Source organism: Brienomyrus brachyistius, chromosome 1 (assembly GCF_023856365.1).
Source record: "Brienomyrus brachyistius isolate T26 chromosome 1, BBRACH_0.4, whole genome shotgun sequence".
Taxonomy (NCBI): Eukaryota; Metazoa; Chordata; class Actinopteri; order Osteoglossiformes; family Mormyridae; genus Brienomyrus; species Brienomyrus brachyistius.
This window is the reverse complement of record NC_064533.1, coordinates 32,618,298-32,682,482: the sequence shown is the minus strand read 5'-3', so window position 1 is coordinate 32,682,482 and position 64,185 is coordinate 32,618,298. Positions and strand designations below refer to the sequence as shown.

The window sequence follows — 64,185 nt, the reverse complement described above, 5'->3', positions numbered from 1 at the left end:
GTTTCATATTGGTTTGTGGGTGAGGACTTGGCCCCACCCTCTCAGGAAGTTCATGGTTTCGCTCTCTGGCAACTGTGTCTATGCCTAAGAATGAACAGCCGCTTTTGTGGTTTCAAAATATTAAGGTGTGTACCATGTATAGCGCTCTCTCGGTGACCTTTAACCCCTCTGACACCACCCTGCATAATCATTGCTAAACTCCGATGGACAGTTTTAGATCCTTGGTCACTCATCCTTCTAACAGTAAAGGGAAATATAATATGCCATTACTTATGTATTAAAAAACCACAAACTAAGCCTTAGTTAGATACTGATCTCATGTTAATTCATCATTAATGAATGGTGATGCATGCTTTATCAGAAACAGACACTATATTTATTTCTGTAAACTTTTGTGAACAACTGAAGGAACTACTAATGAATAACACAAGTAGGTTTATATATCGATCTCATGTTTGTTCATTATCACTAAATCGTGACGCATCTTTTCTTCAGTAGCAACTATATCTGTTCATGAGTTCATGAGATACTAAGTACTTGTGCCCCATCATGTGCAGCATTACTGTTATTTTCATCATGGAGGCTGATACTAGATAACCCACAATGACACATAAAGATTCTTGATCCTGGATGCAGCTCAAATGTTAAATCACCACATAAATAAACAATATGATGGAGCCTCAGCAGCTGTCCTTCCTAAATTTGTGGAGCAACGTTTTGTTCTTGATGAGTTCTGGTCCAGGGCTTTGGACTGAGTCTCATTAGAGCTCATTAAGCTATGCTTTGAGTCTCATTAGGCCTCAAAGATGGTCCTAGATGACACCTGCCTAGGGTTACGTACATCGCCAGCCCCCTGACAGACTCCCTCGTGCTCCATTGTTCAATGGTGTCCATCAGATGTACCTTTGAAACACTATGCGCAACAGGCTGTCCTGGTAAGCGCCGGTGGGTGGGTCCTGTCATCTCAGTTTGAATGGCAAGAAGCAATCAGCGGGTGATTCAAACGTCTGGAAGAAACGTCATAAGCTCTTACTGGGAGAATATATAAAATGACTTTCAACATTACTTCTGTTCATTTCAACTGCACATTTTCTACAACACCTAAGGTCATTAAAGGTACATTTGATTTCAGTTTAACCTGACTGCATTCAGCAATGTTGAACACTTGTGCCCCCTTGTGGTGGATGATATGGGATGCTCTTGTAAGCATGCCCCGGTATTAATCCACTTTGCTGTACCTTAATTTTACTTCAGCAGATTAATTATGTGCCCCAATGTGTGTGTTGAAGATGAACATGCAGGTGCGTACATTGGGGGTGGGGGTTGTAGTTCCCCTGTGACAACATGCATGCCCCCCCCTTTACCCCCCCCCCCATTTAGATCTGAAATAAAAGTATTATCATTATTATTATTATTATTATTATTATTATTATTATTATTATTAACAATAATAATAATAATAATAATATCAACATTATATATGCAGGCTAAAATTTTGTGTGCTGGGAACTGGTGAATCCTAAATGTAAGCACATTTTCTAGACGGGCTCGTAGCGTGGGTGAGGCAGGTGGTCACTTCAGTTGGTGAAAAACTTGCTGAAAGCTGAAAAAACTTACTGAATGATGTGACTTCAGGGACTGCATAAATAACATCAATTTTCGAAATTGTCTTTTTCTTCTTAATGCTGGCTATGCAGTGTAAGTAATTCTCGGATGACATTAAAGTTAAATGCATCTGCCCCAGCGAAACATAACTGCCCCCATGTCTGCCCCCCAGTTGAAATGGTCTAGAATCGCCACTGTATACACAGTCCCTGAAGTGGTTAGTAGGTAAGGGCCTTGGTCACAGGCACCGTTCTAACCAACTGAGCCACACGCTGCCCCCAAAACAAAACAATTAACTGTGTTTCTGCCTTTTTAAGGTTGGATTAACCCTAGTAGTTTTTCCATAATCCTTGCAATTTAAGTACTGTGAAAACCCTCCCCCTGTCACTAGCTGTCTGTTTATTGGTCCGTGTTCCTGGGGGGACGTTATATCCTGCCACTGTATACCTATATATCGGCGCAATAACAAATAAAGCTCGCTTGACTTAATTCAGACCGGAGGATTAAGATTCCATCCTACAATAAGCGGATGAAGCGCAGTGACAGGACAGGCAAGGCTGGCAATTGCCTGGGGCCCAGAGCTGGGAGGGGGCCCCCGACGGCGGCCAATTACATAGTACATTGCAACGACAAATTTGCTTTATCTGTGTATTCTGTTTTTCACAAAAGTGAAAATAAAGGTCATGTGTTTATTAAATTCCCTTAGTTGGTATTATTCAGGGGCGGCATGGTGGTGCAGTGGTTAGCACTGTTGCCTCACACCTCTGGGATCCGGGTTCGAAGTCTCCGCCTGGGTCACATGTGTGTGGAGTTTGCATGTTCTCCCCATGTCGTTGTGGGGTTTCCTCCGGGTACTCCGGTTTCCCCCAACAGTCCAAAAACATGCTGAGGCTAATTGGAGTTGCTAAATTGCCCATAGGTGTGCATGTGAGAGTGAATGGTGTGTGAGTGTGCCCTGCGATGGGCTGGCCCCCCATCCTGAGTTGTTCCCTGCCTCGTGCCCATTGCTTCTGGGATAGGCTCCGGACCGCCCGCGACCCAGTAGGATAAGCGGTTTGGAAAATGGATGGATGGTATTATTCATTTACAGTTCACAGTAAAATGAAGGTAATACATTTTACCATGCCAGGGGAGGGGAGCCTTATGGGGATTTTTGCCTAGGGACCCCAGAGTCCCTAGAATCCCTCTGATCTGGGGCGTAGGAACCAGGGAGGGATTTGTACCCCCCAATATTTAACTTTGCTTCAGTCGTCCTACCAAAAAATTTTTCATTTAAATTATTGTGTCCCAACCCCCAAATAGTAAACTCTTCACTACGCCATTGCCTGCAATAAACCTGAACATCACTCTCCATCCATCCTTCCATGGCCCTCCCTCATCATCACAGGGCTTCACTCCTACACTTGGCCACCAGCATCTCCCCCCACAAGAAAAACACCCCCGTTCCGTCCCGAGTTCTTCACACCTCCGGCGGGTCGTTTTTTTTCCCGCCGAAAACTGGGACCGCCGAAGCTATTAAGCTAACATATGTTTTTTTTTCTTTTTTTTTCCACCCACGACACTTTGCAGTTCCCTAAAGGCGATGCAATGTGTAAATCTAAATAAAGCAAAAAGCAGCACGTTCGTGATACCGCGGGACCGGGCGTCAGCGGTAATAGGCGTGAAGTCACACAGTCCATATGGCAGCCCTACACAGGGTAGGTGTCAAACTCGCTACATCGTTTTTTTTTCTCTTATTAATACCACCAATGTAGTAATTAACCAAAATAAAATGACAGGAATGTCACAGCAATTCATTTGCACATGGAGATATCGCTTTTAGATTTCTGGATAGAAGAGAACCAGCGAATTATTAAACATATTTATTATTGCACAAGGAAAAACAAACAAAAAAAAACATCTGTGGATCAAGTTTCATGTCTGACATTGGAATGGGGAATAGACCTCGCCAGCCTGTTCAATCTAGTTCAACTGGAACCCATAGATGTTGAAGCTGGCTCAGATCAGAGCCTGGATGGTCAGAGTTTGTTTATTGACCCAGATAAAGCTGATGTTTGATCCGGGGGCGGAATTCCACCACGATCTTCATAATTCTCTTGTAGACTAGTAATCACAAAAAACTCTCCTGTTATAATCTAGGGTGGGGTTTTTCCTGCGTTTGAGACAGATCCTGCTCAGGCTCCCTCCAGCATCGTCACTGGCAGTGCATACGGAATCTGGTGGGAAGGTAGCGGCTCTCCAGGGTCTGGGGAGCACGTCACGGTAAGAAAGGAGTCCAGTACGTGGTACAAAAGACATCGAACCTGCTACATCTTTGGTTGAATTCTCTCTCACACGTGAAACGCGCTCATTTCCAGTCAATCACCTTGAAGTTTGGAGCATGTTTCCAACACAAAGATGGCAACAAAAGAAAAATAAGAACCATTCTGCCATATCGTAACAAAACATTTATTTTCCAGCTGAATCTTTGGAATGTAGTAGTCATAAATTAGTCTGGGACATGGTAATTTCGTGATTCTGACCTGGGAGTTGGAGTACAAGGGTTATTTAAAGTTTAAGGCTTTGCTGTGTATTCTTCTTTTCCTACAACAGCAAATTACAGAAGCAGTATTGAAAATAAAAGCTTTTTTTCTTTTTTGTAAAAAAAATTTGCACAAAGTCTTTATGACAATACAAAACAAAGCGATAATATACTACCTAAGTGGAAACGTTACTATAGGAAATCTGTTTACTTTTTTCAATAATGAAAACATTTGAATAATTGTACATTTCAGAATTATATCAGATAATCTGAAACCATATAAAATGAAAAAATTGTAACACTGTCTTTTTTTTTTTTACAAATGATTATTATAAACACATAAACATTTTAAATAGATTCATCAGTGCAATGTAGTTTCTTGTTTTTTGTGACCCTACAGTAATCCGTTTTTGCCTACCTACCAGACGAGACTGATGGCCTTTTCTACACTCCATTCCGGTATTTTCCTTGGGAATAGGGGTTTATAGGTGTCAAACACAAAAACAAACAAACATAAAACATATCCACAGCAACACTTGGGATCTCGTGTCCAATCGCAAAGTGTCTTTTGGGTTCGTAAGGGAGAAAGGCTCTGATTGGTCAGATATTGCCCCCCATTGAGTGTCTGGTAAATGGCCATGCAGATTTCTGCAAGCATCTGCAATGCATCCTGGGTAATCTAGCCACAAAGCCCCTATGAGGAGTGATTAGAATGGCTTGCCAATGGCTTGGTATGTAGTTTTTAACTAGGGTGCTAAATATACGAACAAATCAAGTATTGTCTCCTCAGTCACCGACGGCATGTGATGGGATTGTCAGAAATAAGCTTCCTTGGTTGGAGGGGGGGGTCTGTCGCTCCCTATGGTCCATAGTGTAATATCACACTGCGAATATTCCCCCCCATCTGAAGGGAGATATTTGTTTGGTAAAGACATGAAGCAGGCTACTTGTTAAGTGGTTAAAGCAGAAGGATGAACTGGCTTCTTTGGGGGGGGGGGTTGGGGGGTGGGTGATGTTACGGTGTCCATGCAGTTTCCAGATGCACCCTGCCTGCTGAAATGCTGACACATCCATCAGGTCTAGTCTACAGCAACATCTAGAGCACCCTGCTTGTTTTAAAAGGTTCTGATTTCCATTTGCTGCGGTGTTAAAATCAGCCAATGAGTGACTGCCTGAGACTCTCTGGCCTTCATCCACAAGGGGCAGTCCAGGCAGGGCAGCAGTCCACAGATAAAACAGCCCAATGATTCAGCTCTTAAATTAATTTTTTGGTACAAAGGCAGGCATTTTGGGTGTCTTCCTCAGTTTCTTTTTTGGCCATGGAATCCAGATGATGACCCTGCACAGAAGATGAGGACGTCCAACTCAGCCTGGCTGGCGAGGTACCGGCCAAACGCGGCATGAGATGCATCTGATATCAGTCCAGAGGTTATTGAGGAGGACCACAGCTACACTTTCTGACAGACGGCTTCCCTCACCTGCTTCCCGGAGGAAAACGCTCACTGTGTGAACTGGTATGACAAAACACACGTCTTTCTGTGGCAAAATGGGGCCAGCGAACACTGACCAGGATACCAACCAAACTGCAGATCAGCACCTGCTGGGTTTCCCTGCACGTACCAGCGTCATGCAGCCAAACGGTGCCAGTAGGACCTGTCCATCGGTCCCACTGGAAAAGAAAGCCAGCTCGGACCCGAGCCGTGACACCTCACTCCAAAAAAAAATGGGAACAGAAAAATTACCATTCACAAAACGACCGATTATTTACAGATCACAACCCAGGGAAAAGGGGCGTGGCAGCTTTAAGAAATGATAGCAAAATATATTAAGACTTATGTACAATATGTAGGGTTGTGACGACACTCTAGGGTTTTTCATTTTCTTTTGTTTGGCCAATTGACCAGCTTCTTAAACAAAAGCGACGTTCACTCCAAAATAACAAAAAGAAGCCCACTGGAATGCAGTAAAGGCACTGAAGGGGCCCAAACGAGTCAAAGCCCTGGCTTGGGGGGGTGGGAGGCACCATGTATGGCCCGGGGGGAGGGGGGGGTCTGTGGGTCTACACATTTGCCAGTGTGGTTCATTTTGGGTTTTTATACCTGTCTTTATACAAAAAAATAACAGCTTTGAAATTAAAAAATAATTTCCTTCCAGAAAAAAACGATAAATACTTTAAACATTGTCTCAGTTGGTCTCAACACCAGCATCCGATTGTTAAAATGAAGAATTTTTTTGAAACAGAAAAACCCCTAAATTAAAATATCCTCTAACTGTACAGATTTTTTTTCTTCAGTTTTGTACACAGTGCCTCCTACTGAAAGGTTTTGCTCACTGCATCTCCTGAGAAAGGCGTGGCTCAGTCGTAACCTCAAGGCCCCTTTTGCTGAACATACAGGGGTGACTGGAAAGTTCCCTTTGCTCTTCCTCCAGGGAAGAGGGGCCTTGCCACCCCACCCTCATGCTTCCGAGTAGGAGTTGAGTTTGTCCTTCTTGAGTTTCACCCCATCCACCAGCTCAAAATTGTAGTTCTCCAGCGCCGACAAGTTCCTATCTGACATGGCGCCGTGAGAGCAGGCACAGTAGAGGACGACCCCGCAGATGGCCCCCAGGAAGACACCCAGGGCACTCATGGCGATGATAGTAATCAGGATGGGGTCCAGCGTCTTCAGCATGTTCCCCGCTCCGTTGATCTCATTGGGGTCCTCGATGTTGGGGAAGTCGGTGATGTCCACGACTGCAAGGTGGAAGAATGACATTATGCAAACTGGACATATTCCTCTCCTTCTGACACTACAGCAGCCTACAGGAGGTGTGTGAGGCGCAGAATACAGCAGGCTGGTTATACACTAAAGAGTCAGTCATGTGAAATCCCATATTACAGCCGTATGACGTGTTTGTTGTATGTAACATTTATTGGTGTTCCTCTCCTGCATGGGTGGAGCCAGACCTTGACCAATGGGCTGGCCAGACTAGACCGAGTGATTTCACTGTGATGGCCATCCCTGAGATCTGTCCCAGCTTTCCTGTGCCTTCTTTTTGCTCTGTTTGGTGTGTGATGGCCTGAGTGTGGCTAGGTAGGACATGGAGGCTCATGATTGGATAATATGGATGTTGGATTGTGTTTATATCTAGGTAACCGTGGAGACATACTGATGTCGTTTAAGTCATCGTCTGGTTGCATGGAGTCCGTGGGATCGTCGGGGTCTGTGGGGGAAAGAGAGGAGAGGGTGATGGATGGATGGATTAGGGGAAGATGCCCCTGTGTCCCCCCCCTTTTGGCCCCTGGCCCTTTGACAGGAGCCCACCTTTGCAGTCGTCCATGCTGATGCCCTCCAGCACCTTGATGTCATCCACTGCAATGTCACCCCAACTCTTCCTCTCCACGACACCCTCGATTATGACCTGGGGGGGCGATGGAGCACGCAGTTTTAAGGGGGCAGGTGTTAGAGGGCACGCTTTACCAGGAACAGCTGTACAACAGCCAGACCTGGATGCTGCTGTGACTTCAGCATCTGGCATTTTTTGGAAGCGCTTCCAAGCATCTGCTTTGTGATGATCTGCATAAGGCTCAGCGAAATGTGTCAGGTCTTGGTAGGATTCAAAATCTCGGAAGTCCCGGTGTACGGAATTCTGGGATTAGGCTGAGAAAAGGACTGAGCTCTGCTGCAGGCAATTCTATGATTAGAATGACAGAGGGGCTGAGCCCTGGTGCAGGGAATTCTGGGTCAGTACCTCATAGGGCTGGCTGGAGCGGGGCACGAGGACTCGGCCCTCCCTCCAGCGGCTACCCTGGTGCCCGCTGACGGTCCACAGCAGGATATCAGCAGCACCGCTAGCAGACTCCTTACGCTGCTTGATGTGAAGGGTGCCGATATGGGAGCCAAACATGTGGTACCAGAAAGAGATGCACAGGTCTGTATCCCTTGCCGTCACCAGCGGGCTCACCAGCCGCGCCACCTCGCTCTCCTGGGCGCTGGTGGCCAGGGTATAGATGAAATTTCCTGAGCCTCCTGCAGAGGGCGACACACACAAGCATTTCCAGCCTGCTGCTTCTAGGGGGTATTGCACCCTGCAGTTACACACAACCTCCTTTCCTCAATTCTGTCATCACTGATTCCACCATACCTGTGTGGTCCATGTTGGGCCCCGTGTTTAGTGTTGGGGTCCCGCTGGACTGAATTTGCCACCTGAAGCTGCTGTCCTTCTCTGATGTCCAACCACAGAAGGTGGGGCTACCGGCCCAGCCAAAGTCACACGCAAACCAGTGGTAACCTGCAACCAGAAAGCTTCCCGTTACCTTCGTTGAGGTTTGGAAACGGCAGGGTAAATAAATGGCATTAATTCTGGTATCCACTAGATGGCAGCAGAGGCCTATGACACAACTGAGAAGAAGGACGATGAAGAGATAGCAAGGAGTCAGCTGGAAGGTCTCAGAGACCAATGCCGGCCGAGTGGCCGAATCCTATTAATGATCTCTTTCAGCACACAGAGCCCAAGTCCTGACAAGGTTAAACAAACAAGGTGTGAAAAAGGGATGGTCTGGATCTTAATAACACTCCTGCTGCGGTGTACAGAGGGTGCCACTTCTAACGAGCAGGGCTGTGGGCGGTGAGGGGGGAATCGTTTGTGCAATGGCCTTATACGTCCCTGACCCTGGTGTCCGTATCCACGGATACGTGGTGGAGTGTACGCCTTCAGAGGAGCATGATGCTGACCAGGGCGGGGCCCTGCTGCCCAAGATGCAGGAGAGCGCCACCTACTGCTTCTCAGCGAGCCCACTTAATGCATATCGGTAAGGAACGCCACCGTTTTCCCATGGAGGAGGAGAGCCGATATTCAGCTATTAACTCAATATTTTAATTGGTTCCTGCTGGCACTTAAGTGCTTATTCATAAACGCCAGAGGCGGGATAACATCAAGATCCAAACCACAATCCTGGCTCGCCGCCATATTTCCCAGAAAACGCCTGTCACTGATTCTCTCTGGGAGTCTTTGAAGGTGCTGCAGTGATGTAATTCGTTTGTCAAAGTCATGGTATCTTTATAGTCATCTTCAGCTATACGATCCATGGGTCATATGCTGAGATGAAATTTCGATCTCGCTGGCCGTAGTGCAAGAAATGGCAATAATTAGAATATAAATATGCAAGACATTTAACCTTGATATACTGAGACATGAATATAAGACCCAAAGACATAAAAATTACAGTTCAAAAAACATACAGTTAAAACAATATGCATGCAGTTGGGCAGTTATGATTGAGAAATGGACAGGAATGTGCCATGAAAGACTAATGGTAACAGTGTTATTCCAGTGCAGAGGTTGTATGTGTGTTTGTATATGTCTCACTCTGTATGTGTGTGTGTTTGTATATGTCTCACTCTGTATGTGTGTGTGTCTGTATATGTCTCACTCTGTATGTGTGTGTGTGTTTGTATATGTCTCACTCTGTATGTGTGTGTGTCTGTATATGTCTCACTCTGTATGTGTGTGTGTCTGTATATGTCTCACTCTGTATGTGTGTTTGTCTGTATATGTCTCACTCTGTATGTGTGTGTGTCTGTATATGTCTCACTCTGTATGTGTGTGTGTCTGTATATGTCTCACTCTGTATGTGTGTATGTCTGTATACGTCTCACTCTGTATGTGTGTGTGTTTGTATATGTCTCACTCTGTATGTGTGTGTGCCTGTATATGTCTCACTCTGTATGTGTGTTTGTATGTCTCACTCTGTATGTGTGTGTGTTTGTATATGTCTCACTCTGTATGTGTGTGTTTGTATGTCTCACTCTGTATGTGTGTGTGTTTGTATATGTCTCACTCTGTATGTGTGTGTTTGTATATGTCACTCTGTATGCATGTGTGTGCTTCTATATACTGTATCTCACTCTGTATGTATGTGTGTGTTTGTATATATGTGTCTCACTCTGTATGCGTGTGTGTATGTGCTTGTATGTCTTATTCTTTATATGTTTTTGTACATTTGTATGTGTGTTTGTATATGTCTCACTCTGTGTGTGTGTGTGTGTGTGTGTGTGTGTGGGGGGGGGGGGGTGGGGCTTCACTCAATACTAAAAACCTATGGAGCACGCTGACACCCTCACTGGCAGAGATGGACCCAGGGACGCGTATGATGAGGACAAAGCGAGACATCACACTCCCCCTCCCCACCAATTAACCAAGGTCACTATGGTGACGCCCTTACTTGCTGGGCTCACGCTTGTTAGTGTGTAGGCAAGGCTGATTAGTGATGGGAGGGCACCGTGGCACGGGACAAGAGGGGTACCGATGGGGGGGGGGGGGGGGGGGGGGGCTGGAGCTTGATGAAAGGCGGATGCACTCCTGCTATCGATTTCAACTCTGTTTGTCCTTTGTTTGTTTATTTGTAGTTTATCTGTATTATTCATATGATATGTCTGTGATATTCTACAGATATTATGTCACAAGGCAGCAATAGAAGAATCATACAGTTGATAAGCTGAAGACAGTTAAGGAATAGAGAATAAGAGAGAGAGAGATTGGTGGAGAGAGCAGGTGAGTGAGTATGGCTCTCTTACCGGCGACGGTGTGCACCTCCGTGGTGGTCTCCGTCACCGTGGAAACACCTGCCAGGCACAGAGGAAACAGTGTCACAGCGATCCCAGGCCGCCTCGGTGCGGGCTAGGAGGCGGGCAGGTGCGTTGTCATGGGAATGTGAAATTATTCAGAAGCATTTAGGAGAAAAGCGGAGACATGGCGAGGGTCTGGCTAACTCTGTGGCCAAGGTCCCATTCATGCCTGCAGCCTTTCTGCCTCAATAATAATGACAATATCGCTATTACTACTATTACTACTACTAATAATTATTATTATTATATCTAATAATTATCTTTATTATTACCCATCTATCCATGTTCTAACTGCTTAGTCTGGTCATGGCTGAGGGGAAACAATAATTAGGATTATAATAACTATAATTATTACAGTGCAGGAAAACAAGAGGTTAGATTGCCAACAAACAGCCAGCTCTGCTCATATTAGCAGGAGACACAAAGGGGGTCCGAGGGAGTGTCAGATGAGTGGGTGGGGGGGCTATGTAGGTGATGTTAGCACCTGTCGTGTCGTAGTCATCACCTGTGCCACTGTGACAGCCAGCCTGCTCATCGTCACACTCGTCAGAGGCGGCAGTGGAGGCGGCGGGTGAGGTGGGAGGGGCCGTGGGCTCTGTTGGAGGGGGGGCAGGAGGAGGAAATGCATGAGTGGGCACGCGTGTGCACACACACACACACGCAGAAACTCACACATGCACATGTGTGCACACACGCACAAACATACGCCCCAATACATACACACTCATGCATGCACATAAACACACACACTCATGCATGCACACATGCACAAATGCACATGTCGGGTAAACATCTGTTTATGAGGACCGCTCATTCATTTCTATGGGAAAAAAGCTAACGCTAACTATGACAACCTTAACCGCTACCCAGCCCTAACCATAACCATAAGTTTTTGCAGTTTTAGTTTGTTTCAATGCAGTCACAGATTTTTATTAAACTGGCCCCCATAAGGGAAAAAAACAGGTATTCATCACGTTGTAGGGACAGTGTGTCCCCATAAGGTAAAGTATACCCGCTCGCACACACACACGTATATACACACACACACACACACACACACACACACTCATAGCTCCACCCACTGGCCACTGATACTGGCTCATATTAGGAAGCCACCAACATCTGCTGTTTTGTAGGGGCTATAAAAATAGCGGCGCGGCTCGCCCCACTGGGCTGGGCCCTTTCATTATACCCCTACTTACCATCTATGCACGGTACCCCATTGCCCATGCGAGAGCACTTAGCATGCTCTGCTCTCCCATGCTCTAAGAGAGAGCTAAGCTGGATGTGGATTTCCAGAGGTCAGACTGTCACCACAGCAGTGCATGTCACCCTTAAACGTGGAGGTGGAGCTAAAGCCCTTGTGGGATCCAGGGCCTGAAAGGGGCACTGGGGTTGGGGGGGGGGCACTCACCCGGGATCGAGCAGCCCAGCAGCTCGAGCCGCAGCCCCATGCCGGCTGTGGCGGCCCTCTCTGGGTAAATCCGCAGGAAGCGCGTCAGCAGGGGCTCCAGCAGGCGCAGCTCTGGCGTGTCATAGTTCTGGTTCCCCTCGAAGATCTGCAGGGGGGTACAGAGAGAGGGAGAGGGGCAGAGTCCTCAGTCAGCATCTGAGGGCATACTCACACTTTTCCCAGTGGTATTATACCGCGCCCTAGCACACTGCCCCCCTCCCCACTCCCCCGCTGGCCTGCGCTTACAGGTTCTGGGCCCCAGCACGCTTTCATCATCATTGTACGATTTTTTTGTGTTGAAGAAAATATACGAAAGAAAACGCTGTGGCAGAGCACAATGGAATTCATGATTTATGTCCTTATTTTGTGGCTTATTTGCAGTCGTTTTAGGCATGATGACAGACACAAATTCATCAAGTATGCAACAAAATGACTTTTATTTATTCATGCTAAATGTACTAGAAGATTTTTTCCAAATATCTTATAGTTTGTGCAGACTAGTGCTGCAGAGGATACCGGTACTGAAATGGTACCGTTGTACCACATGTTTGGAAGCTGTTTGGTATTACATTCCTTTAGTACTGGTACTAATCATACTCTTACAAGCATCTCTAATGCTATAAATCGCTAGCCATCAAATCAGAATGATGGACTCAATATGTCTGAACCACTGCTGAAACTTAATTATATCCTATGTGAGAAGTGCAGGTATCATGCTGTGTAGAATACTGAAATATAACCTAGTTAAATATGATCTCCCTTGCTTAAAGTCAGTGATTTATGTAAGGGATCTTATAATACAGCAAGATTTTATAATATAGCAAACAGGCTACATAGACATCATCAAACTAGCATCAGTAACTACAGGTTATTCTGCTATGTCGTGTTCTGCAGAGACCAGCAAAACAGTTTTGTGGATAAATGCATGCAATCCATGCAGCCTTCCTGATCAGCTCCTTCTGGGTTTGGTTCATGTATAGTGTATAGACACATGTGTCAGTCACATGACTGACATTATCTCTGTGTTCCGTGTTCAGGAACGGTGAGTGATCGCACTATGCACACCGTGCCGAAGCCCTATTAGTCGTACTCTGGCCCAGCTCTTCAAGCAGGTCAGGGCACGGTTAAGCGTAGTGTAATAGAGCGATCACACTTAGTCAAACAAACCGGACTTTGGGGCTCAAAGCAAAGCCTGCCATAGCATGAACTGGCTAGTGTGAGTACACCCTGAGAGTCTGGGGGTGGTGGATCCTGTTGTTACGGATTGCTGGAGATGCCTAATATGTGGAGGGGTTCAGTAAAAACAGATCAGGCTATGCAGAGCCCCCAAAATGACATCTCAAAAACCAGCAGTGTAGGCAGGAACCCTGGGTTTCATGGCCTTTAGTGTCTGGGTACCGAGGGCAGAAAGCTGACTTCACTAGTCAGGAAGAAACTCTGTTTCCAGCCGATGCGATTTCAAGGCCCCCAGATTCACGACATGTTTTCCGCTGTTTTTGATGGCTGCTGGGGTTGGGAGGTTGTTAAAAAAGAGCAAACAACGGTAGGAGGTGTCTCAGGTTCACTCATTCATAAATCACATGTTAGAGCACCCACAGATTTTCTGCTGGGAAAACGCCTTCGTGTGGATGCGCTCTGGAGACCCCAGTACTGGTTCCTCTCCTGTCCACTCAGTTAAAAACGGTTGCCTTCTCAAATATTTAGTGGGCGTCGATCTCACCTCCCAGCCATCACTTCGTTACTGAAGCTCAGGACCTAAAACAGACCTAAAGGGACGGCCTGACTGCTGAGCTAACATCGAGTGGGGAATTGCGAGGTGCCCGGATCATGTGAGATCTCACACATCTCCTTCATCTTCCGCTTGGCGCCTCTGTCTGATTCAACCTCCCAGACTGGGACCAGCCGTCGCCCCAGGCTGCGTTTTTCCCAAACAGCTTAAAATAAACGCTAATCTGCTCTCCACTGAGCTACCCCAAAGCTTCAGGCACGTGACAGTCTTATCTATGGCCAATGCAATCCACCGATGCTCACGAAATTAGTAATGACTGCTTATCGCACCAGCCATTATTTTCCATTACGTGACATGGTGAGTCAGGTAAAGTGAGACTCGTTCGCGTCGATAATTAGAGATAAGACTTGTTAAAATTTCTCTCAGATTCAATTTAAAAAATTAATCTATTTAAAATGCTGTTCTAATAGGGGGCGGAGAAACTGTGTAGCTGAGCGAGGACATTAAGGATGGAAGAAGCTTCACAATTTTCTTTGTGCCCAGAATAATTTAAATGCATAGAAAAGAGAACCAACACACTGCCACCCTCTGGCAATCTCATGACATTGCATCCTGGTATGTAGTCATAGCCAAAGCGAAGCTTCATGGACTGTTTTCTGTATTTTTTTGACCCCACTGGATGGCACCCTTGGTGTGTTTTGGGGCATGCTTTGAGCCCTTTTATGAGTAGAGAGCACCATCTAGTGGTGTCCGAAAATACAGCAAATGGTTCATGAAGCTTCATTTGGCCATCAGTACTGATCTGCTGCCTTTGCAGAGCATGTAGGTCTCTTAAACTCTGCACATATTACAATTTCCTTTGAAGTAAAGTGTTCGGTTTGTGTGTCAAGATGTTTAGGGGAAAACGCCAGCTAGATCCTGGCTGCCAGTGGCCAAACCAAGACAGAGGCCTATTTACTTTGGTAAAAGTGCTGTTAAGGTTGTCTATGAATTCTTATTATAGCAAACAAAAAGAACAGTCTATGAAAGAAATATATACACTTGGATAGGGAGGATGAGTCCCTGGCACAGCATGTCAGTCCAGCTCACCTTGGGTTTGCCAGTCCCGCTGGCATTTTGGATCATCTTCCAGTCGGATCCGTTGTTGCTGTAGCCCACCCGGAACTTGCGGACAAACACCTTGTTGTCACGGTGCTTGCCACCCTGGATTATGAGGCCTCTCAGCAGCTTCTCCTGGCCCAGGTCCACCTGCAACCACTCGTTGACGTAGGGCTGGGCCTGTGGTGGCAGAGTCCACGCCGAGCGGCCAATCAGCAGACGGGCGTTCTCTGACACCCAAGTGCGTTCCATGTGGGAGGAAGCTGTGATCTGACCATCAGAGATCATGCCAGACACCATTCCCAGCATGCCCAAGCAGGGGTACTCTGCATGGGGGACAGCGGAAGAGGGAGACGACGTCAGCTGCAAAGTATCCTCCCTGGAAGCAGTCTAAAAATGTTACGAGGACACTCTGAAACAGTCCATGTTTTCAGAGTTCAGGAAATGTGCATCATTAGCTTAGGCTAGATTGTATAAATGGACCACCTGACCCGTTCCTCTGCTGAGCCGCTGTTCAGTAAGGTCTTCATATCCTTGCAAACAACAATTGGAGTGTGAAGGTGAACAAATGTTTTGTTGCAGTCCAGGACCTGGACGGCATGTGCTTAAACCTTCCTTGGGAACACTGTGTGTTCACGTTGCACAGGATTTTAACAGCAAGGCTCACGCCCCCACAGGAAAACCGCAGAGATTTAATGCGACTGTAGGGAAAGAGTACAGCGAGCTGAAGACAGGAGCTGTCCCTGTCTCTGGGTTTCATGCCAGCTCTGTGTTTCCTGCGCCAGTGTCGGTGATCGCATGTTATCCGGTCCTGCCACCTCAATCAGTGGCTCCCAATGCCTTGCATGCTAATTTTTATGGCCTACGGCATTTCTCAGAAAGTCTCTCCACTTCCAGAACAGTGCTCAGCTCCAAGCTATACCCGACCTTCTGTCTCTTCACCTTCTTTACGCTTCTTGTCTTGTACAAAAAGGATCCCCTCTAACCAGTGGATTATTAATTCCACATTTGATGCCAGCAGCACCGTAACCAGCAGCATACAGAGACAAGCTGCCTGCATCCTGGAGGCTTCATTGTAAACACTTAATCAAATAAGTAATGTTGTTTTTATGATGTACTCCTGTGGATGGAATATAAACTTTTTTTTGTCCGGTAGAAACCTGGTAGTATTTATGGTTAGTTATAATGTAAAATGTGAGCTGTCCAATAAGGCAAATGTATTTCTTTATTTCAATACATAAATATCATCTGTGTATCTGTGATGAAAAACTGGCCCTCTGTGACAGCGCAGTAACACAGTGAGACCGTGACTGTTTCAAACCAGAATTTCATGGCCTTGGAAAACCAGCGCCTATGTAGGGTTTTCCTTCACCGTTGGCTGCCACATTTTTGTCAGAACCTGCTAGGAAACACCGCAAACCAGTTGCCTTTTTACATCCAGGTGAAAGAATTGCTTATTTTCTGAAATCAAGGGGGCTGAAAATGAAAGCATGCTGTGAAGACTGACCCAGCAAACCCTCTGAGATGTGGGAGCAGCATTCAGGCCGAGAGGCACATTTACTGATTAAAATAATCCATATGGTATCGCTGCTGCTTCTGCCTCTCAGGGTGCCTGACTGTTTCTCTCCCTGGAGGCCTCAGTACTACAGCAGTGGTCCAATTCCTTCAGTGGGATGTGTCACTTGAATTTCCTACTAACAGTCATCCTTGTGTATCGGTTTACACTGGATCAAAACCCAAAAGTAAAATAGATGCAAGCAGCCTGGCTTCAGGATTACATGCTGCCATTTGGTGTAAACGACTAAGGGAGAACAGAAGTTCTGGGGCATCTTTATCCTCCTCTGGGGTATCTTCAGATTCTGTGCTTGTGGGTGCCATGCTACCCATGCAGAGTGGTGATGCTGCATGGACAGCATGACCACAACTGGTGGCCTCCATAGGGCGGGCCGCCCCCTCAAACACAGATGCTCCAGCTGCCTGCCGACGGGCTGCACCTCGCCCCCACAGATGCAGCAGGATCGGCAGTCACAAACAAGAGCTTCGAAACAGCGGAGCGGCAAGATGAAGCCACAAGTGATCAAAACGGCCCGTTACTGAGGGACTGGGTGCGTGGGGGGAGAAATTAATGCAAACGAGCGAGTGAAGACCGGTTGGAGGAGCAGGCAGCACTCAGCAAGAGATCATTGAGTCATTCCTGCTTTTAGTGGCATTCAAGTCAAAATGATTTTGGAAACATCAGGTATTATAAATACATAATAAGCTTCATTGGCATTGTTCTCACAGCTAGCAATTAAAGGACAATGTGAATTCACCCTACTCTCATGGAGCCAATGTTAGCCAAAGCCTTGGCCAGGACTCACCTGAGATCTTACATCCATACAGCTCGAAGCGAAGGGCGATGCCGCCCTCCCAGCTCACAGCCCGGATCCGGATAAAGCGGGTCAGCGTGGGCTTTGGCAGCTCTGCTATCGCCACGTCGGATGGGTTGGTGTTGCCCAGGAAGATCTGAGATGCAGACAAAGAAGAGTGAAAAAGGCACTGATTATTTGTGATTACTCAAAGAATGGATGACATACAGGCCAGTCGCTCCAGCAACGAAGATCAACATCCAAGTATTGCTTGCTTGCCAGTCCACTCTGTTAAAAACTGCTTTCCTCCCAAATATTTAGCAGGTACCTTCTACCTCCCAGACAAAAATGCACCATTTTTCATTCTGATGAAATGCCAGTCAGTACCCACTAACACTGTTGACACATTCCTCCTTGTGTCCCATTAGCAACGGTAGCTAATTTGTCTTGTATTGACATACTGCATGTGGCATCCCATACTGCTCAGAACTGTGTGGCTTGCTCTCAATGGGACTGACCCATGAGCCAGTTATTACCAAAATAAGGTCATGGACATGCTGAATGAGGCCCAGGTTTGGACATAGAGCTGGATGCATAAGACAGGTGTGGAGAAACATTAGCACTGTCACTGGCTACAGTTGAGGGTCGTCCCTTGCATGTCAGAGAGAAATTAATAATAGGTTTCCCAATTCCCAGATGTCCTGCTGATGCTCCACTTTGCTGCTAACCGTTAAAAGGCCTTTCAGAGCAAACTGCGCGATCAGCACCGTCTAAAAGGACCCTCTCTCTGCACAGAAGCACTTAAGAGTCTCCGAATCGGAGATAACCTCAACGTCACCCCGCAGCCGTGCCTTTAAAGATGGACTTCACTCCAGGGAGGTTACAGCAGAGGACCTGGGGTACACAGTACTCGCAGGCGAGCATGTGGGCAATGAGGTTAGCCTGTCGGCTCTGTATACGAGCTCTCCATGCGGCTGTAAACACACAAACACTCCCTTTTTAACTATGCAGTGACCGGCAGGTTCACTTGGGGTTGGGTATGACTTTTCTCAAAGACCAGCCGTTTAACTACAAGAATCTAATGGGGGGGCAAGTCTGTTTACTCCCATCCCATTCATGTTTTCTTATTTTGTTTTTTATAGTTCCTTATCGCCCCCATCACTGTCCCAACCAATGGGGTCATATCGTTGGATGCAATGCAAATTACATCACTGCTCACAAAAAAGTGGGCCGCTCACTGCGGTTGTTTTATAGTGCCCAAAAATACTCTGCCTCATACACAGTGACGCACCATGCTTCGTAGAGAGAGCCGGGGGGGGGGGGGGGGGCAACACGTTGCTGTGACTCATCCCTTCTCTGGGTTGCCCAGCTCCTGCTGCGATGAAGATCTGAGATCTGAGCCCCTCCTCCAATGTGCATGGTTCACCGAGAAGAGTAACTCCCCATTTACCTCGGGTGCGAATATTCTGAAGTTTACACCAGTCAAAAGCAACCTGGTTAAAATGGGAACCTGGTGATGCTGACCTCCCTAACTGCCCATGGTCCTACCTTGTGCTTGGAATCCTCCTTCAACATGATCCAGTCCTCGCCGTTGGAGCTCACTTCCACCTTATATGACTTCACATAGTATGATTTCTGGGTTTCCTGGGAAATGGCTCCCTGCGTCCCGATCGCCGAAACGATGCGGATAAATCCGAGATCCACCTGGGAAGGCATGGAAGCGGAATGTGAGGCTTCAAACACACACAAAACATGAGGACACATATTGAAAGAAAAGTGTGGTATTGAAGACGTGGCTCATATTTTATTAAACAAAAGTAGTACGACAGAGTGATAATGAAGAGAAATATAATAATTATCATAGAAAAGACAAAAGAAAGAACCTTAATTTCCTGAGATGGGAGACAAGGGCTTATTGGATCTAGTGGGATCATGAATAAAGAGAATTGTAAAGAAACAATTCATTAATGCACAAAAACATGAACAAAGATGTATACTCCCTATATCGCTCAGAAAGACCTTGTGAAGCAATCACACATTTCTATATCTCTATAGTTTCATGATCCAATTGGATGCTGGTGGATGGATGAGCTAAGGATGGTTCTAAGCCACCCTTGGGTGAAGGGCCTGAACAGACAGCTGGTTCCTGGGTCCCGGTTAGGCTGGTGTTTACCACCACTCAGTCCATACATTTGCATTGAGCTGCTTTGGTTTAGAAGCCCCCCGTTGGCCACAAACAGTAATTACAGAAGGGTGGGGGGGGATTCAAAATGTTCGAGTAGAGCCTCAAAAACAACAAATCTGCCCTTGGTCCTGCTCTGGTACCCAAGCTGGCCCCATCTTACTGGCACAGGGTACTCATGCTCTTGCTCCCAGTGTGGCAATGAGTACTCATGCTCATGTTCCCGGTGTGACAATGAGTATTCATGCTCATGTTCCTGGTGTGACAATGAGTACTCATGCTCATGTTCCCGGTGTGGCAATGAGTACTCATGCTCTTGCTCTCGGTGTGGCAATGAATACTCATGTTTATGTTTCCGGTGTGACAATGAGTATTCATGCTCATGTTCCCGGTGTGACAATGAGTATTCATGCTCATGTTTCCGGTGTGGCAATGAGTACTCATGCTCATGTTCCCGGTGTGACAATAAGTACTCATGCTCATGTTCCCGGTGTGACAATGAGTACTCATGCTCATGTTCCCGGTGTGACAATGAGTACTCATGCTCATGTTCCCGGTGTGACAATGAGTATTCATGCTCATGTTCCCGGTGTGACAATGAGTACTCATGCTCATGTTCCCGGTGTGACAATAAGTACTCATGCTCATGTTCCCGGTGTGACAATGAGTACTCATGCTCATGTTCCCGGTGTGACAATGAGTACTCATGCTCATGTTCCCGGTGTGACAATGAGTACTCCTGCTCATGTTCCCGGTGTGACAATGAGTACTCCTGCTTATACTCCAGGGTGTGGCACAGGAGTTTACCTCAATCTGGTATTCCTTTCTATGTCTTTCTTTCTGTCGCACTCTGTTTCTCCTGCTTCCTCCCTCTTTCCGTCTCTTTAACTTCTTTCACAAATTTTTCCTCCGTGCTCTTAGAAGCTGTGATCCGATCAGGGATTTCCCTCTCCACCCCTACCCACCCCACCCCACCCCCACCCACATGACCTCTCCCCTGTCCTGTTTATGGAAAAAGTCAGAAATGCTTAGCGAAATGTGTCGTCTGTAGCTGCGTGTGGAAAAGCTGCTCACAGCCGGGGACGAGAGAAACACAGTGGCTGAGCGACGGAGAGAGTATGCAAATGGCTGCGAATGGAGTGCAGACTGCGAGGGTTTAATGGCTGTTAGAGGCAGTTGATGATGGCATTAATATGCTGTAATACAATTGAAGGCAAACAGACTCAATCAAATTTAGATTCGGGGCAGCAAATAATGCCTTCGGAGAGAACCATTTGAAGAATGCCTCTGAGGTAATTCTGAGGCAAACCAGAAAACCGACGGATGATCCAGACCTGCTGGAGATAAATAAATCAAAGCCGGGGTGCGGGGGACCAGGCTAGCTGCACACCAGGGGGCGCTGAACGATGGAACTGCATGCGGCTCAGATAATCCGAAATCCGAAGCAGCTTGGAGATAACAAATGCAACTGTTAAATTAGGGTAATGAAGATAACCGGCTAATTAGCATAGGCAGCCTGGAGGGACATGGTCGTTATCATGTAGCTCTTGCAAAATAATATTGCACCTTTCATCGTGAAGCATCAAAATAGCAGGCGTGAAAACTCCATGGACAGTTCGAGATAAATATCAAAAGGCTCTGAGTTTTTTTTTTTTTTTTTACATGCATTTTCTTATTCATAGTGAAAAATATCTCGTTTGTGGTGTTTTTGTGAAATCAAGAAGAAAAAGCAAGATGGCAGCCGGGAAATAGACCGTCGAAGTGACAAAATGTGAACAGTTCCACTCGTTACCTGCTTGGAACAATTGACAGTGAGGTTTACTGACCTGATGATTCTGGCTGGTACACCTTGGGCCAATGACAATGAGGCTTACTGACCTGATGATTCTGGCTGGTACACCTTGGGCCAATGACAGTGAGACTTAGTGAACTGATGGTTTTGGCTGGTACACCTTGGGCCAATGACAGTGAGACTTAGTGAACTGATGGTTTTGGCTGGTACACCTTGGGCCAATGACAGTGAGACTTAGTGAACTGATGGTTTTGGCTATGGTAACTCAGACCAGAGGCCGGGAAACTTATTGACGTGGTTCAGGATGTGACAGCTTAGACTTGGAAGCATTCTGCATAACAATTAGACCTGTTAAGCCATGTAATTCAAGGCCGCTGTAGCTAATCTCGAATTTGTTCACTCCGCTGCACCTTTTGGTTGATGCTGAGATGTCTGCATGCTTTCAAAGTGCCTCGGTTTTGAGAAATCATCACTGACAGACACAGCGAGCACCCACACCATCATCCTACCTGGGGCTAAGTGTCTTGCTGTTTCATCCCCTCAAAAGGAGGATTTTTTGCATTTGTGGTCCAGCAGAACATACTAATTTAGAATCTGGCTAAAGAGAAGATCTCCCATTAAATAAAGGCAAGGTTTAGACCAGATTACCTTCATGGTCATTACATCATGAGCTAATAAGTGTAATAAAGAAACATGCCTGGCATATTTCTACATACCTGTCTTGCCCACTAGAGGGCGTAGTGCTCACAGGCAGGGTAGAGAGGTCAAAACACACTGCGACTACCACCAAGTTTATCCCAGGAAGAAGAACACAGAGCTGTTGGAATGCAGGCTTTGTCACAGGTGGCTTGCGAGATGCGGCTAGCCCAGGCTACCACTGTCGACGTAAACGGGGAAGACAGGTCCCGCCAATCGCATCGACATATTGCTAAAACCGGATTCCCATCAAAACTCTAAAGCAGTAGACTCATTCATCCTAATGGCCACTTTAAGCTGGGGCCAGGATGCTTGTGGAATGCAAAGTGAACATGCGTCGAACTTAGATGCTGACACTACGGCTGTTTTGTAAATGTTTCGGGAACATTGCCCAAGCAGCAGCGTATCGTACAGCACAATCAGTCTGCTTCTGAACTGCGCCAGGCACATTCAGCCCGGCTCCCTCCATCTGCACGGAACACCACTAAAGTCACACCGCTCGTCATATCGAGCTCTGCTTTGGCATCCCCGGCACCTCCGGCGCTCTCCCGGCTCCTATCGATGGAATTTCCAGGAGATTTCCACTTCCGCCCGGCTTTGCGGTGGCGAGCATTTGAAACACCAATTACAGGTGTGCCAGGCAGCGGCCGCCGCTGCCATCCTCACCGTCTAGGCACAAGGCACAGGTGTGTGATCAGAGCCGCGGCCTCGCCGCTAATGGCCCCACTGTGTGGCCGCCTTGCCGAAGCCCGGCAGCTTCCAGAAGCTTCAGCGAGCGAGTCTCCACAAGCAGGGTGGCTTGTGTGGGCTGTGTGACGCTTTGCGACGGCTCGAGGGACGATGATGCTAATTCCCGCTGTTCACAACTTTCCCAAAACTGAGCCATAGGAGGTTTGGAAAGAACATTTCCCAGCATTCCTCAATGTTTTCCGACCGTGGGGGGGGGGAAGGCAGCTGTCCACGTTTGCATGTGTGGGCTGGATAGTAAAATCGAGGGTCCGGGGCATTAATATTCCATGGATTTTCTACATCTCGCTTTCTCAGAAAACAAAACAAAACAAAACAAAACAAAAAGATGAGCAATCGCTCTGCAATTCAAATGCAAGCATCACCTGGCAACAGTTGATTGTGCCACGACCCTGCTGCTGACCCCCCCCCCCCCCAACCCCTCCATGCTGCTGCCTAATAAACCAAACAATGTTGGTGGGGAGGGGGTGGGTCACAAAACCGTCGTTTCATCTGTCAACTGAAGCTGCTGCCTCTAATTTTATGTATTTCACCTGGCTGTTATTCACATTCTAAAAATTCCATTAACTAAAGGTATAATTAATTCCCTTTCATGAAAGCTGTATTACTTGATGCCGAGAGACGCCAGTGCCGTTCCCAACCTCTAATTCATCACCCGGCTTACCTGGCAGAATTACTGCAGTATTTTTAGCCGCCCGCTCCTATACGAGACATCAAATTATACACAACTTTCCCGAATGGCGATAATCTCTTTCTTGGCTGGGTGAGAGTGATCCGAAGCAAACGGAGGCAGCGTGGGTGTGAGGATGGCGGGTAAAGGTGACCTGGGAATGGAATGCCGGGACAGACACGAGTCCCCGGTGGAAGGACGTGGCATGACCGGCGCCACGTTGTGTTTCCGGTCGTGTTGGATAATCTCTCTAAGCCACCCGGGTGGATCTCCCTGCTGTAAAAGCATCCTACTGAATCTGAGAGACCCTGTTCGGAGTGCGGGTCAGACCCACCATGGATAGGAGCTCGTATCCCGCAAGTGGCGGCCAAGCCCATGGAACTTGGGGTTTGCCGGCGAGAAGCCGATGTTAATTAGAGGCCTGTACTCTAATTAGTCAGTGCCTGGCACTGCTGGGTGCGATTCGATAACAGCAGAGAGAAGGGCGCCGCTGCACCCCGCCGATCATGGCTAATTGAAAAAGCGTTTGGACGTCGGGACATCAGGATGCTGGTTATTCCGGCCGAGTGCGACTTCCCTCCCGGATGCAGGCAAGAGGGTGCTGGTGTCTAATTAGCGCACAAAGGACCATTTTGGTGGGCTTTTTGAACGTTGGGAACGATTCGAACAGCTAGTTCAGGGAATGGTGTGCAGGTAACAGAAATCCCCACACCGCCATTTACATCTCAGCCGTAATAAGTCTACATGCGAGCCACTCCTGTCAAAACTCGGCTCTTCATCAGGAGCCGCCATTTTGTCATCGCGCGTTTATTAATAATTTGGCTAAAAGGATGACCGAGAAGAACCCCCCCCCTCAGTTTGGCTACCCACAATGCTTAGCATGCTCCTAAGACCGATCAAAACAGAAAGATGGTACTGTGACATATAACAAGGAACGAACGCTAATATATTAACGCTGCAGGATTTATGAAAATGGCAGCCACTTCGTAAATAAATTATATGTGCACGGAAAGCAATTATTATAAAGGCCATGGAAGATGCAGCTCAGGGGTTACCCGTATCTCACTGTTATATGGCAGAGGGCAAAAGTGCTTTTAAGTATCGACAGCTGACTTTTTCAGACTAGATGCATAATTCATGCCTCATCCGTGATCAATGGTCGCTGTCTGAGCGAATATGATTGGCTTAAGATCCGCTTTCTTTTATCGCATCCCACATGTCGTCATGGCGCTCTGCGGCCACGGCCCCCCACCTCATCGTCGGACTTCTTCCTCCCAGTGCGGGAATTATTCATGACACCCCACGGGAAGTGGGGGGGTGGGTGCTACGATGCTCGGAGAGGGCTCCTCATTTTCGGATTTCTACTCTCCTCCCTCAATCCGGGCAGAGGCACCTAAATTGCTGCACGATCATTCGAGCAAGAAGGTTTTCTGTCATTTGGGGCCTGGCTCCATAAAGATGCTGCAGGCGGGGGGAGGGACGAATGGGCTCCTCCCGCCGACCTCACTTCAGCGGCAATGCAGTGCAGGGCCTGCAGCGGCTGCAGGATGTGTCTGGAGGCTCCAACCTCAACCTCGATTCAATCCCCCACGGTTCGTTCGGGAAGGATTCTCAGCAGGTATCCCATTTTGCTGTCACACGACTGACAAAAGACTTCCTGGACAGGTCATTGAATAAAACTGATCATAAAATTCTGATGAAAAAGATGGACCCTCCCAGGCGACATAGCTGTCCACCGAAATCACCCGCTCGGAAATTAACAAGATAATGAGATGAATTTATCAGGGGTCCAACAGACGACATAATTGGCGCGTTTTCACCATCCCGGGTTGTTTTGCAGCGCTTGAATGTGCTTAAACAGAACGGAGCAGAGAATTCGATTTTTTAATAACACTTGTTGTAATTAAGTGGCTTAATGAGCTCGGGCCATGCAGGGACGACTCTACGGGTCATACATTAAACATCAATGGCAGGGTCCTTTCACGCTCCCCTGGAAACAGATGCGAACTTTGACATTTGATTGGCTGAGTGAAATTCCAATACCTATCAGACCACGACCGGAGACAGGAGATTGGAGTCTTTTTTTAAGTTGCTGTCAGTGTCCTGCTAAAAAAACCCTGTATGGAGTTGCAATGACTACAGATGTACATGCATCACCTTTACCCGGCGGGGGTGGCGGTCTGTTTAAGGACACATTAATACCGGAAATAGACAAACAGGATTAACAAGGAGGAGAGTAAATATTTATGAAGCTGACTTAATTATCGTGAATAAAACATGAAGCGACAAGTGGTGCCCACCAGGCTGATTGGGATTTTGTTCAGTTTTTTCAAGTCCCAGTCAACAAAATCATTTATACCCGTTTAGAAATCGGAGCTTCCCCCCCCCCCAGGTCCTCTGTCTAGGGGTCAGATCCTGAAAGACTCTCATGTTCCCTTGACTGCTCTGTGATTTGAGACAAAATGTGGTTATTTTTCTTAAGGGTTAGGCTCCTGGGACAGTTGCAAGATCTGGGTATTGTGTGTGTGTGTGTGTGTGTGTGGGGGGGGGGCAGAACAGTGTCCTTGTCTCCAACTTGATAACTATGCCCAGGCGAATGTTGCAAATCCTGGCAGTCCTACATCTCCAAGGCTTCAGTGTGTGTGTGTGTGTGTGTGGGGGGGGGGGGGGGGGGGTGAGTATTTTGATGGCTGCAAGGGAGCCTCACTTATGGGGACCCTGGCTCTGAATGGGACAGGCTATCGGACCCTGGGGCACTGCATATGGCCTCCCATTTCAGACCTCAAGGGCAGCATATGTCAGGCCTGGAGGTTTCTCTGTACTTCTCTCCCTTCCCTAGCGTCTCTCTGCAGCCTAAATGTGGAAAACACCATGTTCTTCTGAGGCCAAAGTCCACAAAAGCCCAGAACTCCATCTCCGGGACTGCGGGGTGCCAGGAATTTGTTTTGCGATTATTTCTGGATGCTTGCTAAATGCGCCGATTGCTAAATCTTGAAATTATTCTGAGCAGAACATGAACAAGGCCCCAAATCCCCCTGCCATTTGTGTTTGTAGGACCTGCTGGCAGCGCGGAGCATTCCGGAGGGGATGAACTGGGATCGGATTTCTGTGTCAGTGTATCAGAGTGACGGTGAGTCCGTGACTCAGTGACAGAGTGGCTCGCGGTTTGTCTTTCGATCATGGTGGCGGTTGGGGTGGGGGGGATGTAGGAGGATCAGAGAAATTTCCCCCGGGGTCCTTTGTGCCTGACACAGTGACAACTCCTTGACAGGAAGGGCTCAATTTCAGGTAAGATACGAGGGGTCAAAATAACCTACACTTTTGTAAACCGCAATTGACCTGAAATGCCAACAGGGGGAGATGGGGAGCAGGTACCGTAGGCGATTGTGGTGGATTTGTGAAACGAAAATGTATCCTTCGCTCGATATTACCCAAGGATCACCCCGACGCTGAGCAAAGATGGGGTTACTTAAGCTAACAGGGCATGGAGCAGATATCCCTAGCTCAATTAATGTGCAGATTATTCCAGTAAATGTCTTTAGAGTGGGGTGCAGGATAGATGCCCTTTCTGGGAAAGCCTGGTCACTCTAATTGGTTGAGTTTTGCATTTTATTAATTCATGAGAAGCCCATAATTGTGTGCTGGGGGGGGGGGTATCTAAGGCACCCACCTGTATCCACTCCTTGCTAGAGTCTTGGGACGGCGTCCAGGCGTTCTCATCGTAGTTGAGGCGGGAACGCTCTGGGGACCAGTTGGGGCTGTACTGGGATGAGGCCACAATCTGGTCAGAGGTGATGTCGCCGGACTGCATCCCCAGTGGCTCCTTGCAGTCGAAGTCTGAAAAGCATTCGGAATATTACAGGGGCTACTGATACCAGGAGCAGGGCACTGGTCCTAGCTGAAAGCTAATTGGTCCCTGGAGTGCCACTCCCCTGTCAATCACCGATTCAACACATATCATTGGCTAATGATTAGGTTGGTCCCCCTGTATGAATTATGGCCCCTCCTATGGCACCGACCTTAAAAAAATCCTCAAATTGCCCCTCAGTGAGAGGAAAAGGCAGAAGCTTCATTTCAGTGGAGCTGATGTTAAATCCACTGTCTTGGGGCTAGCTTCGGAAAAAGTATCTAAGGCGGACAGTGGCAGTGTATCAAGTGTGGCCCATCAAACGCGCTCTTTAAACAAATACAGCACATACGACACGGCTTCTGAGATCTGGGGATGGCATGGAGAAAAGAGCCTCTATCTCCAGCTACCAAATCTGTGAGCGCCGAGGCGTGGAAGAGCTCTGCGGGTCTCACGTTCGGCAGCAGGGGGCGCTTTGGCCAGGTGCCATGTCCACAAACACCCCAACTCACAAGAGGGGGAGGATGTCTATCAGTGGTGCAAGAATGCGGGTTCGATTAGGCACAGCAGATGGGGTACCCATCTGTGTGAGCTCATGGCACGTGGTGTCGAGTGGCAGTAGGGGTGTCTCACACTCTAACAGCCTTCTGGTCTTTGGACCTGCACCACCTTTCCCAAAATGGAAAAGGTGGGGGCAGGGGTGTTGGCTACATCTCTAATGGGACATGCAGTCATAAAGACTCTCTGGGAATTAATTTATTTATTTCTGCCGCGAAAATCGGTCGTGCGGCGACCTTAAAAGACCAGCTGTGGCACGGGTCGATATGTCTGGAGGGAAAAAAAAAACAGGCATTTAGCGAGAAAGACAACTTGTCAAAAATGAGGCGAGCCATTTTCAAAATTAATGAACTTCGACTAAGGCGTTGGAGGAAAGTTCACACGAAGAGGCCAAATAACAGTGTAAAAGAAAAAGAAAAAAGAGCAACGAGGAATAAAGAACCTGGCGGTGTAGAAATCTCTGGTGACTGTGTGTGTTCTGGCCGGTGATATGGGATTTTGAAGTGAAGAAAATTACTGACAGGCCCATAACTGACATTACTGACAGGCTCGAGCTGTGTTTAGTGGCACCATGACGTCTTCTCAATGTGTCAGGCTCAGCTGGGAGGGCTGATGATGAGGGTCACTGTCACCGCTCCAAAAATAATAATAGTACTACTACTTAAGAAACACAGGCACATTAATCCCAGTGGGTGTCTTTATCCATCTGGGATAATTAAAGCTTTATTTAATGCCCGTCGATCCTGATGCAAAGCAAAAAAGTGGAAGCTGTGGACAGTTCCACAGTTCGCCAGGGACGTTTTTCAAATTAGGGTTTGTGGGAGCAGGGGATTTCTTTCAGGTCTATGAAAGTCTGTATTAAAAAAACACTGTCTGGGAACAGTCTGGGCAATCTGATCTTTCTGGGATTTTACGCGTCAGAGATCCAGCAGAATCAGCTCATGGCCCAGTAAAGAGGAGTCCTCTTCGACAAGATTCACTCTGTCCATTCCTGTCACCCATCACCTCACCGAGTACAGTGACCTGTTAAGCAAACATCGTTCCGAGTCCACCGGGACGCCCCCCCCCCAACATGTAGCTCCAGCTGAAGGAGAGCTGACCTTCTGGCACGGTCCTCTCCATGACGGTGAAGTTGGCGAAGAAGCCCTCCTTGGCGATGGCGTTGTCTGTGTTGATGGTCAGGGCCAGGACGCCGGTGTAGGAGATGATGCGGCCCGGCGTATTCTGACCGCAGTAGCGGCCGATGTGTTGACCCACTGTGCAGACATTGTTATGTTTTACTTGTTTAGCAAATGCTACATAAAGTGACCTGCATTTTTGAGGAACCAGGGTCAGACAGTCCCTGGGGCATTTCAAGGTTAGGGGCCCTGCTCAATGACCAGCGATCTCCTGATCTCCTGTACAGCATGCCAACTCCTCTCAACACACCACACACTGCGTGTTGAGAGTTAGCCTAGGTCAGCAGGCAAGTATCTTAGCATCTGAACACACCCATAGATACTGAGTATTACGACACACTCATGTAAAGCGCCTTGGGGCAACCCTGTCGTGAAAGGTGCTATATAAAAATAAACTGAATGGAATTGAAGTCCACGGGAAGCCAATAAGAACGTTCCCCATTTGCAAATGTCATAAAGCGTGTTTTTTTTCAGTGAGTACTAATTAATTTGGTTCAGCTGTGACTGGCACCAGTTGCAAAGGTCTTCAGAAAAAAACGCCCAGATTGATCCGAAGGTCAGTCACAGTGGTTAACATGGAGGAAGGTGAGGAACACCGATGCCTCCTGCTGGCCAGACTGAGCGCACACTTACAGGAAAGCGATGGTGGGCGGGGCTTCTCGTTTATCTCTGATTTGGGCTTCTGTGATCTCCCGTGTGTGACACCACCCCCCCCCCACCCATGTAGGAAATGTCATTTAAGGGTGCTGAGCGGAGATGAAAGAGAGGGTGCTAATTTACTGGGGAGGTAGGTGTAGCTTCTGATAGCGGAGGGTGATGTTCATAGATGTTCACCGAGCAGCAGGGATGGGGGAGGTAAGGTATTTACAGGCCGGGGGAGGGAGGTCCTGGAATGTGCATGGCTGTATTGGGGGATGTTCCACCGTCCCTGTCGAGTTCATCTCCTGTTAGCCAGGATTTCCCTCCCAGCCTCAGTGCTCTAAGCTCCACATGGGCGGATGGGGAGCAGGGCTGCTGCTGGGGAAAGTTTCACAGTTGCCACAGCTGCCCTCCCCCCACGTGCTGAGTGCGGCCGCCGCCTTAATACGCTGCTTGCTCTTCAGGCCTTGAAGCCGCCCCCCCCGTCATGTCCTGCTCCTCCCAGGAAGCTCCCGCCAAACACAGGGGCTCCTTTCTGCCACCTCCTCGCAAGCGAAGAAGGAGTCACAAACTTCGGAACTTCACTCTGCTCCAAGACCCTAGAGTCGAAGTCTCCTGCTCTCAATGACTCTGTACCCCGAGACTAAAATAAAGGTGATAATTAAGTGGCATGAGCGCGACTCCTCATGGCGTTCGCCGTCTTTTAATTAACACCTGTTCTCCTTATCGGATTCGAAAGGATTTTTCTGAATCTGACTTATAAATAAACTATTGTTGGATGCGCCTGCCAAACTGGGCCGCTCCGCATTCCCATGGCGACCCAGACACACCTGGCTGGTCTGAAACTCTTCCAGACGATCGCACAGCTCTTTAAAATTCACACCCAATGCAGATGCGCGGAAAACAAAGACACTCTTATGAGCCGGGAAGAAATGAGACCCTTGGCTCAACTGCTAGCTGCTCCTTCTTGGCCTGCAGAGTGACGGACCAGCCTGGGGGAACCTTGCAGAAACGAGAGAGATGAGGCTCTACGGCCGGCGAGAGGGAAGGTGTTACTGCGTCCTGTCAACCGCAGGCTGATTTGGCCCGAAGCTAAATGATACAGTATCCAGAACGATGTGAGTTGTCATGATTGGCAGTGGGCACTGCACATCCTTACACATCACGGTTTCAGAAACTCATGGATGTTCATTGTGTTTCTACTCGTCCCTCTTGGTGGCCCAGAGTTCTCCGACCCAATCGAAGTACAGGGAGACACACCGGGGCCCAAACATGCTTCAGGGGCTGAGAAAGCAGCCGTATGCCTATGAGCTGTGGTCAGCAAGCACAAGCCCCGGGTCCCCCAGCCCACTCTCAGGATGTGTGGGCCCCCCAGAGAGCACCACATGCCCGAGGGCCCGGCCCAGCTATGTCTGGACCTCTCTGTTTTGACGCCACGCTAGTGCTGCTGTTAAGGAAGCTTTTGAGAGGCCAAGCTTTCTGGGTCACGTGACGCATGAGCTTCCTGTCATTCTTAATGGGGGGGGGGGGTGAGGGGGAATCAATCAGAGGGATTGTTTGTCAGGATGAGAGTGGAGAAAGATGGAGTTTTGGAAAAATTGGATAATAAATAAGCAGCCCGCAGACACGCAGGCGGAGATGCACAGCCCGCAGACACGCAGGCGGAGATGCACAGCCTGCAGACACGCAGGCGCAGACGCACAGCCCGCAGACACGCAGACGCACAGCCCGCAGACACGCAGGCGCACAGCCTGCAGACACACAGGCGCAGACCCACAACCCACGGACGCACAGGCGCAGGGTGGCTGGCATGCAGCCTCTCCCTCTTTGCCTCCATACCCCATGTTCGCACCGACCCCACCAATCAAAGTCATTATTTTCCTCGGAAATCTGCAGGTGCATTTGCAACACCATGAGGTCCCACTCCGTCCTTCTGCACTGCAGTGGCACCCGGAGAAGAACCACAGGGGCTGGGTTTTGCTGATGCGGAAAAACACAGAACCCTCCAAATGTGAGGGATGTATGAGCAAGGCAGCCTGCTTGCTGTTCATGTGAGCTCTAACAGCTAGCCCACCAATCCCAGTCCAGGACACAGCCTGCTTGCTGTTCATGTGAGCTCTAACAGCTAGCCCACCAATCCCAGTCCAGGACACAGCCTGCTTGCTGTTCACGTGAGCCCTAACAGCTAGCCCACCAATCCCAGTCCAGGACACAGCCTGCTTGCTGTTCATGTGAGCTCTAACAGCTAGCCCACCAATCCCAGTCCAGGACACAGCCTGCTTGCTGTTCATGTGAGCTCTAACAGCTAGCCCACCAATCCCAGTCCAGGACACAGCCTGCTTGCTGTTCATGTGAGCTCTAACAGCTAGCCCACCAATCCCAGTCCAGGACACAGCCTGCATCAGGGAGAGACCAGGGGGGTGCTGTGTGGCTCAGTGGGTTAGAATGCTATGCCTATATCTGGAAGGTTGCATGGTTTCACTGTTGGAGCCTTGATTATAGCCCATAACCCCCAATTGTTCAGGGACTGTTTGACCTTGCTTTCTATTACATTGAATAAATGCATCTGCTGAATTAAATGTAAATACAGAGTAAATGAGGCACCGATGATATGAACGATTCTGCTGTGCACTCTGGTGTAACACCTCTGTAAAGAACATGCTGACAAACCTCCAGGGAAACCATCCCAGATCTCCAGCCTGTCGTAGCGGCAGAAGACCCCGGCAGGCGGCTTGATGTCGGGCTCCATCTCGAAGCTCTCGAACTCCAGCACAATCTCAGACATCTTGGGCGCGAAGATCATGAAGGTGCAATCCAGGTTGTTGGGATACTTCTCGGGGAAGCCTGGGGACTTGATGACGCCACTGGTGGAGCTGAAGTTCTTGGAGCATTCGGGCCCTGGAAAGAGAGCAGACAGCACATCAGGGATTCAGAACATTCAATGCCACCCCCTCAGCTTTCACACCATGAAGCTTGAAATGACTCTCTCTAACCCAAGGTGACATTTATCTCTCACAAATAACTAATATACAGCCAGAAATTCACTAATACAATTTCTACACTCAAAGGTACAACTGCAAACCCTTTCTGTGACTGGATCCTACAACCTGATGGGTACAGGTGAGTGTATAACTACAAAAAGGCAACAATGTATCAATAGAACGAGGTGATCCAAGTGCTGATTTTCTTCTCCCTCAGTCATCCTCTGAAGGCAATGGTCTTCGGCTGTCTACATCTCAAGCCACATTACATCGACACAAGCGGCACAACTCTCCCAGTGGGCCTCAACCACCACGTGCGAGGCCGCCCAGCCATGGAGTTTGGACTTTCTGACCCCCAAACTCAGCCTGTCATTACGCCCGTGTACAGCAACGAGAGAGACTCCTAGAGAGCAGCAGCTGCAGAGATGCAGGACCAACGGCTCTGGCTGAAGTTCTCCGTTCAACACCATCAAAGAACCAAGCTTCTTTGAAGGGAACTTCTCCTCTGCCTAAGTGCTATGGATGGACTTCAAGGGCAAAATCGAATTCACTTGAGTTCAAATGATTCAAATGAAGTGGTCTGTATTATATCTGTTTACAGCACTCCATGCATATCCATAGTAAACATATTAACACTGAATATTCCATTTACTGGCAGTTAACGACGCTGGAAACGTCGGCAGTTTGCCTTAAGCCGAAATAACAGCGTGGTTGCCACGACCACAGTTACCTGGGAGACTGAACTATTAGTTTGAATGTTTAACTTCCACAGCATATTATTATCGCTCTTAAGTGGTTATATTAAACTGCAGGACTCAACTGTCTCAGGAACTAAAAAATAAATAAATAAATAAATAAAAATATACAGACGCTCCTCTACTTATGAACTTTCACACTTACGAACGGAGATGACTGTAAGTCCAAATTGTGTTCATTGGGCTCCCGTTTCCTGTCCGCAACATCTATTTTTTTTCTGTGCGCCTATTCCGGGTAGTACGACTTCTGGCCGCTACTCCTGCCGCGCAGCAGCGTAGCGTGCGAACTCCCATCATTGTAGTTCTTAGTACTTATGATAATGTTTTGAATATGAACTTTCCGTGCACTGACTGACAACTGATGCGTGTTTTTGGAAGGCGACAGGAAACGCCTACTTCTTGGAGAGAGGACCGATGTAGGTGATATAATGACACTCCGGTCCATCGGGATGCTTCCTATATGCAGTGATACGGCTTTCCATCATTCAAACCATTCATTTGCATGGGCCCCCAAACCTTGGCCCTACTGGCCACAAACAGTTACTACTCTAGATGAGGGTGGGGAGGCCCAAAAAGGCTTTTTAAATGGGGCCCCAAAGACAACAGATTGGGCCCTGCCCAGATGGCAGCTGACCCTGTGCTCAGACGTCAAGCTTAACTCTCACCTGTAGGTATAAATGCATGTATGTCTCATAGGGGAGAAAGATGATATATGCGAAAACTCAAACATTCCATTGTACATGAACTCACACTCGTGCAAATGGCAAATAAATCATCATTACATATAATTTCAGTTCAGATGGGACTCCATCGTGAGATTTCAGCATTTGCAGTCATCCAGTTCTCTCAGAAGCCTTGCTTGAACTCCATTTACCCAAAGGAACAACAGATACAAAGCAAGACAAATATTTAGCATTTCTATTTTTGCATGCTTATATTACTCCTATGACAGTTATTCCTGTGCTTTTCTCACAAATCCATGTGAAATTCTCGCGCTCCATGCCAAGTCGTGAAACCCCGCCATGATCTTTAAGGATGGCCTAAATCGTCCAGTGGGGAAGAGCCTCCACCCAGCCACGGCTGGCTAACCAGCCCGGGCCCCGGCAGGCTCCCTTATGGGGCTCTCCGCGGCCGCTCCTTCTGCTGGGGCCATCCCTTGTTTTCTCACCGTGTCTGCAGAGTGTTTTGTCTCTGTGTGGCTGTGGTATTTACGAGCCGGGCCCCCGCCATGGGGTCACACGCCGGCTGTTTACACACATCTGCCGCGTTCGCAGAAACTGTTACAACACTGATTAGAAACATTCCTTCCCTTCTTTGCTTTTCTCCTCCACTCTCTCTCTCTCTCTCAGTCTCCCTCGCACAGCTTACTGTTTTTGTCCCGTCTAAAGGAATAAGGTGGCTACCACCGTTTTGGCCATAAAGCGACTGTCAGGACCTGTAAACAAAGCTGTGAGGTTACCGGAGGAATAATAAGCTTTCCCAGCATGCTCCTGTCCCAGCATGCTCCTGTCCCAGCATGCTCCTCTCCCAGCATGCTCCTGTGGCTTTGCCTCCTAAATTTGCCCTCATGCTGCTAACTTTGGTACCATTGGGTCCATAAACTGGAAAATGGAATATAGAATTTACCCCTCGCTTTCACTCGTTCTCTCTCTGCTTGAGCTATAAAAAGTGACAGATCTGAAAACTGACTGAGGTTTATCAGTCATCTGCTGCAGGACCAGCGACCGGCTGCTGTGGGTTTCACTGACCAGCACGTGTTTTTGGGTGTCTTATCTGCCTAACCATTGGCATATCTCATTCCCCCCCCCCCCCCCCACCCCCTGCACTGATCAAACTCGCCCTTTTACATTTTAATGTGGCAGAGGAGCACCCCGGATAACTTCAGCGAGGCTTGCAGAATTATAACTCCCACAACTGACTTTCACATTTAACTATAAAGTCAGACACACATAAACCACTCAGCTCTGTAACCCGCTTCCTGACTTGTTTCTGTACTTTGTCTTTATTACAATCAGATCCCAAGTGAACGTGTTTGTCGTTCTTTCGAAAAAGAATGACCCGCGGTCTTTTTCGGAGACTAATGGACTTCCTGTCTCTGTCATCCAGACTGCGACCCCCCCCCCCCCCCCCCCCCGCCCATCTTAGGTGTTATTCTAAGGCTGAAGTGATTGTGAGACTGGTTTATTTTTAGTAGGCTTGTAGGCGGGTAATTAGAAGAACCCTCTGGAGCAGGCTGGGGTATGGAGTTAATAGTGGATGGAGAATGGGAATGAACAGAGGCATCAGACCAGGGCACTGTTAACCGAGGCCACTAATGTCCGATTGTGCCGGAATGCGAATACCACCATAAATCGTCACAGTGTCCATCGGCTCTTAACGAAAGAGATGACACTGAAAAATGGATGAGGGTCCTCGGCCTCAAAGAGAGAGTTTGCGTCTCGTATTTCGCTTCCTGGGCCAGATGTGACCCTCACTGCCCGTGGACGCAGCCTGGGAATATCAGGAGAGCTGAGCAACCCATGTGCCGGGGGTAAGAGCAGCCTGTCCCACCCGTGTTGACACAGGTGTTGCCGTAAAGTGTACAGCCACTGCGGAGTTGATAAGTGTCCCTAGTGGATGACAAGTCGATGATGGGGGGGGGGGGGGCTGGTGACAGAGCCCAGCCCTATATGCTGTCATTTCAGTGAGGTTTCTATACACATCAAATGAGCCTGGACCCTGTTTGATGTGGCTGAACACATTACGGAGTTCCCTGGCCAGAAGCACGTGTTACTGGTTTGGGGAGTGGCCCACAGAGTAGGGCCAGATCTTGGGGTAAATATAGATCAGCCTGCTTAGAGAAACGCTCTGTTTGAGTTTCACAGCACTATGGGCGTTGAGAACCAGGAGACCGCATGTGGGGCCCCCTTGCGGCAGGGACGATTTAAAGATTTTTAAAGGTGTACTCTGGAGACCAATCAACTTTCAGCTGGGTCCAGTGCCCCTGTGGTCCCACTCTTGTACACACCCCTGCCTAAGCTGGTTACAAGTGTCATGTGTCTTCAGCGCTGGGATCCATGTGCGATGCCCAACTTGTCATAAGCTCCTCAGAGGGAAAAGCTCATATATTCCTGCAGGATTTTCCCAGGCTCTTGGGTCGGCCAAGTGAGGGAGGTAATTTGTTGGCCATCGAATAAACCACCACACTAATTTGGAAGCCGGGACATAAAAATAAGCCCGTCATTTGAGGAGTAATGGCGAAGAGCATAGTATAACGAGATCTCCGCCAATTAAGCTGCCACCCGCACTGATAGCCCCCCGTGCCGTTCATCCACACTCTGGGTCCCAAAGTACCGTGCACAGTTCATCCATCTGAAACCTGCAAACGTGGTACAGAGCAATAAAAAAGATGGGAGGAAGCCGAGGAGGACGCAGAAAAACACCTGAAATAACACGCTCAGCAGCGATGGCTCAGTGTCAGAAAAGATTTTCCACTCTCCACCGGCACCTCTGGCCAGACTCTGCCTGGCAGTTCTATCTGGAATGTTACAAAATTCACATGTGAAAGAAAAAATATTTACGTACGAAAGATGCGCATCATATAGAGTAGCAGCCCAACCCGCATTTTGGGTATGAGTTACGCAGGAGCTGGGCCTGCCGCCAATCTCTCGGCATGAACATAAATGTGGGCCTGATACCAATATCCCACCTCCCCCCCTTTTGCTCCCTCTGCCCCAGATCTCTGCTGCCACATCAATCTCGTCCAGGGTGGGTGCATCAGCAAGCCATCAGGGTGAGAGGCAATTAATCGGCGAGATGAAGTCTCCCGCACCTGTTCACCGGGAGAGCCAGGGGAGCCCAGAGGGGGTGCGTTAGCACAGAACACACTGACAGAAGCTACTCAACTCAGACATAAGTGTGGGGGAGGGGGTGTGTTCTACGATCTGGATCTGATAGAGGCGGGTCCAGCTTACGGTACTAGGATACCCCATTGGATGACTTAAGGGGTCACGGTTCTGGTCCGTCAACATCCAAACTCGGGAAGAATGAGCTCATTATCACGGCATGGAGGTGTGCTGCCCCACTGGGGTGCACAGCGTTTGAATATGAACGAGGTTCCATCTTAACGAAAACCCAGGGAGGCAATTACTGCCTTCGCCACCCTTCTAAAGGATGACGTCTTCCCGCTCCCTGCCTCGTCACACGTAAGCAGCCCTCTCCGGAACCTTCTACTCCCGTCCGTTTTTTCTATATGAGAGGATCTGATTTCCAATGCGCCCCTAGTCCCCGCTCTTGCAGTTCAGAGGACAACCTATCCCCATCTCTATAATTATAAGGCATTGGTCCATGACTGACTGACAGCTGGAGTGTAACAGCAAATAATGCATTTCTAGGAAAAGCTATTTTCCGCGGTTCAATGAAAATGAACCAGCTCGCGAATGCAGTGATAATTATACAAAATGCTGTTACTAAGATCAGTGTCAATTTGGTGACTTTGGAGGCTGCTTCATTAGCCCTGCATGTTACCTTCACCATTAATACCCAGATTTGTATCCTGATGTCACAGAGGGTTTGTGTGGACTATGTGTACACGTTCCAGGCGTGCATGCGGCGCGTTCAGCTTCCTGTTGACTGTATGCACCAGCAGCCCTTTTATGGTGCTATGGAATATCGTCATGGCTACATGCGTGATTACTGCAGTGATGAGCAAGAGGCCTACCAGTCTTGAAGATCTCGTAGCGGATGGAGAAGCCAGCGCCGTGCGTCTCGTAGTCAGATACGAACTTGATGTACAGCTGGTTGCCAGCTGAAACGATGGGCGAGGGTGCTATCTTGCCACAGTACTTGCCCACCAGCTGGCCGCTCTCATCCGCGCCGTCCCGCACCTCCACAAAGTCGTACCTGAGGGGAGAGGTAGAGGGGGAAAAGGGGAGGGGGGAGAGCCTTGTTAATCAATCAGCTTCAAAACCCTGGAACGTGAGGCTGTACGCAACGTAAACTAGATGTAATGACGTATTTTCATTCATTCTTTAATCTGGGGGTTGCGTGTGCCTCAGTAGGTTAGGATGTTGTGGCTTTGATCAGAAGGTCACTCATTCAAATCCAGAGTGATGCCACCACTGGGTCCTTCTGCAAGGCCCTTAACACCCAGTTGCTCCAGGGCCTGCTGGACCCAGCTTTCTCAACTGTACATCATTCTGCACATCATTTTCGTCAAAACAATCTCCTGAATGAATAAAATGTAAAGCTGGAGAACAAAGACCAGAAACCAGGAAAACACCCGCACAACTTCTAAGATGTCTTCAGTATCATGTCACAGCTTCAGTGTCAGTATCACAAAAAAATATAACTGCAGTATCTGTTTATAGGGGCGTAGGGTCAGAACCCTCTGACCAAGTTCAGAACTCTCCAGCATGCACCACTAAACCAATATCCTGCTGTCTGCTGGAGGTGGGCTCTGATGATACTACCATTCCCCCAGTAGCAGACAGAGCTGAGGGTATCCATGGTCAGCCTCTCCGGATTGGGAGGGGGGGTGGGTGCCGTCAAACTGTTCCACCGCTCCCTCGAATACGATAATGCAAGCGGGAAATGCCATGCCTGGGGAGGGCACAGGAGAGCGGACGTCGTCGAGATGGGGCTCAGCGAGGGATTCCAAGGGTCTTAGGTCAGCGATGCACAACCCTGACCCCTAAATCTGTCCCTGTGGGCTTCTGTGGGGCCCCAGCGCTGGGCCAGCCATGAAAAAGCATCACGGAGAGGATTTTAGCCCTGATTTTAGCAGGATTTTGGCAGTTTTAGCTCTGAACCCAGTCAGCCCTGCCGCCTGGCCCTCCGTTTCCATGGCATTTAATCACCCATAGCGTTCTTTTCCAGTGGATCCCGGAGAGACCTCGCTGGCGTGGGGGCACTTTGTCTAATGGACTCCTGCGCAAACATTAATATTTATTCCCAAATCTCTTTCTGTCCGTCCCTTTAATTACCAATCATCTCCAAGCAAATACACAACATAGCCAGGCCCTTAAAGGCAAGGACGCTTTCTCTGTTATATGTTTAGCCATACTAGTGGAAATTCCCCCAGCCCATGCAAGAGACAGTCTTTTTTAGTGGTGCCATGAGATGGCCTTGTTCTCCAAAGTCAGACAGAAAAGCTCGAGTCCTAGGCACAGCTGCACACTCTGGCTAAAACATGGGCTGATGGAATTAGCGAATAGCCGAATATGGCGCATGAAAGAGGGAGGGGGGCAAAGCTCTGTGCGGGTCCACCATCACACCCCCTCCCAATCGTGAAACGGTTCCTTGAACCCAAAACAAATTAATGGGGGAGGACAGTGAAACGTTAACTAAGCCAGTTGGGGTAGGAAGAGAAGCTCACTGTTTGGGGGTTTGGGATGGCGGAGAGAGGAGATTAAATGGAAAATGCGAGAAGGGGGGGTGGACAGGGTGGGGGCTCATTTCTCACCGCTGAAATTGGGCTCCCGTAGGACGCGTAATGCTTGGGATGACTTCACCCAGCTGCAGCGGTCCGCTTTATTGGAAGCAATATCAGGCCATCACTCACGTGCCATGGCTCTCCCAGGTCGCCAGGCTCCGGCTGATGGACTACGAGGTGGCCCGGGGGGGGGGGGGGGGGGGGGGGGGCGCACTGGCAGAGCTGCGCCTGCTGTATTGCAACCCCCACCCTATTTATCCCTCAGAGGCGAGACCTCCCGGGATGGATTCTTTGTTGCAGGGAAACCTGTTCAATTAGCAGGATTGTCTGGGCTTGGTGCACTGAGGCGTTTCCGGCACCACCGAGCCCTCCCTCTGTGGCCGCCTGACTGGGGCCGGTGGACATTTCAGCTTCTTCTGTGACACCCAGCCCCCCTCCCTCCAGGAGAGGCAGTGTCAATATCGCCGGCATGTCCATGCCACAATCAGGCAGCCATCTCAGAGGAAGTGGATCGCGGTGCCACTGTCGCTTGAAGTCAGACTTGCATTTCCCAGCCAGTGAAGCAGGAGAGCGTGTCCCTGCTCCATATTTACAGCTCCCAAGTGTTTTGGCCGCTCCCATTCCGTCTGTGCTAACATTGTTCGGCACGATAACATTATTATATCCTGATAGACGCAACTTCATAGTTGTACCTTTCCACAAATGGTGAGTTTTAACCAGGTTGGCACAGGAGAGCTGCTTTGAGCAGGACCACTGGAACCTGGAACCCCAAGGTTAAGCCCTCATCCTTAACCACCACGCACCCTGCTGCAGTGCACCTCCAGGGCATGAGTCTCCAGGGCAACAGGAAACAGCAGGCGTTCGGTCCACACAGGACGCCCCCTGAGATGCCGACTCAGCGTGCGGCTCCGTCCTTTGCAGTTAGATCTGCGTGTTGGGATGCCGGACGAATGACTCGCGCGGCATCAGAAGGAGACCATGCCAGAGGGCTCCCAGCGACGGAAGGTCACTGCCTCACCTTTCCTGGCAGCTTTTTTCTGCTCCATAATTGCGTCATAAATCTCTGTTACGTGCCTAACTCGTATCAACCCCACAGAGAGTGATTCTGTCCATTTTTTTAAGGAGGATAATCAAGCCTGCGACCCCCCCCCCACCCCAGAGAGACTGACCAGTACACTAACTTTTGCAGACTAGCATTAGCGCCTCTGTGGGCTAAGCTCCGCCCCAGCGTCTGTATGGCATCACAGGATTGTCCCGCTGCCCAGTTGTCTCCTCACTCCCGCCTTAACCTGGGGGGGGGGGCTTGAGATACCAGCTGTTTTCACTGTTTAAATTCATTACTAATCCATTAAGACAACCACCTGCAGATTAATCCTGCCCAGAGCACTGATGGAGTTGGGGCTGAGGATTATAATGAGGGCTTCATTCACCCCATCCTGCAGACAGGGCAGTAGTAGGAGGAGCCACACTCATCCCGGATGCCATTCGCATTCCCTGCAGCTGCCAGTCCGCCCCCTCCTCCCCACCGAGCCGAATCCCAAATCCACCACTTTCCGCCAACCCCCCCCCCCCATCCGGATTCGGCAGTGCAGATCTTGGGGCGTCTCCATCACTGTGGCACTGTGACACGGCACGCGGGCCCATCTGCTAGGGGGCTCTACCGGGCCGCCCTCACGCCTGGCAGCCCCTGCTGGAGCTGCGTCCAGAACGGTAATGGGGAGGCAGTGGGGGGGGGGGGGGGCGGCTGGGGGGGACGAGAGGCAATCCAAAACGGAAAGACTGGAAAAATTTGGAGAACTGAGACTCACTGTAATGCTTTTTATACGCACATTTCTGGGGGGAAATGCAGCACTACCAGAACCAGCAAACCAGATTCTGCCCATTTGACTGTAATTGGGGCCTTCTCTTCTGTCTTCTCCTGATGTACCATACATCCGGCCATTTAGATCACTATCTGCAGCTATCTACATAAGTGGGAACCATTTGCGCAATTGGCCAATGACATTTCATCACTCACGCCTCTAATTCGACATTTCCGTATGCCTCAGCCTCGGCTATGGGGGTGGTCCGGTCCTCACAGGTAAGACTCGTTATAAACTCTCGCTGGGCACTGAAGCAAAGCACGATTAAGCCGTGTAACAGACCTCATGGTGTCTCTGATATCCGGGAGGGGAAGGGCGGTATTGACAAAACCCAGGACTTTTCCTGTCAGTGTCTGACATTTATTGTCACTTGGGACATTTATAAAAAAGAACTACTCAGGTTAGTAATTACTGTTCACCAGCTACCCCAGTGAACAAAAAAAACCCCAAGCTGATGTGAAACACAGACATGATGCATCCAAACAGCGACTCCCTGCCAAGGCCCTCAGCGCTTCTCCTATCTGGTTTCAGAACCTGACGCCCTCCATGTACGGTCTCACCCTCAGCAGAGGATCGCTATTGAACTCTGCCCACAATGTTCCACCCCACCCGCCGGGGCACCCCACACAGCTGGGTGTAGTTACCATGCTGGCTGTTTAGGCTCCATCGCAGCCCGGCGCGTGCCTCTGCATGGGGTAATTATCATTAGCGCTGATGGATCTGCACAACTCAATCCATTAGGCTGCTAATTACACTGCTGACAGATCTGCGATCTGAACAATCGTATTAAATGAGCGTGCAGGTCCAGTTGTGGCATTTCACTCTCTGTACACACAATAATCCTTTATTAAGAAATATGAGCGTAGCAGGGTGAAGGCTTTGCTTGGGTCCTAGTGTCATAGGGGGGGCCTGCTCAATGTCACCGCGACTGACACGCAAGTAGGGGTCACGTGGATCAGTGGCTGCAGTGCCCCCTCCTGTTCATAAGAGATCCAGACCATTAAGCAAAACCTCTTTGTCTCAGGCCCTTCTGCCTCCTGTAATCAAAGTCACACTGACCGCTGACCTTTCCTGTTCAGGTCTGTTAGTAACACTGCACCTCTGGTGTAAAATGTCTTCAGTATCATGTCACAGCTTCAGCGTCGCATCACAGCTTCAGCGTCGCACCACATATTCAATATTGCATCACAGCTCCAGTATTTAATCTCAGCTTCAGTTTCTTGTCACAGCTCATTGTGTCACAGTTGAATAATGACACCGTTGCGTCAGTTGAATATAAAAGCTAATGAAGAAATGCTCCATAGTCACCGACAAAACAAGGACAGAATAGAGTCTTGTGACCGGAGGGGTGAAGTGAGCAGCCAGTTCTGCCTTCCCGGGACCAGCCCCCTGCAGCGGGAAGTCAAACTGGCAGCCTTTGCTCTGAAAGTCAACCAGCCTTATTCCCGGACACCTGTCGGAATGGCGGCACGCAGCTGCTGGACAAAACCCCGCCAGAGAGGCTTATGGGAAATCACTGTGCTGCTCGACAGGCGCAGCCCAGGGAAGCAGAGAGTGCCTGTGTTTAGGTGACAACCTCACTGCACTGTCACTTGGGACAAACCGTGTCTGTCTGAATTTATTCACCCCAGATGTTTATTTTCTAAGCAAGATGTTGCTTTGGTTGGAACAGGTACCCTGTGTGTAATTACCACATTCAGGTCCGGCTGCCGCAGTGACTGTGCATATACTAAAACGAACTCTGTGTTCTGAGACAACACAAACATTTGGGTGGGGGCTTTGGGGTGTGGACTGGGGGGTAGAAGGGGGAGTCAGCTGAGGACCAGGACCTGAGAAGTAATGTTGCTTTGGATTTTGTACATCCTGTTATTACGAAGTCTGGATTTAGTAATCGCGATTTCTTTAGCATTCCAAGAGGTAATAAAAATAAAACAAACCCTAGTTACACAAGTATAATTAAAGTAAAAAGCAGAAGTATTTTATTATAAATGGGCAGGCAGAGATCCTTCATAGCAGGGGCGGGTGTAGACTGCCGGATTTCCCAGAATTCTCGGCCCTGTGTGACCTCATTCTTACGGCTTCAGCTGGAAATGAGTCATTTTCTGGGAGCTTCATCACAGGTGGCAAGAAGAAGAATGTCCCTCGTTATAACTCCCTCTCCCCCCCCATCACTGGTGACACCCATGACTAAGGATCTGTCCTCTCTCAGCTTATGGAGTGACTTCACAGTGTCCTGAGGTGAAAGGAAAAGCTATGAGTGAGTCCCTTCCGGCACGAAGATGAGTCTGAAGAATTTCCAGGCCACCTCACCTTCACCGGGGAGGATGCCCCCGTTTTTCAAGGGGGATTCCCACGGAAAGGAAAATGCTTGACACCTTTGAGGTCCTGCCTGACTAATTACGATTGTCTGTCATTGTTCCTTATTTCCCACAATGCAAACATGGCACAAACAATTTTCTAAAGTTTCCTATAAAAATATTTAACAAGGAGAGAGGGAAAGACAAATGATCATTTAAAGGAACATTAAAAACATGCTTCTCTCTCAGGATAAAAATAGCAGTATGGCTTATTTTCCTGAAAGCAGAACAAAGAGTCGTCAGAATAAAGATGGTAACTAAGCGTCTACCCTATTTACCCATCCAGCGGCTTTAACAAGCTTCGCTTTCAGTCATTGCTCACCGAGGCGAGACGGGGGTCACCTAGAGGTGAACCTTTTAGTGGAGCGGGGTTGCTCAAGACCGCTTCAGATACAGAGCCGGGGGGGACGCGGGGGGTTAATGGGTGACAGCAGGAATAGAGGGTTCCCCCACCCCCCATCCAGCCCCTGACGTGGCTCCTCATTGACTAGGAGTGATGGCGTGTTCATGTGTGTCTCTGTGTCTTGTGGTGGGGAGGGAATGGCACCAGGAGGGAGGCAATTAAAACTCCTGCTTGCCCCCCTTTCCTGGGGCTGCAGGAGTACGGGCTCTGCCACAGCAGAACCGGGTCAAGTGCCCCCCTCCCGCCCCCCCAGTTAACAACAGGCCTGCAGGGTTATCACCATGGTGATGCTGGATCAGGTAGACGGTGGAGCCACCCAGGAGGTTCTTGGGGGGCAGAGAATGAAAGGAGACATAGACTGGGAGGTGGTGGCAGTGGTGGGGGCAATTATTATCATTTAATAAAAGAGTAGGAAATGAACAAGAGAACATCAGGAACAGCCAATGAGGACCACAGGACTGATTACGTGATAGCCCGCCAGCCAATCCACCGATCCGGCCCACGGTGCTCCCATCTCTGCCCACTTGTTCGGAGACAGGGTCACCTTAACGGGGCACAAGTAAGAGCAACTGGTGCCGGGGGAGGGCAGGATGGCGGGTTCTGGCGCAACGCCGGCCGGATCAAAGCGCAGACGGGCCGCGCTCCCGCTGTCTTCTGGAGGACGAAGTGCCGTCCCAGTCCAAGAGGCCCGGGGCCCGGCTGCCAAGCTGGAGCTGATCCGGCCGCTAATTAGCTAGCGGCTGCTGCATCCCGACTGCCTCAGGCCCCAAAGCCGGGGGGGGGGAGGTAGGGGGCCGGGCTGGGCCAGCGCCTGCAGGGAGGGCCTCCGGTGTCCCACCACTTGAGTCGCTTTGGTAGTGCAGATTTACAGCCACAGGGGCTCTGTCGCTAATAAGGTGAGAGTAATGTCACGGACCAGGGTCCGCGCAGAGCAAGGGGCAGGCTGGGCCAAGTTAGGGCCTGTGGGGTGAGGGGTGATGGTGGCTGTGCAGAGGGGGCAGCAGGCATGCCAGACCTGAAGCTGCAAGACCAGCATGACAACACCCGAAATGACACAGGACAAAATGAGCCGGCAAGCGATGTCCGCCTTAGCAAACCTCACATCTCCACCAACCCAACAGAGGTGAGAACTAAGCAGAGGAGGATTCGATTTACACGCCTTGCACAGGGGACCTTGGAGTCAGATGAAGGGAGGCTGATCAAGCACATCTCCCATGGCCTTTAAATGGAGCAGAGTTGCCCTTAGAGAGCACCTGGTCAAGAGTGGGGGCCCGGTGAGGCCCCCGGGCAAAATTTCTCCCACAATACACATGGCCAAGACACAGCTTCCTATACAGAGAGGAATAGCCGATAACAGAACAGACCCCTGTCCAGATGGTCTGCTTGGAGTCACCTGCCCCCCCAGCCACTCACAGGGATTGTAACTGAGCACTGAGCCCCACCTCCCTTCCATGAGAGGTGAGAGATCAGCCCTCAAGCCCCATTGAGAGTGTGTGAGCCAAGTGGGCGTGAATCAAAGCGGCTGACAGGACAGGAGTGGGGGGGGGGGGGGGGGGGGGGAGAGAGGCAGATGTCACGACGGAAAGCTTTTCAATCAGACTCTCCTTCCGGAACTGCCAAGGTGAGCGTGTCCCAATTCATCCTGACCTAAGGCTGCTCCAAAGGCCATGTGTGGAGGGGGCAGGAAGGGCTGAGAGATACAGACTTTCTGTTCCACCAGCGGTTCTACTGGACAATCCCCGAGTCACATGACTTGGGGGAACAGGAGCCGGACGTGTCCGGTGACACGACTGCGGAAGCATCTGTGGCCGATGCCCCCGGCCGCTGAAGACCTCGTCTTGCCTCGATCCCTCCTTAATCGGAGAGACCGCGAGGCATGGAGCTAACGCGCTGCCGTAGCTAACCACTGAGTAATTCACTGCCGTGTGGCATAATTCAATAATGCGGCCCTGGGCCCCGCGGAACGACTGTGCAGGGTCGGTACTCCTCTCAAAATGCCGCTAAGCTAATTACGCCTGACTTGGCCAGCGCAGAAACACTCGACTAGATGTCACGTCTAATCAAAGGCAGAAGTGACGGCCCTTTTAAAGGACCGGCAGCCCGTCATTCACAGATAGCAAAATATGCTCTCTTTCAAAAATGTGCCTCCCCCTCCCCACCCACAGCCAAATAGCACAGATTAATATCCCCAATTAATATGAATCAGTCTTACAGTTACTTAATTGATCCAGAGTTTGGAACAATTCCGTTAACAACTGACTTTCATGCCTAGTCATTTGCAAACAGAAAAGTAAAGCAATGGTCATGCTCAAGTTCTTTGATAAAGTCTAATGTGGTTAAGATCAGTTTGAAATGGAGCTCAAAAAATTATTCAATGGACTGTCAGGGTTCATCAAATCAACATCGAAATCCATCACTGTGCAGTTAACTCTAATTACTAAGGACATGAAGCGAAAAAGACCCAGGGCTGAGGGACTGTACCAGAACCCGTTTAGAAGAACATTCCGGAAGACGTCCCCAAGGGACTGCGTCAGGACTGAACTTCCTGCTACCAAAGGTATTGTTTCCTCTTTATAGGCCACAGATTAACCTTTAAGGGGGGGCTGCTCTAGGAGGGCTGAGGATGTCCACACTCATTGTCAGTCTCTGAAATTTTAGAAATGTTGGAGACAAACAGATAACAGGTCGGGGGGGGGGGTGATGGGGGGGGTGTGGGGCAATAAGTCTGCTGGGCTGGACTCCTTTGGTACTGTAAACTTTGAAATCGGACCTTGGCTTAAAGCATACCCCCCAGTCTCACCCCAGGCTCAGAAAGGACGAGACACCCTCCAGTGAAGAGCTCATGATTACCCCACAGCCCAAACCAAAGGCTCCCTGCCCCCAGGCTCAGGACTTTTCCTGTAGCTCATCAGTGTAGCGCCGATAACAATACCGCCAGGACCTCCGGCACCCGTGACTCACTGCCGTTCAGCCCAGGAGCATTTGGGCTTTAGGATACGCTGTCTGAGGGCATGAGGAGGGTGGGTACTCTCACTGCGGGGGCACTGGATCACTCATCAGATTAACTGGCAGCCGAGGTTCCCATCTTTGACCGGGGCATGTAAAATGCTGGTGCTACACTTCACAGGGGTCGGATTCGTCCGTCCTCTCCAAGCCCGGAATGCATTTTCCGGATGTTTCCGCTGACGCCCGCCCACCAGCGTCCGCGCAGTACACCGCAGCGGAATTCGTTCTCCTCACCAGAAGTGGCATTTCGACAAACCACGGAAATTATTTTTATCTGCCGCTTGCTCACCTGCTGGGCTGCGGGGTGTTTCCAACCGCGCAAGTCCGCCGGAAAAAATACGGCCAGTCCTGGTGAATCAGCAAAATCCCTGTGCGTCAATAATGCGCTGTGCCGCGCTCGCTGCAGACCAGGCAGGGGAGATTGGACGGCTTAAACACCACGGGGAACCTCGGGTAAAAAGAACTTATCTGTTGGACCAGAACTTTGCCAGAAAAGTCAAGTCAAGGACAGAGTTCTCAGATATGGACAATGGTGACCTCATTCAGAAAGATACATTCGGCCCAACTGTCATGTAAACAAGCTTGTCCTTAAGACAGCCTCATTCCTACCAGGGAGCGTGTCAAATCGGAGCCACGGTAGACAAACGGCCTATTGATGTTATTTGTATTTTTTTCCCCCTTTCCCAGATCGAGGGGGGGGGGGGGGGGGGGTGGTAGGAATGGTGACCCCAGCTTACTGCTTACAAGACTCTGAAAAAGTTAAAAGTTAAGATATTCACCTCAAAAGATACTTTGATTCTTCGTTTTTAAAGTGCTTGGAAACACACATGTCCAGAAACTGTATCCCCGACTGGACTCCCCCTACTCCCCGACCTTGCAAATGGATCAGGACGGACGTGCCCTGAGCGGACATGTCATAGAAAATCAGCAACGAAGGAAGAGCGAGCAGCTCCAGAATTGTGACACAAGCGGTCGCTAAGCACGTCTTGTTTGGGTTGCCGCTAACGACTGTGCTTTGCGGCACACAGACCATGTGCGCCCCATTTCCTGTTAATTTAATCACTGGCTGCACACTGGGGCCTGTATCCTGGCCTCTCCCCCATTCTATCTGATAAGGAAGGAATTCCGAACATCATTCCCCCCCCATCATGGGTTCTTGTGTGCAGAGATGCCATGGGGCATAAGGAAGGCCAGTGAGAGAGGAGGGAGGCATACAGACAAACAGAGTTGGAACATGAATCCCAGGCAGGAGACCCACGGACGTCGCTCCATAACGCATTTCCAAAATCCAAGTTCTTGAAAAACCCTTTCACTAAACTCATTACAGGCCCAGACATCAGGCGTGTTTGCCAGGTCACACGACCCGTTCGTTTAAACAGAAAACAGTTTAAACAGCTTGAGTAACCCTGGTTGCGGTCGGTTTTATTTCACAAATATTTCCCCTGGCGGGACCGCTGCTGTATCCTGCAAGGCTGTGGCTCGAACCCGTTTGGGCTAAAGTTGCCCCTGGCTTCCTTCCAGGCATAATGTACATCTAGACGAATCTGACCACTGAACACACAGAAAAACAGGTAGGCAATCCGCACTCATCACAAACTTAACCGTTAAATAAATAAACCGCGATGAAAGATTTGTTCACTTTCTTCCTCCAGAGATCACGCATCTGAGCCTAGCCACATTACTCCGCGGTGTCAGTTACCTCCTCTACTCATCACCTGGCAAAATTCTGCCCCATTCTTTGGATCCAGGAACATTTATATTTGCCCCTCGGTGACGAAATCGGAGCTGGCAGTAGCCCCCCCCCCCCCCCGTTCTAGTAGACAGACCCAATCATCATGGCCATAAATAACAGATAGTTTGTGCAGCAGTAAAATAACAAGGACCCCGAAAAAGTGCTCAGCTCGTTCGGCACCGGCGTTACCAGCAAAGACTACGGTGTGCGTACGGAGAAGGACACGGCGTACACCCTCAAAAAAGGAGAAAAGACAAATCCAGAACAAAGATGCAGTGTACACGACCGGAGACAAGAGGAGAAGGGTGTGGGCGCGGGGGGTCAGCGAAACAGCAAGACAGAAGGACGGATTCCACTCTGGGTTAAAGGATCCATTTACCGCCCCCACCCCACCCCGGCACGTACAATTCAGACTGCGTGAATTTACCATAAATTACATAGTACAAAAAAGCACCGCGTACTAAGCCACCATCAATCTCATTTTATATACATGTACACGCATCCTGTGTTTAGCCTACTGCATGCAGGTAACCGCCAAAAACGAATTATACACTTTACATGTAAATTAGTGCCCGTAATCAGCATAAATCAGCCGATAACTATAAACGGCTCGTAGCTTCACGCGACCAGCAGGTGGCGCACTTCGACACCAGATTTCGGCACTTACTTGCATTCTCGATCCTCCAGGTCGAAATGAGGGTTAAAGTTGATTAAAATCCGCTGGTAAGGTCCCGGAGCCTCGATCACCCACACGCATTTCTGCGACGGTGAGTACGACAGCGGATAACCGGGGGACGTCAGGTAGTTTGCATTTGTGATTCTGATGTTATCTCCACATTTATCTGAAAGCAATAAGACAAGCATGAAGTCCAAAATCCGGTAGCGCGCTTCCTCTCAGCATAAAGTTTGTAAACTACTTAATAGACACAGATATGGCACATGCTTTAAACATAGCTACCCTAAAATAACCTAATGCGTTTAAGCAAATACACAATTCTATAATAATAGATAAAAGCGAAGTATAGCGTCTATCATTTTCTGCAACCTATTCAGTTTCACGGAGCCTATCCTGGAGGCTACGGGGGCAAGGCATGGAACGAACCGGGATCGGGGGCCAACTCCCATAGAAAAAATCTACAGTAAAAAAAACATGTTTATTATACTATAGGCCTATAATCATAAACCATTATCATAAAAAGCTGATAAATGTAAACGTATTGTGTGATATTAACGTTGGTTAAAAACACTCCCGAAACATTTCTGCTGCACGAATTTCGCTGTCACACTGTAAGTTAATTACTGCTGTAGGCATTTTTCTTTAAGTTACGTTAGGTTTACCCGAAAGTTACTCATTTGATTAACGTCGCTTACTGATAATATCCTACCGTTTACTAACCCAGAGGAGCGCCGTGTTACACAAAGTATGCCCGGCAGATGTGACAGCATTAGGTCGTGATCAGTTCAGTTACGCTTATTGAGTTTAAGTTTGAAATATCCCACATTTCACAAAACAGGCATTTTGTCGGATATAAAACACAGAACAGAAAGGTCACCAAACGTTGAGTAACAACTCTATTAGGCCTACTGGAAACTAAGATAAACACGCTGTCTCATTCCTGACACGGATCATATTTAACATAAAATCCCAAAGAAATTCAAAGGTGTGATTCATCCCGGCGATTAATTGACTGACCTGTGACATTTTCCTTTCAAATAGCCCCGTATACAATAATTGAGAACCATTATCCGTGACTGGGGAATGTCAGGGATCATTTTGTGTAGGGAGGCCGAGGCCGAATCGGTCACATCTGGGCAACTTCCATATGCTTTGCGGGTACTCGGGGGTCCCATGGGATGTCAGGAAACCCCCCCCCCCCAAAAAAAATCCCTAACTCCCTGAAACGGCAGCTACCTGTCTAACTTCTCGCAAAATAAATACACACCAAGTCGAATTTAAGAAATCTTTAGCGACTTTTGAGTTCCGTCAGTTTATTTATTCTGAACACCACTCACACCATTCAGCTTTAACAGCTTAAACTTAAAATGGACGCAGAGCTCACATAATAAAACACCCCTCAAAAATAAGTAAAATGTAAAATAATTTACTATGGTTCTGTGCAGTCTGCGAACACCATGTGCAATTGTTGTTTTCGTATTTCAATAATAAGCATCACGCTAACTTTATAGAAAATACGTCAACTTATAATACACGTTAACTTACTATTAAATTGCATGAAATATATATTTGTGTGTATATACACATATATACATATACACACACGCTTTCTATTTCTATAAAGTTTTGGTAGCGTGATGCTATATATATATTGCTATGTATGCGAAATATCCCTCAAACACTTGGTGAACCAGGAGCTTATCACAATTTTTGTCTAATCAGACCTTTACTTTAACGGTAAGTGGACGTGTAACTTTAGGTTAACTGGTGTTGCTGATCTTTGGGCAACGGGGAAAACTGTAAAAGCCAAATACTTACCGTTTTTTAAAGCCAGTGCAATGGAGACGAGTCTCATTAAGAGGATCACAACTAATCCACAATGCATCCTTGTGGTGTGAGAAAAAAGAAAGCAAATCAAGAAACGAAAACCAAACTCCAGTGGATCGTCGGAGGAAAACTTTTCCCGCTTGAGCAAAGGAAAAAAGGAAAAAATAAAAAAACGAAGAAACGTCTTAAGGTTGCAGAAAGGCGTCTTTATGCATCCTGTCATTTAGCTCTGGCTTCCTCTGCCGTTCCGCAGCTCCGTTCCTCTCCACGACGCCGGTGCTGCCATTTCCCAAGTAAAGTCTTGCCCAGTAAAGTAGGAAAAAAAACACACAACTCCCCTCGTCAACACGCCTTGGTTTGATGACCAGGAGGGCGTAATCCTTCACTGTTAGAATTTAAGGAAAAAAATGTTGACAAGGGCATTTTAAAGCTTCATATACATCAGACATGAAGCTCTGGCTGATTCCTCTGCTCGCCTGCACATCTGACAAACGCTACAAACATCTGGGCACCGGCGTTACCAGCAAGCGACACCCAACCATCTCCCCGTTCATCTTCATCCTCCCTGTGGTCCATCCGTACGCAACACTCCCTGAACTCTCAGACAGATCATTAATGGGGGTGTAAAATGCGCCTTTCCTGGTTAAAAGCGGGCAAAGGAGACACGACGGAGCCGATCCATTTGACGAGGAGGAGATAGGAAAGTGACAGGACGGGGGACAGGGCTGAGACTCAGCTACCGTGTGTCACTAAACTTGAGGATCAGCAAACTGGCCGCCCTCCACCGGACAACGGCCTGGAAAGATTTACTTGATGCCCTCTGTACGATATTCCTGCTACAAATGTGCGCTGAAATACGTTTTGATATATTTCATGCAATATTGTGGTGTCCAAGTACAAACAATAGATTTTCTTCTCTCATTGTTAATGTTATACTAGCTAAAAATTGTACCCGAACAGTGAGTTTATTTTTAACAACCAGCATGCGCGACTACTTAAAAAATAGTAGCTTGTTAACAAATACGGCTTCGTAGGCTATTCAGTGTTTACGCTGCGTGATTAACACACACCGTCTATTCAGGGTGGAAACGGTCCACAATCAATGTGTTCGCGTTATGCATAAGACGACTAAATATCTAGATGATACAACAGTTATGAAAAACAAGGAAATTCGGAGGGAAGCTGTCTCCAACATCTAAAGCTATCACAAAAGAGAATAGTAACAATGTAAGCGGTCAATAATAATAATAATAATAATAATAATAATATATCAACATAAACTCCAGAAAAATATTCGGATAATAAAAACCACTATGAAATAACCCCAGCAGAGCCGCCTCTCCGTCGATCTGGTACGTGTTGCACGCTGGACGTGAAAACCCTAGAAATATCACCATCATATCTCAGTAGATCTTCCCGAACGCAGCTTAACTTTGAAAGGTCGAGTCGATTCCTGCAACGAATCTAAATTACAATATTTAACGTGCAATCGCGCCGACTTCTAGGTATAAACTGGGCACGCCACTTCCCGTAAGTACATGGTTATTTCAAACAAAATTAAAATGCTGAAATAGTCACCTGCAACGTGTGGCTCCGAAAGGCGGCATCCAGGGGTGGCGGTACTGGTCCTGGTGTGTCACTGGACGGGACAGGAGACGTATGATCAGTTGCGCTTCCCAAAAGACAAAACGCTTTCCAGACGCTGGAGCTTAGAATGAGCACAAGTCGGCTCTGTGCTGTGGACGAGGAGACAGATCAGGCCTGGGATACAGAGTTTCCTTTTTTATCAGTAAATGAGAGCACCGCGCTGCTCCTGCTGCCGCTGCTGCTGCCGTTTCCTTAAGACTTGGAGGAGAGTGTGGCAGCCCAGATCAAACAGGGGTCTGCTGAGAGCAGCGCTGGGCGGGGTGAGCAGAACAGAGCAAAGCAGGCAGTCAGGAGGTTAAAGAAGACGAAGACAGTCAATCCTTCCTTTGAAGAACTGAATTAAGTTCATCCCCCCCGAGCGCACGTCACCGGCGCTGGAGAAATCCTCGGCTGGGACTGGAGAAGAAGTCCTAGGCTGGGACTGGAGAAGAAGTCCTCGGCTGGGGTGGAGGAGTCACACGCCCCTCCACCGCGGGCTTCATCAGATCTGACAGGCGGTCCGTGAGGCAGCTACCGGCCCATACTTGGTCAAATCCAAGCCCAAGTACCGCCTGGACACATGCACATTATCACCGGAACCGGACTGGTTCGACTCGTTTGGCACATTTGTTATTAAAAGGAAGGGTTAGGGTCCTCTTAGGCGCCGCGTAGCTCTATTTTAGGATTTCATTTATCGGACAAAATTTCCTTCATCCTGGCAGAAGCGTTACAGCGCATAAGATTCGATTGCAATCCTTTTCGTCAGTAGTAAAAATCTCCGTTTCTGCTTCATGCACAATTTCATAATTTTATATCAAAGCAACGCGGGCTGGCTTCCAGTTCTTGCATTCCCATACTCGGTATTTCACATAATGCACCCCCAACCCCCCAAAAAATAATAGTAATAAAAAACATTCTATATACATTAATAAGTGGGGGGATATTTTCAGTTGAGAAATGGGACATCGGGGAATTCGACGTAAGTGCGCGAGGGTATACCCCTTTTCTTGTTTTAAAGTCTAAATCAACGGATATAAAACTGCGCAAGAAACACTAAATGTTGGCGTGTGTGGGGCTTTGCTCGACAATAAAAGCGAAAACAAACAAAGGTATATGTAAAGCGTAATACCTGACACTGTTTTCTTGAGAAAATAACGAATACTATGCGGTCCAATGCAGGGCACGGACTCCCCAAACAAAATCCCCTTCGGTTTTAGGGGACGCGTTTCATTTCAGTGCATCCCTGCTCCTGAAGGTGTTTTTTAACAGGTGAGCAGCAGATCACAACCCAAAACCCAAATAATCAGATATCCAGTGCAGCACATTAAAAAACCCATAGACAATTTGTACGATACGCTACAGCAGCACTGCTCCGGTTTGGGACCGCGCCAACGCTGTCCTAAATGCCCCGAAGTGGCTTTGCATACCGCGGAAACGAGAAGCTGCTTAAGCCTGTGCAAACACCGCATTGTGTTAGTATTTAATGCAGAAGACAGGGACGTATAGCTCGCAAGGGTTTTAGCATGAGAGACGCTTTAGTCTGGCCCGCAAACATCCCGCAATAAGTACGGAGTAAAAATAACAGGGAGACTTTTACTATGAAAACCGCTAATCCCTCCACTTGTACATCGCAGTGTCATATGACTCCTGAAAAAAAGTCTCAGAAAAAAAAATACTCTGGAAGGTAGATGTAGCCCAGTCGGGTTAAGCAAGAGACTATTAAAATCACGGACAGAAGAGGGCCTTGTTGAGTTTGTCAGTTGTTTAAGATATGTCAGGGCAGACCCAAACACCAGCTGCATATCTGATTCAGCTGATCTAATGCAGAACAACAGAACCGATGTATTTGCAGTAAAGGATCCGCTATATTTATTAACTAACATTTTATCGTGTGTGTGGGGGTGGGGGGGTAGTAAAAATTAACTGAAATCTCTACAGTTTGTGCCCCCAAGACCAGTTCAGGAATGACAAATCATTTAGATTTATGGATGGAAAGCGCTTGATAAATCATGTTCTTTATCGGCAGTGTCGCTGAAGACAGTCTGGGATGGAGGCCATGAATTTATACTCGAGATAACTGTTAAAATGTTATAGCTGATGGTATCCAAGAAGAGGACTCCGGGTTAGGATTTGGATGGGGCTGGGGGGGGGGGGGGGTGAAATATAAATGAGTCAGTGAGCGGTTAGTGGAGTTAGCTGTGGTTGCTAAGTCTCGGCAGAGGTTAGGCTGTGCGCTGGGCAGAATGGTAAATAAACAGAGCACCCTGTTAGCACTCTGCAGATAAAAGCTGCTAATGGTATATTTATGAGGTAAAGCAGCCTGTCACATTAAAACAAACGCCATTTGTAATATCTGCCAGCGGCCGATAACATTCGCGACACGACACGTCGCCTGCTCTTGGCGAACGCCGCGCTAGGACCCGCGGCGTCTCCTTGCGAGCACGGGATGGGGGGGGTGGGGGGGGGGCGCCTATCTAGAATGAGGAGGATTTTGAGGGGAGAATAAAGCAGCCATTTAAAGGATTTGCTCCCTCATATCCAGTTATCTTTAATACATTCCTGAAGAAAAATTGTCCCGACACAAAGGCTGACATTTTTCCCCCTCAGAGAACATTCTGGCGGCCTCCATTACAATCGCCTTTCTTCCACTGTAGCCACTCCAGACCAAAACAGATGTTAATTTACACAATGAAAGCCCAATATATTATTAATTAATGGTTCGACACAAAAGGAGAATGTGGAAGCGGCAGCGGCGAGAAAGTCCAGCTGCTTCTGTAATTACAGCTGGGCGATAATGCCGTTATTCTGAATGTGTGAATGTAGAGCCGCTGATGTATCTAATGCACATGACTAGCATTCTTGGACCGCGTCTTAAAAGTCGTTACCTCATACTTTGAATTGGGTAACCCGTGAGCTCGGTCCTATCCAGGTTAATGAATCCCAGTATGTTTAGGTTTGTAGGCCTCCGTCAGCTTAGGCCTGGTCGAACCTGCACGTGGTTGGCCGATGTAAGCTCTGCAGACCAATCAGGGCACTGCTTTTCTTGACTATGGCATCACTATGTTCCTGCAAGCAATTCCTGTTGTAAATGACAGATGGGCCCCACGGTAGAAAACCAAGCGCTTTGCACACCGCGATGCTAACTAATCGTGATAACTTATTTATTTTTTAACCACAGGAAACGCACCTGTTCGCCATTAAGGCCTCCTTGGATCCAAGGCTGTCGAGGCTGCAGGCGTGAGGCAGAAGAGAACCTTGTGCCCTCTGCGTTTCATGGAGAAAAGTTTCTTTAGTGGACCGGCCGGGTTTTGGGGCAGCAATGACGCCCGTCGCTGCTTGACGTGAGGGGCCAGGGATCTGCAACATGTCACGAAGGGTCGGTCCTGCTCCTGCTGGCCTGTTAACCTCGCATGCTGTCCACAGTCGACATAGCACACACTGCGCAGCCGGCTGACAGGCGGGAGAGTGTGAAGACCCGTGTCGACCTGCCTAGAAGGAAGGACCTGGACTCTGTAACACGAGGAGGACGTCATGTGAAAATCGTGGAACATGTAGAAGATCAGAACTTTGCCTGTGGAGGGGGAGGGCGCTCCTTTGTGGTGTAACAAGAAGCTTCTGCGGCTTTTATTCTTAATATAAATGCAAGAGCCACCCTTTGTGTATCTTTGCCTTCTGCCCTGTGCTGCCTGGGATGGGTGGAATTATAGTATAACTTATGTGTTGCTTGTCCTTTTGCGTTTGTGCATTATCTGTTTATACCAGTATTTCCCAATCTGGTCCTCAGAGACCCACAGACGGTCCACATTTTTGCTCCCTCCCAGCTCCCGGTAAGCAAAAACATTGACTGTCTGCAGGTCCCTGACGGGTTATTTAGTCCTTTTTCTAATTGTTTATGGCTCTTTTCCCTTCCAACAATGTGTGCCGGCCCTTTGAGTCCCATCTACAGTCAGGGCAGGACTTTGTATCTGAGTCGACATCATGGTGCTCCACACAAGCCCTGTCTATTAACGGGGCTGACCATCGATTCAGTTCAAGTGCGTGTTTCTGTCACTAATAGATTGTCGCACTATTAGTCACTGTGATCAGATTTATGAAATTGATCGCATCAATGACACAGATGACAATTGGATGAGACTTCATTGCCCTAGCCAAGTTTCATTATTTTGCCTGACAGGAATTTTAAATGAAGCCGAATCCAGATTTATGGAAGTTGGGACACTTCTTTCTTCACGGTGAACTGGCGGAAACAGTAGCCCGTCTAAATACGGCCTTTGTAACCCTAAGCCTGGCGAGTTCGGTGCGGAAAGCTGACCCAGAACTCTCTCCTGCCCAGAATAACACAGTGGAGAGATTATGCCGTATCACGATGAGAGGCACGAAGAAGGAAGGGATGACGTACCGCCTACGAACTTGGGAGAGGGGCTGGGAAGCGGGGTTGGAAAACTATTTTGGAGTTATCAAGAGAGACAAGGAGAAAGAGACGGAATGAGAGGGAGCGAGAAAAAGAGAGCAGGAATGGTGACATAAAAAGGCTGATTCCGCGTAATTCACAGCCTCTGACGCTCGGAACGAAGGGAATAAAACAGAGGAATATACAGCGAGCGGAGAAGAGCAGGAGGAGGAACGGTGACATTTAGTGAGGCGTGGAACAAATACGCATAAATATGCATAGTGTAGCGAGAAAATATTGAAGGTTCCCCCCCGGGGGCATTGGCGAGGGTGGGGGGGAGTGATGGGTGCTGAATTAATGATGAGATGGGGAGCAATGCACGTTTTCCGCAGACGTAATTGGTGGTGTGGTTTGTGAGCAGCCGGGCCCAACGCACAGCACAATAACATTACATCAAAGGTAGAACTTCCACAGATCCTGATAAAGCCATCTCTTCTGGGGGGTGTCTCAGCCGCACCTCTCCTGCCTTAATAACTTTTTATCAAAGCAAAACAACCCCCCACCCCCCAATTCGCCGCCAATAACCGCGGTGCATATTTGATTTCTTCATTTGTTTCTCATTTAGTGGTAACTTTCCGTACAGTAAACACAGCCGTTTGTCAGTGGAGATGGGGAGTATCCGTCTTTGTCATTAAGGGTGTGTCTCTGATCAGTCGGCCAATCGGAAGGGGACCCGGGAAAGCAGTGGACGCAGACATTGGCTGGAAGGGAATGTAGGTCAGTCCGCATTTCCAGTAAGACAGAGAAGCTCCACAAAGACAGACTTTTACCTGGGAGATTGATTGGCCCAGCATTTCCTCCGGAACATTCTTCACAGAGTTACATGGCTCTGGGGGAGAGAAGCAGCCATCCCAGCAGCATAGACTTATCTTATGCTAACGTACCTCAGTGGTTTGCTAGTCGCCGTAGTTACGCAGCACTGCATGGATTACCATGCTGTCTCGGCACCCCCCCCAACCACCTCCCTTTGTTTACCCTTAAAGGACAACAGGTGGCTACAGGGGGGTTGGCTCCCCCTCAGGCCACATCTCAGGGGACGAAGGGAAGTAAAAAAAAATGTAAATGATGGTGGAGGAACCAGAAGATGAACCTGCTGTGATCCTGTGACATGGGGGGGGGGGGGGGCACCTCAGGGCTCTTGAATCCCCCCCTATGGTATGAGGAAGATGGGCAGAGGGTCATATCGAACTCTGACTTCAAGATCCTAACCCAAATTATTTCTGAGGTGGCCATTTTTGACTCCTCCCCCCTTACAGGCCCTTACACCCAGCCTCTGTGTGGCTGTTCAGGTTAGAGTTTATATTCACACGGCTGGGATGTATCAGCCTGCTCGTTTTCAGCCTCATCACGCATGAGCTCAGCTAAGGCGTGCGGTTTCTTTGTAAGGTCCCCCTTGTGCAGCTCTTTCCTGTGTCCACGGCGGGGGGCACATGATCGCACGGTGCTGAGGTGAGTCACAACATCTGGCCCGTGGTGGTTCCATTTCCTGACACCACCCCAAATCACCCCCCAGAAATTTGCCAGAAATGGCAAAAATGACAGGTTGTTACCCTCACGTCCCCCCCCCCCCCATCATACTTATCTTTTTCATTATAGAGTATTTAATCAAAGTGCCTGTTTGACAAGATCCAGGTCAGTTTAGTGAGGGCGAGCCGAAGCCAGAGGACTCGTGGAAAGCTATTCCGCAGATCACCATCCCAGAGCCTTTCTGGTGAATCGTATCAGACCATAGGCAGGTCAATGGTGACCGTTTGTGGCTCGGCCGTGAGTCTGACAGTGAGGCTGGCCGACGTGGCCTCTCTCTGCAAAACTCCTGATGCTAAACTCTCCAGTTTAAATTCACTGGGTCACGTGGAACAAATGCCGCCACTCTGTGAATGATGCCACTTTGTGGTTGACCTCCTCTGAACAAATTTGTCCTTCTCAGCTCACAAATGCATCTCTGTCTTGTTAAAATACTTGGCTCACCGCAGGCATGGTCCAGCTAAAGCCCTACCGGAACTAATGCCTCTCTGATACCATCAGGAAGTCTGAGGTGTTGACTGTCATGTGACTGTTGTGGGTAGACATTACATCCAGAAGCTGTCAGATGAAAATAGCGATAAACAATTTTAGAAACTAGATGTAGAACGATGAGGTAGAGAGTATCCTAACTGCGCCTTTGCTACAGTCAACCGAGTTCAGCGAGAAGTCATATAGCTATCTATGGTATATATCATAGAGTGACAGTATCACAAAATCACATACCTAGCCACAGAATATACTTTCAAATGCAAAATGCTATCTCAAATCATAGCGTTAGCTACAAAATATATTATCGGATGTAGGATGCGATCTCACACCATTTAGCTAGTTATAGGCTATATTGTAGAATGCGGAATACTATCACCTATAGCCTGAAAATATGAAATTTTTTTATTTCAGACATAACAATAGGTCCAACAAGACAGATCTTCATTAATTAGGGTGATGCACTCACGACTCATTTACCTAGACGAAGATCATGATTTCTGAAGAGCAGTATCCATAAAGAACAGTCAGTAAAAACATTGTTTTACGTGACTCTCCACAAGTGCTTGACATCACAGGATTTAATCAAAGAAGGCAAGATCCAAATGGCCTCTATGGTCTCTGATCCTGGTCACTGAAATCCTCAATGGCCATCATGATTTGTCACCCAAAAAATGGTAATCAAAAAACGGACCATCAAAGCATGTCTGGATGACTGAAAAATGATATAATGACAGGAAAAGTATCAAACAATCAATGTCTCTGAACGTGCAAAAAGTCAACAGTACGTCATAAAATGGCAGGGACCACATGACACGGAGAATAAATTACTGTCATTGGCCGTGTCAAACAGAGCTACAGAATTCAGCTAAGCAGACGTTTAATTTGTCTTTTTGTCACTATTATAAGTCATGAAAATACAGATCTTATTGACCCTGATGCTGTCTTATAGATCAAAAGGACTTTGCCACTATCACTCAGATCCAGCTGACGGGCACCATGTCACTAGATTTGTTATACATGCAAGAGAGAAAAACTCAGATAAGGTGCTGATATGGAGGGTGACATTGATGGCAAACTGGCGTCTAATCGCTGGCACCCAATAGGTCAGGAAGAGGAACTGAGTGTATGCATTTTAATGCTACCAGATGAAAGCGTGGAAATCAAAAATAAACTGAATCGGGCCAGCAAAGTGAGGATGGTACCTCTATTTACGACTGCTAAAAACGTTAGCTCATATTTCTATTATGATTTGTTGTGAGTCGGCAGCGTGAGCTGAGGCAGGCTCCTTCAGGGAATTCATTGAATGCATACATGCGGATTTCTGGCATCGGAGGAAAGGGTATTTTTTGCAGACATCAAACAGGTGAGAGGAAGAATTTTACCGCCCAGCTCCACTGACAGGAACGTTTGACGGCAAGAGCGAGGTCGATATGGAGGTGCGTTTTTTTGTTGACGGCGTGTCGTCTTTTGCCGTTTGTTATAGTGAAGCTGAAGGGCACATTGGCGAGACACGAATGGAAATCAGTCCGCGGTTGTTCGGCGCTGATAGAAGGTTCCAGAACATGTGCACGGAGGGAGTGTTTTGGACTCATAGAACTGAAAAACGCGTCACACGTGGATGGACACATGAAGCAGGAGTGGACATGGCCGAGGATGAAACACGCGAAGATACGTGGGGCTCCCCGTCATAAAGGCCAAGCTGGTATCAATGTAAACTGCCAGAACATGTAACTGAGATGGAAAGCACACTCCAAGGTAAACATGACAGCTTATGTGGAGATTTGAGCAACTAGCAGAGATGGGACCAACCAATCATATGTCTTGATCCTACTCTTTTCTAGTTGCTTGGACCTAACTCGTCTACAATCTGATTGGTTATCTCTCTGAACCAATAATTTTTCGTTCTGTCCTCAGAACATTTTTGTGCAAGTAAAACTCCCATGAACCATGACAGACAGGTTGATTTTTGAACATCTTTTGAACGGGATGCAAGTTCCATCATGGATCTGACAAGGGGTCCCAATTATTCAGCAAAATTTCAGCCACACCTTTAATATGGGCCCAGTAATAAAAAAAATTGCAATCATAACAAAATGCCTTTTAATGCAGAGAGTAATGTGTTGTTGTTACCGTCCAACCTTGGGGGCAGCATGTGGCTCAGTGAACTAAGCCTCTGTGCCTGTGATCAGAAGGTCACTGGTTTGAGCCCAGCCTCAGCATGTCTGCAGGATTTCAAGCAGGGCCCTTAACCCCCAGCTCCCTGGGTGCTGCTATTGGCGACTGCCCTTAACCCCCAGCTCCCTGGGTGCTGCTATGGGCGACTGCCCTGAACCCCCAGCTCCCTGGGTGCCGCTATGAGTGGCTGCCCTTTACAGCCGGCTTGCTTTCACCTACAGAGAGTAAGTTGGAGGAGGCATGAAAAGAATTTCTCCTACAGGGATCAATAATTCTTAATGCTTTATAAGAATATTTTCTTTAATATTATAAAGATACACAGATAAGTCTTTCATCCATAGTAGAAAATATATCATATACCTGGCTATTGAAAATTATTTTTTTTAAATAAATACATCCATCCATTTTCTATACATACTTGTCCTATGCAGGGTCACGGGGGTCCGGAGCCTATCCTGGAAGCTACGGGCACAAGGCAGGGAATAACCCAGCACGGGATGCCAACCCCGTCAGACAGCTTTCATGCCTACAGGGAAACCAGAGAAAATCCCGGAACAACATAGGGAGGACATGCAAACCCCCCACACACAGAGCCATGGCAAAGACTCGAACCCTGGTCCCAGAGGGGTGAGACAACAATGCCACCCTACCACCCCACTAAAAATTTCTTCTTCTCATTTCTCATTTTAAATTTAATTATGGACAAATACATAGAATTCTGAATGTTACCTTGTGCTGGAGCAGCTTCAGAATTCCCCCGATCTGTAAAGCCGCTGGTCTGATCTGGCTAAAGAAGTTCCTCAATTATTCCTGGATGCACTTGAGATGATGCTTGAGATGACCAGGCCAGCCTAGGTCACCTTGGGAGCTGCCACAGCCAATAGGAGCGCGGCTCAGGTAACTGCTTTCCGTTGAGCGGCTGATGCCATAAATACAGAACAATGATTGTCAGAGTGTCATCAAGGGTTCCATTGGTTTATACATTATGTTTGTCTGGAAATATGAACAATAGAAATGCAACTAAAAGTTATTTAGCAATAAAACTCTGTGGCTCTCAAAATTGTTATTCTGTTAAAAGATACATGACGTTATAAAGGGAAAAAATCCATATTTTTTATTGAACAAGATGAATTTTTAACACTGGCAGTAACAGGTTTACTGTACAGTGGTGTAATATTCATCAAACCCAGGTTTTATATTGGTGATACGAGTTTGAAATTGATACACAGAATTAGGGTTTGACTTTTCCGTATTATACGCATGTTAATTTGACAAAACAAATAGCTTCCAACTTCCACTGCCATCTGAAATGAATTATTAACCATCCAATGCATCAAAAAATATTAACTAAACCCTGAGAAACCGTATGACTACAACCAAAAAATCATTAATCATGAGTGAGAGGTATTTATATATTTTCTGCTAAACGCCTTTAACTAAATAAACCATTACGTGGAAACTGAAACTCATTTTTAACACTTCTGCCTGCATATTTCACTTTAACAGTTTACATTACAGCGCTTAGCTCTGTTATAATAACATTATGGCGAACAACACATTCCTGCATGTTCTGTCTGATTGCCAGAAGCGGTGGCAGTGCGACGCGATTCGGCATCACAACAAAAGTCATCGCCGGCAAAGCTGTGAAACAAATTAATTCAAAATGAGGCCTGATGAGGTGAAACAAACCCTAAAGAGGCCATTGCAGAAATCCGATCCCATAAATGCTAAAGCAGGATCTCACATTTGTGACCCTAAATAGCTGAAGCACACATTCCTTGGTGTCCATGTGATCTGCTCCCGTCGGTGTCTCCTCTGGACCACATGATCGCTTCAGAATGAGAAACATATTTTGGGCACATCTCTGTAGGCCCGGCTCCAGACCGGCCTTGGCTGCGATCGATTTGTTCTACCGTTATTCTGACTTTGGGGCTGCACTTGTGAAGGAAACTGGCCACCCTCGGAACACGGATCTGGGCTCCAAACCCAACACCGGAATGTCGCCAAGAGAAGATCTGCAGCCCAACACATGGGAATCCACATGACTTTCAAATGCACTGCAGAATATTTTGTAGAAATTAAGATTCTGTATACAACAGACAATTGGCTCTTTATTTATCTGAAAGTGCTTCCAAAATCCAGCAGCGGAATTTCGGATGCAGTATACAGGTGAAGTATGCAGGGCAGACCTAATAAACTTCAGTCACTTCATCTTCCTCCTCCTCCTCTTGGAATTCCT

The 64,185-nt window shown here is 48.2% G+C and overlaps 1 protein-coding gene across 2 annotated transcripts; it reads right to left on the bottom strand.

The window, feature by feature from the left end:
- Positions 1–3,452: 3,452 nt before the first annotated feature.
- nrp1a (neuropilin 1a) lies at positions 3,453–53,856 on the bottom strand. 2 transcript variants are annotated; one of them, XM_049007281.1, is made up of 18 exons: positions 53,261–53,856; positions 51,674–52,067; positions 49,847–50,021; positions 38,107–38,288; positions 32,342–32,569; positions 28,955–29,110; positions 27,120–27,286; positions 18,911–19,066; positions 17,375–17,519; positions 15,006–15,340; positions 12,149–12,293; positions 11,219–11,329; positions 10,684–10,731; positions 8,252–8,398; positions 7,859–8,136; positions 7,432–7,528; positions 7,277–7,330; positions 3,453–6,860 (listed from the first exon to the last, which is right to left on the bottom strand). In XM_049007281.1, exons 2-18 carry the CDS (start codon positions 51,903–51,905, stop codon positions 6,583–6,585), a joined length of 2,934 nt encoding a protein of 977 aa, XP_048863238.1. In that variant the 5' UTR covers positions 51,906–52,067; positions 53,261–53,856; the 3' UTR covers positions 3,453–6,582. The 2 variants fall into 2 exon arrangements, with proteins under 2 accessions (XP_048863238.1, XP_048863249.1); XM_049007292.1 differs by having other exon boundaries at positions 11,240–11,329; positions 53,261–53,855.
- Between the last annotated feature and the right edge of the window lie 10,329 nt (positions 53,857–64,185).

Excerpts from the sequence above, each read along its gene's own strand:
- nrp1a (XM_049007281.1), bottom strand. The coding sequence starts at position 51,905 with ATGACAGGATGCATAAAGACGCCTTTCTGCAACCTTAAGACGTTTCTT. Across the intron at positions 32,570-38,106 it reads CTACGAGATCTTCAAGACTG|GGCCCGAATGCTCCAAGAAC; the intron begins GTAGGCCTCTTG and ends CTCTCTTTCCAG. Across the intron at positions 29,111-32,341 it reads CTGGGATGGTTTCCCTGGAG|TGGGTCAACACATCGGCCGC; the intron begins GTTTGTCAGCAT and ends ATGTCTGCACAG.